Consider the following 69,566-nt stretch of genomic DNA (forward strand, 5'->3'; position numbering starts at 1 on the left):
CTTATCCAGAAGTGGTAGACCAAGTTGAGTTCCCTAGAGGATATAAAGTCCCTGACTTTGTAACCTTTAGTGGAGAGGGGAATCAATCGACCGTGGAACACATTGGCCGATTCACGGTTCAATGTGGAGAGGCCAGTGTTAGCCCGTGGTTGAAATTGAGACTTTTTCCTAACTCTTTGACAGGGGCAGCTTTTTTCATGGTATATTCGTCTACCTCTTAACTCTGTTTTTAATTGGCCACAGATGGAGGAATTATTCCACAATCAGTTCTACCGTACGGAGACAGAACCTACTCTGGCCGATTTATCCAGGCTAAGTTAATTGCCTAGTGAATCGGTCGAGACATTCAGTGCAAGATTCAGGAGAGCAAGATTAAGATGTCATGTACCTCTTCCAGAACAGGAGTACATTCGTTTGGCTTTGAACGGCCTTGATTTTGAACTTCGGAAGAGGTTTGAAGGAGTTCCATTTCGTGACATGTATGACCTGGCCGAGAAAGCTACCAGGTATGAGTTGGTTCTCAAAGAGGAGAAAGAACGAAAAAATTCCTCTAAAGGTACGTACTATAGGGACCCCAACTATGAAGTTTATTCAACTGATATGGTTGAAGAGGAAGATTTTGAAGCTAATTTAGCCGAAGTCATTCTAAAGAAACCTTATGTATGTGACGCTTTAACAAAACCAAATGTATCCACCAGTGGTACTCAGCCATCGACTACATCGGCCAGGAAGGGTACGGCTGATACTGGTAAGGTTTATACGTTTGATCTGGCCAAAACAGAACAAATTTTTGATCATTTGTTGGCCGACAAACAAATCGTTTTGCCAAAAGGACACAATATACCATCGACCAATGATTTAAAAGGAAGAGAGTTCTGCAAATTTCATAATTCATGGAATCATACTACTAACAATTGTTATGTATTTAGAAATGTATTGCAGAAATCTATCGATGAAGGTGTATTGAAATTCCCTGAAAAGAAGCCAGATGTAATGGGGGTCGATGGCGATCCATTTCCTAATATTGTCAGTACCAATGTAATCAGCCTGGCAACTGAAAAAGCCGCTGATAATGGTAGACAGGAAAGATTACCAAAAGTTCTTGGTAGTTCATCGGCCAGTAATGATGAGCAGAAAGTTAAGGACTTGGAAATTCAGTTAAGAGAAGCTCAAATTGCCCTCATCAACCATGGTTGTTGTCCAAATTGCAAAGGCCGAAGGAATGACTCAGACAAGAGGGGCTATTTCCAATCAACCAGAAAGCGCAGTGTCCATGAAAGGTTAGGCCATCAGCCTAGACAGAATCACGAAGAAATCAATCGATCAATATTTAGAGAAAAAGGGCCGAGGGCAGTGAGAATCATTCGGTCATCGGTGGCCGATAAAGTCCTGCCAGAACAACATTTTTATCCTAGTTTCAAAAGGAAACCAACAATTCAGTCAGAAATATGGGTTCAAAAAGGAGAAGAATCTAGCCGTGTAAGAACGGTTAGACCTCTTTTGGTTGACCATGGCAGATGGACTCGAGTAAGTCACCCAAAGTTTCCTAAGCAGCCTCCTACACGTATCCAAAAAAGGAGGATGCAAAGGAAAAATACAGAACTCAAAAGGAAAGAAGACAAGATCGACCATGATCAACTAGAAAGGAAAAATGAACCGGTGGTGGCTGAAGACATGGAGGTCGCTACATCATTTGAGAATAAGGCATGCTTTTATGAAGAAAAAGATGATCAGCCCGACCAGGATCCAAAGCATGCGGCCAAGTACAGAATTCGTTTTGGTTCTCTCCCGGATAAGGTAAATTGTAACATGGTATTTGTTTTGCCTTCTGTGTTTGAAGTAAGGATAGAACCAACGGTGAACAGGGATGTTGAGTCAGCCAAGCAGGAGGAAAAGGCTGAATCTTCAGAAATTAAGAACGATTCGACAAGTTCATCGGCCGGGATAGGATTGATCTCTCAGGATCAGCCATCTAAGGCCGATAAAATCATTTTTGAAAAACTACCTTTGTCCATGACACAGCAGTTGAGGCCGTTGTATGTTAAAGTATGGGTTGAGGGTCAGCCAATCAATAGAGTTTTGGTTGACAATGGTTCGGTGGTAAATGTCATTCCATCAACTACTTTGAAGAAATTGGGTAAAACCATGGATGATGTAGTTCCAACCGACGTGGCCATCAGTGGTTTTACTGGAGGATCTAGTAACACCAATGATATTCTACCTTTGGAAATTACTATTGGCAGTAAGACATCCTTTACGGCTTTCTTTATCATTGATTCAACCGCGGCCTATAATCTCCTTTTAGGCCGAGATTGGATTCATCCTAACATGTGCATCCCATCAACCTTACATCAAATGTTGATTTTTTGGGATGGGAATGAGGTAAAAATTGTTGAGGCCGATAACAAACCCTTTATAGCTAGGGTGTATTCGGCTGAGGCTGCACTTTATGATGAAACTGTTGTACCTATCAAATTTATTAGCATTAACAGGATGGGACGACCAGCAGCGGCAACAATGAAGAAGAATTTAATTAATGCTGATATTAAAGAATTATTGTCAGAAGCAGCTCGGCCGAAAATTGATATTTTCAGGTCGACCATCAAGGACATTGAAGATGTTACTGATGGATCACAAAACCAATGAAGAAAAGAAGCGGCAAGCTTTCAGGGCCGCTTGCATCAGACTGAAAGCATATCTGGCTGAGAAGAGACTGGCCAGAGAAGAACAACTATATGAAGAGGTATCGGCCAGCACGGCCGATATAATTGAAGAAGGTTTCGAAAAACTGGATGCAATCCAACTTGAAGATTTGGAGTCAGCCCCTTCCAGGATGGAAGATAATAAAGCAGAGGTGCAAGATCCTTTATTGGAAATAAATGTTGGTACTAAAAAAGATAATCGGCCATTATTTGTTAGTGCTTTGCTTGAGCCTAAATTCCAGGCCGATTTGATTAAATTATTAAATGAATATAAGGATTGCTTTGCTTGGAGTTATGAAGAGATGCCTGGCCTGTCTAGAAAATTGGTAGAACATAGATTACCGATCAAGAAAGATTTTCAGCCATATAAACAACCACCAAGAAGGATGTCTTCGGAAGTAATGCTCAAAATTAAAGAAGAAATTGAGAGACTTCTTAAGGCAGGATTTATTTGAACAGTTAGGTATGTTGAATGGCTCTCTAATGTTGTTCCGGTAATGAAGAAGAATGACAAACTTAGAGTTTGTGTGGATTTTCGCAATTTAAATAATGCCACTCCAAAAGATGAATATCCAATGCCTGTGGCCGATCAACTTATTGATTCGGCCGCTAAGCATGAAATATTGTCTTTTATGGACGGCCATTCAGGTTATAATCAAATCTATTTAGCCGAGGAAGATGTTCATAAAACGGCTTTTAGATGTCCTGGGTCAATTGGTACTTTTGAGTGGATTGTGATGCCATTTGGCCTAAAAAATGCTGGGGCTACTTATAAAAGGGCAATGAACTCTATCTTTCATGATATGATTGGCCGATTCATGGAAATTTATATAGATGATGTAGTTGTGAAATCATCAGCCAAGAGACAGCATTTGGAGCACTTGAAAAGGGCCTTTGAAAGGATGAGGGTCCACAAATTGAAAATGAACCCATTGAAGTGTGCATTTAGAGTTTCAGCCGGGAATTTCTTGGGGTTCTTGGTACACAAACGAGGTATTGAAATTGATCAGAACAAGGTCAAAGCTATTATAAATGCTAGGGCCCTAGCCAACAAAAAACAAGTGCAAAGGTTCCTCGGCCAGGTAGGTTTTCTTAGAAGATTTATTTTTTAACCATGCTGGCCGAGTGCATGTCTTTTCGACTTTAGTAAAATTAAAGTCACATGAGAAATTTCATTGGGACGAATCCCATCAGAAGGCCTTTGACAAAATAAAAGAATATTTGGCAAACCCCCCGGTTGTAATGCCTCCAAGAAAGAAGTGGCCGTTAAAGCTTTATTTATTCGCCGCAGAAGAATCAATTGGTAGTATGCTCGCACAAGACAATGAACATGGAAAGGAGCATGCTGTCTACTACCTGAGTAGAATACTGACTGATGTAGAATGCAGATATTCCTCAATTGAGAAACTTTGTTTATCTTTGTACTATTCGGCCATGAAGTTGAGAGTATACATGCGGCCTGTTGATGTTTACATTCTTTGTCATACTAACGTGATCAAGTATATGCTATCAAGGCCATTGATCACTGGCCGAATAGGTAAGTGGGCTTTGGCTTTGATGGAATTCAATTTTATCTACGTCTCACAAAAATCAGTAAAAGGAAGGGTTCTGGCTGATTTTTTGGCCGATCATCCTTCAACTGATATTGATCCATGGGTTTATGATGAATTGGAGTCATCAGCTATATTCTTGACTCCTTGGATCTTGATGTTTGATGGATCAAGCACGGCTGATGGAGCAGGAGCAGGTATTGTTATTATTTCGCCAGCTGGCAGAAAGGCTTCATTCTCTTTCTTTTTAGATTTTAAATGTTCAAATAACCAGGCCGAATATGAAGCGCTTATAATCGGCCTGGAGATTTTAATTGAATTGGCTGTTAGAGATGTAAAGATTTTGGGAGATGCAAACTTAGTCCTTAGCCAAAATTCTGAAGATTTTAAGTGCCTAAGTTGGCAATTAAGGCTGTTTCATTCTCTGGCCACTTCATTAATTAATCAATTTGATAATGTTCAACTTAAGTTCTGGCCGAGAGGGCAGAATAAGGAGGCCAACAGCATGGCCTAAGCAGCTTCTGGAATAAGAGTACCAGCCGGAATAGAAGATCAGTTGATAAAGATTACACGAAGATCTTTGCATCGGCCGAATTGAGAAATACTATGTTGTTTGATACTTGGACAATTGATGTAGAAGATTTGGCCGACGATGACTGAAGGATACCATTTATAATGTTTCTTCGAAATCCAAACATCAAGGCTGATAGAAGTATTAAAAGAAAAGTGATCAACTTTGTGCTTCTAGATGGGGATCTATACAGAAAAGGGTTAGAAGATGGGCTCTTACTACGATGTATAAGCAAGGAGGAATCACTTCAGGTTATGGCCGAGGTACATGAGGGCAGCTGTGGGGCTCACCAAGCTGGGATTAAAATGAGATGGCTGATTCGAAGGTATGGATATTATTGGCCGAGGATGAGGAAAGATTGCATAGATTACTCAAAAGGTTGTCAAGCTTGTCAAAGACACGGGCCGATTCAAAATGTACCAGCAAAAGAACTACAGCCAATAATCAAACTTTGGCCATTCAGAGGTTGGGGCCTTGACCTTATTGGTAAAATTAATCCACCATCAAGCGAAGGCCATCACTGGGTGATTGTTGCCACAGATTATTTTACTAAATGGGTTGAGGCCAAGGCTTGCAAAGCTGAAAATCAGCCACCAGTGGTAAAACAATCACAGCAAGGTTGGTCGATTTACAATCAGCCACCTGCGGTAAATCAGCCGGAAGTGATACATCTGCCAAAATCTTTTAACCTGGGAGGCAATCAGGTATGGTGGAGAGCTTCGAATCCACTTTATGCTCAGGAATTACCACAGCTAGGACTTGAAGGGAAATATTTGGCTAATCAGCCATAAGATTGGTCGAATTATAATCAGCCACTAGCGGAAAATCAGCCGCTAATGGTAAATCAATCGCAACAAGAATGGCCAAAATATCAGCCTGTTGCTTCCATACCACAACCTTCGATATTCGGGGGGCAGCCGATGGCTAATCAGCCACAAAGCTGGCAGAATTATAATCAGCCACTAGCTAAAAATCAACCGCCAGTGGCATATCAGCCAAAACCTTTGGTACTTGGGGGGCAGTCGATGGCTAATCAGCCACAAATGGTAAATAAGCCGCTAGTGGTCGTTGATCATCCTAATCAGCCAACAATAGTCGATAATGTTCAGGTGGCCAATATTATTAAGCAAGAATATGGTAATAACCTTAGGGGAATAAGCTGACCAATGTACAAAAAGCCAAAACCAGCCACATCCGGCACTCGAACATTTACTGTATCGGCCAAAAAAGGAGCTAATGATAAAGTTATGGGGGTCAACAATGATCTTTTCATAGCAGGTAGTAATGTGATTGGCCAGGCTCCTAAGGAAAAGTTTGATGAAGGGAATCAGCCTAAGGCTGCTGAGAGCAAACCGTCAGCCACTCCAAGTGCTAAAGCGGTGGAAGAATTAGAAGAATAATTGAAGGAAACACAATCTGCTCTAATTCAACATAGTTGTTGCCTTCAGCGGAAGGTTATTAACCGAGGTAAAATTCAAATTTTTCATAAAATAAAAGTCCAAACTCGGTTTTTCTAACAGAAGTGTTCAAGAGAGATTCACTTCTCAACGAAGTAAAAGAATTTCAGGATCAAATCGGCCAGATTACCAGAATGCTTGGCCGAGAGTGGTATATAATCCTTAGCCAGAACCATCATTGGCTAAGAGAATTCTTTTAGCTCGTCATCCTCAACCGAATTTCAAGAAAAGAAAGCGGGGATGGAAACTAAAAAGGGTTAAGTGGAGAAGAAATTTGCAGAAGAAAGTTTAAAAATTCAAGAGGATCAGCCATCAGAAAAGCTCTATACTGGCAGAATGTTGTTCTTTTAATGGAGAAGCCAGTTAGATCGGCCCAAATAATATTACATAACAACTTGATCCTGGCCGATTACGATCATACCTTACTAGTAGAGTTGGGAAACTTCAATGGTGAGGTCTATCATGTATTTATGAATGGCCAATGTTTTGAGAGGTATCAACCAGCTTTGTGGGAATAATAGAAGAACCAGGATCGGCCAGCCTTGGCTCTGGCCGACGCAAAATAAAGACCAACATAGAGGTGGTTCGGAAGAAATAAAATCTAGAAGCTCGCTGGCTGCCAGTTTCTTTCATGTTATAAAAATTCCAAAAATCTAATCGGCCTGAGTGGCCGATAAGACATTTGAAATTTGGGGGGCATTTGTTGGCACCAAAACTTGGCAGCCATCTCAGCGATGACGTGGACCAATGAAAAGCTGATAAGTATTTTTAACATGGCGTCAAGGGAATCAGCCAGTTAAGAAATATCAGGAGCAAGTATTGGAGAAAATTACTCAGCCACTTCTTTAACAAGGCAGTTGCTAAAATATAGGAACAAACATTTGACTTTATTCAAGTTGGGTTATCAACAGGAAAGGAAAGACTAAAGTTTTAAGGAAATCAGACAACTGAATTCCTATTTTATAGGAATTCTAGTTGGATGGAACAAGGAAAAAATACAAAAGGCAGCCGCGTCATGAATATAAAAGCGATAAATGGCTTTTGGGCAATTTAAGGGAAGAAACGGTGACCAAGTATAAGGAAGGAAGTTACTAAAAATTAACAACTTTCCAGCAACTTCTTTAGCAACTTTTCAGCAACAATTCGACAACTTGCATTTGACTAAATCAAGGAGAGTTTTCAACAAGGAGTTTCTATTGAAGTAAGACGAAGCAAGGCAAGAAAGGAAGTGGAAGAACACTGGGTTTTGCCCTAGAAGAAAGAGAAAATCAAGGAATAAGAGATTTTCTAGCAAAAAATTAGGAAAATAAGTTGAAAAAAGAATTCTATAAATAGGAAAGTTGTAATCCTATTCTAGTCCGTCCAGCACCACCACAAAACATGCATTTCAACTAAAAATGTTTTCAATTGACTCTACGTCATTTTCCTATCAATTTCTTTATTTCAATTTAATGGCAATTGATTAGATCATTGTCAACTATTTCGATTCAGCCATTTACTTTCTTTCAATTTCAATTATGCCAATTTTAATTACGCAATTTTAGTTAGGCTTTCAATTCAATGGCAATTGATTAAATTCTTGCCATTGAATCGTAGTGACAATTGATTGAATTCTTGTCATTACTTGGCTGATGGCAATTGATTAAATTCTTGCTATCACGTTTCAGTGGCGATCGATTAAATTCTTGCCATTGTGTTTGGCTGATGGCGATTGATTAAGTTCTCACCATCACGTTCGGCCGGCGATCGATTAAGTTCTTGCCGCCTGTCTTTACTCGGCCATTCCATCCATTCAAACATTCATCAGCCGTTACATTTCTTTAGACACCCTAAAAAGTCCTTGCTACAAACAAGGCATAAAAGAACCTTGCTGGGAGTTCTTACTAGTCTCTCTCCCATACAATTGCCTAAGAGTCAGCCATCGGAAAAAGGGATAGGCTGGTGTTCAATTACATATTTTGGGTATTTTGTACAAATGCTCTGGCACGCCCACGAAGAGTCCATCAACCGGCGTAGGGAACAAAAACCGCGCAAACACTTATATCACCAGAAAATTATTTGCAAAATGGTGAAAATTGAGATATATATATATATATATATATATATATATATATATATATATATATTTGCAGTTAACCCTAATATTAAGTGAAAAATCTACTGGCCTGTTTTGATAATTTTGTTGGAGAATTAATATAACTGTGTTTTAGTTTTTTTTTTTTTTCCTTTCGAACTGTGTTTTTAGTTTGAAAATTCATTTTTATCTATGTTGCTTGCCATAAAAAAAAAAAAGTACTTATTCGGTCGAAGGTTGAGAAGAAATTATTAAAAAGGAATTTACGAGTGGTTAAAATATATTGTATCCCAACAATATTGATTTTTTATAGTTAGCAATTATTTGAGAGCTTTAAGAAAAATAAGTTTCATTAAATGTTTCCATAAAAGAGTGTCCTCTTTCAAAATACAAACAACCAATAAAATTCATGACTATCTCTTAAAAAATATGCAGAAGACCGGGGAAAAAAAATGGCATAATGATATGAAGAAATGTATAAAAAGTGTTGGTATTTCAGTACAAATATAATAATATCTCTTGTATTTACATGTTTTTTATAATATTAATTTAAAAATAAAAGACCATAAACGCGATTAGGTCCAACATTTATATTATCATTATGTATTGCTATTTCTGAATAATGGATTTTATGATTACACAAAAATTGGGCAAGATTTTTTAAACATTTTTTCTCAACAAAATTAAATCGAACTCAAAACTAATTACTTTTATTGTTTTTACTTAACGACCAAACAGAACTCATGGAAATTGACTTTCACTGACTTTAAAATTTTGCGGGACCACCACCATGCTATTTTCTCGTAGGAATTGGCTTTGAGTGGAAATGCACAAGCAAAGAACATTTTAGGACCAAAGAAAAATGAGTCCCTCTGGTCACGGTGGAGTCAATGATTTCCTTCCTCTCCCCACTTTTCCTTCCTCTCCCCACTTTTCCTTCCTCTTCCGCTTCCTCCTGGTGGAGTCACTTGTTTAATTTTTTATTTTGCTAACTTTATTTAAAATACATATATTATTAAAAAGTTGAGGATTATTTATTGTCTCACTCATACATTAATTAACATAAATTGATTACATAATTAATTAATGGTAACAATTTAAGAAATTCTTACAATAATAAATCAAAAAATTATTCTCTAAAATATAATTAGCAAAAATCTAAAATTATCAAGAGAGAACAATGACTATAAAATTGACACCTTTTAAAAAAGATGAAGAACTGACCTCATAGAAGGTGAGTCACGAAAATTATATTTTCTTTAAAGAAGAGTATCCTTCCTATTTTTCGGATGCAACACCGTCACTCATATTTTCAAAATATAAACAAGTACTCACTATCACAACTCTCTTTTTTCATTTTTTTTTATAAATAAACAACATAATTTTTTTAAAAAACATTCAAATGCACTACACAACTAAATTTAAAAGTACTTAACACTTTACATTTGATTAGTAATTATATTATTTTCTATTAGTAAAATAAGTGGTGTATAAAACTATAAAGATAGTTCTAATATTTATCCAATTTTAATTTTATATGTTGTTAATTTTATTATTACATTTATCACTAATATTTTTACGTGCTGATGAGCTATTATTTACATAAAAAACAAATATGAAAATATAAAGATTATTTTTTTATGGAACATTTATTATCTAACAACGTTTTTAATCTATAGATAACTGTCTAGATATATATTCATATATATATATATATATATATATATATATATATATATATATATGAATTAGTACCAAATGACATTTATTATCTACCACTCTTCTCTCTAAATTGAAATAAAGTGAGAGAGAGAGAGTATTAAAAAGTCTAGGGTTAATTTCACTTAGACCCCCTGAGGTTGGCGCATATTTCACCTAGATGGAGATTTGATTTGTAGCGACTACTTGGACCCCAATTAGTGGCTTAATATTTCACTTACACCCCAAATGTCAATTTTTGGTATTAAATAACTATGTTACCCTTTGACGTAATATTGACTATTTTTTGTAACTAAACTGCCCCCAAAGCACATTTCCTCCTCTTCCTCCTCTCGGGCAATCTTCCCAATTAACCCTAACTTCTAACACCTCCTCCTTTATCTAACTCCGCTTTCGAGTCATTACTAGGAAACCCATTAATACAAGGATATGAACACAATAATCCTTTCTTATTTCCACCCAATTTTCCTCTCATAGTGCAGCTACAACCGTGTGAATCTTTTCTCTTCCAATACAAATAAACAACCACTAGACCTATAAATGCGACTCCAATTGCATTGGCCACAGAGATCAATATGATCAGCCCCGGCTTCAGCCCTTCTCCCTCATCACTGTCATCAGATTCCGACGATGGATTCTGATTTACAGGCGAAGTTCGGGTATCATTTTAACGTGGTTTTTTCAATGAAAATCCGCATAACGACGGATTATTGAGAAACGTCGTCGGACTTTGATTCGCAAACGAACCGGTCTGAGGAATTTCGCCGCTCAAATTTTTGTTTTGGAGATCAAAACTCACTGTCATCGGCAAATTTCCCAATTTCAACCTACCAGTCACCACCACCGTCAACAATCATCCCCAAATGAACCAGTCACCACCCCATCACTGAGTTCGAAATCCGCAACCTTAAAATCGCCTTTGTCGTTGACGAGGAGGTTGTCCGGCATCAGATCGCGGCGACAAGTTGGTTCGGCCGTGGATGCTAGCGGCGGCTTAGATGACAGCGACTGCGTGCTCGGGCGGTGGCTATGGATGAATTGCGACTGTGCACGGGTGAGTCTGACCGGTGAATGGGATGGACTCGGGCTCGCCGTCGAGCTCGCCGCCACCATCATCCGAAGCCACAAGCTCGCCATTATACGGACGGTCCCTGAGCTTGCTGCAACGCAAGAACTTCTTGATGGAGATAATCAAGAGCATATTGCTGGAGGACCTCCAACCGACGGTCAAGATCTGTATCGACAGTCACCAATCGCCGTCGATCGCGGTAAAGAGGACCTCCAACACGTCGTAACTACTCTCCTCAAGAAGATGTCGATTGGCGCGTGTGGTGCAATTCCGGCGAGGGGGTGCTGAGCTTGTCTTTGCCATGGTTTGAGTCTGATTCCGGTTCGGATTCGTCTCCGGTGGGGTTTGTTGGGTCTAGCGGGTCTTGGTGGCAGCCATCCTTGCCGAGTTTGGGTTTGATTTGCAGGGCTGTGGATTGTTGATTTTTTTTTTTTTCCTTCTTGTGGTTGTTGATTACATGGTCTGATTTTGTGAATAAGGGGCGTTGATTGTGGGGTTGTGATTGGGGTAAGATTTGGTTTGTTTGATTGATTACAGAGGTGGTGGTTTGTGGGTGTTTATGCACTTTTTAAGGTGGTGTGTTGGTGGTTGAAGGGGGTGGGTGAGAGAGATGAAAGAGGGTTGTTTATGTCATTTAAAATTAAAAATATTTTGTAGTATTAAAATTTTGAGGGTAAAAAAGTCAATTCGCATATGTTTGAGGCCAAAAATCAAATTGGGGTCTAAGTGGTCGCTAAAAATCAAATTTCCATCTAAGTGGAATATGCGCCAACCTCAAGGGTCTAGGTGAAATTAACCCAAAAGTCTATCTCTCTCTCTCTCTCTCTAAACGTATATGCGGTCTCTCTGTAAAACCTAACAAAGTGAGAGAGATTCTTTTTTCTTGTCACTTTTTCATGCCCCCAATTGAGAGACGAGGGAGAGTGTGTAATGACGTAAGGTACTAAGTTAACTCACAATTGACTGTTAGTCTGTTACACTAAAATTAAGTGGAGTACTAATTAAATCACATAAGTAGGGATAACAAATTGTTTCCCATCCCAGTCAGTCCGTTTAACTTTTTCACCCTCCGGTACCTGTTCTGTCTATTTAGGTGCAGAATTTCTCCTATTTTTTAAATTTTTTCCTCAAATATAATTATATAACTATTGAAAAAATTCATTAAAAAATGAACAATCAATAATTTAACATAAATTTTAAAAGTATGAGTGTTCTTATGACTTTGTCGCTCTCTAGAATGGTTAAGAAAATGAGTAAATATGACTTAAGGTTTCTAGAACTAACTATATATACTAATAAAATAAGAGTAATTTAATAATTTACCAACCTAAATGGGATAGGGCGAGATTGGGTGACCTCCCCCTCCTCGAATTCGTGCGAATTTTCATTAATAAAAATCATCATTGCCCAAATAAACTAAATGGTCTCCCAAAACCACTATAAACGTAGCGGGTATCCGTCCTCATAGGACAAATTGTCATCCCTACTCACAAGTCAATTAAAAAGCATTTAACATTTTACTTTTATTAGTAATTATTATATATTTTCTAATAAAAGTATAAAGATTGTTATAATATTGTATATAAAGATAGTTATAATATTGTATACCTTGTTTAATTTTGTATTTTGCTAATTTTATTAAAAATGCATATTTTTTTAATTAAAAATACATAAATTACTAATATGTGTTGATGAGATAGTTAACATAAAACAAATATGAAAAAGTAAAGATTATTTTATAAAGTATATTTATTGTGACAATTTTAATTTATAAACTGCGGTTTAGGTTTGTATTAAATATATAGTGGTTAATTGTTTTAGACGTTTGTGGTTATTAAGTGAATCTTATCAAAATTGGTTAATGAGATAGAACATTTTTAATATGAAAAATTAATTTTTTTTATACAGTACATTTATTGCCCAACGGCATTTTTAATTTATAGACAGTGGTTTGGGTATGTATTAAATATACATAGGTTAATTATTTTGAACATTCGTGGTTATTAAGCAAATATCGCGAAAAAAGTTAATGAGATCGAACATTTTTAATGTTTAATTTAATGTGAAAATCATGCTTTTTATACATTATATATTAAATTACGTCTTTATTATTAGTCAACATGCATAATAAAATTTAATAAATATTACATAATAGGATATATAAAACATAAATAAATAATTACATTATAGATTAAAAGATTTTAAACTATGTAATCTATACTAGATTATATAAAAGTATATATTAACAACATCTCATTTTATACTTTATTTAAAATGTTAAACTAATGATTTTGTTACTAGTAATAAATACACACACACACATATATTAGCAATAGTGCACGTGATTAAATTTGAATTTATATAATATAGGATGAATTGCAAAAAAAAAAAAAAAATACCCCTCGAATATTAGCCAATTGCGAAAAAACCCCCTTATGAATATTTTTAACAAAAAACTCTCCTCAACTATCCTTAAAAGGAGTGTTTTTAACTGATATCCTTTTAAGTCATTGTTTGAGGAAATTTTTCAGACGAAACTACTCTTTAACATATTATTCTTTAGACAATTTATTTATTTATTTTCTTTCTCTCCGTCAAGCAAGGTATTTGAAGCAACAAAGAAAAATTCCCAAAAACAAATAAAAAATGGAAAACCAACAAAATCATATTTAAGCTATGTATAATTAATAAAATAAAATAAAAATAGAATGGAGAGAGAAGATCCACCATGGCATTAGAATAGAAGATGAAAGAATTAAGCAGTTCAAGGACTCCATCAGTGCACTTATCTTTAGGTATTACTAAACAGATAGTGACTTTTTACTAGCTCATTTATACATAAATAATAACATATGTATACAATTTTATAAGTAAATAAATAATATAGATTAATTATAAATAAAATCATAATTGATAAAAAATGATTGAAAAATAAAAATTATAATTAGTAAAAAATGAGTGGATATATATACAAAATAACCAACTTTAAAAGGACACAGGGAAAATTATATATATAACCAACTCAAAAGGGCAATTGAGGTGCCTTTCAAATTCAATAACTGAACTTAAAACATTAGTTACTACAATAATTAAATATGTAATAATTTATTTATGAACTTGTTAATGAAAATTATTTTAGGAATATTAACTATCTCCCATTAGATATGATATCAAATGTTGAGAATTAAATTTCCCTTCATTCAAATTAAATACCCTTTCATTTAACCACAGAGAAACATATCCTTACACAATAATCAAACATGCATATATATATATGGAGATACAATCATATATTAATAAAATACACAACATAATATTTTATATGGTTCATCCCAACTGTATGGTTATTCCCACTGAGAGAAAAACTTCCATTATTATGAATTAAGTAAAGAATGTACAAAGTACAATTATAGAGAGTACCAACTTACTTAATCAAAAACTCAATCACCATTCACCTTGAGGTGTGAGGCTACTCCAATCTCAACTTGGAATTACGCACATCTTCTCATTTACTCGTATCACTCACCCTTTGGATTCATATTTCTTTTTTTACCTTCTTCACTCACTTCCACCATATTTACAGAGTCTACTCAATTTATTGTTTGATAAGGCTTACAATTCATTGATGGTCACTACTTGCCTTACAATCAAATTTCTTAATTACAAAGAACAAATTACCCAAGTTATCTACCGGGCAAAAAAAAAAACACCCAATTCTACAGATTTTAGGAAAACATTTTCTCACGTCAGAAAACAATTTTTGTACATATTAGGCAAATGTGATCGATCATACTTTTAGAATTCTCAAACAAGAAAGTGCAACTGATTGGACTTTTTAAAACAACATCAGTATTGTTAGGCCTCTAAAATAACATTAAAAATAAATAGGAATAAAAACAAAAATAGCACAATCAGTACAAACACTTTTAACGATAGGCAAAAACTCTCTTTTTTATATTTTAAAAAATATGAAAAATATATAAAAATGACAAAAAAATAAAAACCCTTTACTTTTATAAAAAGTATAGATAGACGGGTGGAGCTAGAGAGGGCCAGCAGGGGCCATGGCCCTCCAAAATTTTCCCGAATCCTTCTTATACCCCCTGTTAAATTTAATATTTTATATAAATATCCTTACTTGTGGCCCTTTAAATTCATATAAAATTTTAAATGGCCCCCCAAAATTGCTCAAAACACTCATTTATTGTCCCTATAATTATGAATTCAGAAATAATATAGCTTGTGTTACCTCAAAACACATATAAAATTTTTATTCGGACCTTTTTAGTCTATTTTTGAAAGCTCAAATCATATAAATAAAAATATAAGTTCATTGTTGGTAGATTTTACAACTATACATCTTTATTTACATGTACATATACACATCAAGGTAATAATGACGTGTATTTTTTCTCAAAGTAGAATTAAAGTAGTCAAATTTTTATTTTTCCAAAATTAAAATAATTGTTGAATAAAATTTAATTCTTGAACATTTTTTATTTTTTTCTTTACAACTTCTTTTTATCTATAACTTATCTCTTCCTCTTCTTTATTTATTTTTCTTGAACATTTGTTTTATTCTTATTAGTATTAGCATTATAATTAAGCAGACTATTACGGAGCATTTCATTATTTATTTATTTATTTATAAATATTTCATATATGTTTTCTACACAACTCAATTAAAAAGTATTCTAACACATTAATTTTATTAGTAGTAATTATATTATTTTCGATTAAAAGAATAAGCGGTGTATAAAAATGTAAAGATAGTTTTAATATTATATCCCTTGTTTGATTGTTATAGTCACTCAATATAAATAAGGTAAAGATTAAATATTGTAGTCTCGATTTATGGTTTTGAATTGAAAAATAAAAAATAAAAAATTTATTAAGTCTTGATTTTAAATTTATTTTGAGAAATTGGAGAATACGAATGAGTAATTCAACTTCAGTTGAAATTAAAATTTGTGACTTTAAAGAGACTTTTAAATTAACTGATTGGATACACATGCAGTTTGTGTACATTGTGATGAATTGGATTTCCACTGACTTTAAAATTTTAGCGGGACCATCGTTTTTGTACTTTTCTTCTTTTTCTTTTTTTTCTTTTTTTTTTTTTTTTAGTTAAAGTCGTTTTTGTACTTTTTCTCTCAACTTTTATACTCAAACTTGGCCACCAAGAAATAGACTTCGAGAGGAAAGGCCAAAGAAAAGAACATGCTAGAACCAAACAAAAAGAATCTCTCTGGTCACTCGTGGGGTCACTTATCTGATTTTTCTTTTTCCTCCCACTTTTTTTTTTTACCCCCAACTAGTGGAAGTAAATAATTATTATTGTAACAATAATAATATAGATAAATAAATAAATAAACCTTCAACTTTTACAATTTTATATAATAATAAATTAAAAAATAATTCTATAAAGCAAAATTAACAAAATTTCAAAGTTATACATTTTAAAAGAGATGAAAAAGTTAATTTCATTGGTGAGACAAACAATTTACGTTTTCTTAAAAGAAGAATATCCTCCCGTCAAGATGCAACAAAATTACTCGTCTTTCAAAATACAAATAATCATTATAACTCACAATATCTCTCCTTCATGGAGATAGAATGGATGTCACAAGTGTAATATATGCAAGAGAAAAAGTTATAAATACTTTTAAAAAATATGCAAAAGACTAAAATAAAAAAAAAAAAAGGCAAAATTATATGAAGAAATGTAAAAAAAAAAAAAAGAAAAAGAAAAAGGATGGTATTTAATGAATGGAGAGAGCATTTCAGTATAATATCTGATGTATTTTCGTCTTTTATAATATTAATTTAAAAAAATGAAATACCATTACCGTGAGCTATTAAGTCCAACACTTGTTATGTTGTCATTATGCAACAATAACTCTACTATTTTTTTATTTTTAAATTAATACTAATTTAAAAATGATACTCCGTATGCCATAAACGTGAATGATTAGGTTCAATATTTATATTATCATTATGTATTGGATATCTCTACTACTCTCTTTGTCCCAAAAAGATTGTCGATCTCTGTTGGAGAACATTTTCTCAACAAGACTAAATTGAATTCAAAATCAAGTGTTTCTTAACCCATGTGTTGTTTTTTAACATTACCTAATGACTTAGTTAGTGGAGTATCCAATTCCCCAAATATGTGTGCCTGTGTTTTAATTTCCTTCTCCCTAATTTTTAATATATATATAAGACCAAACTGATCTTAGGGAACTCAGTTAAACCAACTAATTAAAAAGGAAAGGGAATTGACTTCCACTGACTTATAAAAAAATACAAGAAAAAAAGAAAAAAAAAAAGAAAAGAAAAAAAAGAGAGAGAAGAACATACTAGAAGTCTAGAACCATAGAAAAATGAGTCCCTCTCTGGTCACTGGTGGAGTCACTAATTTCTTTTTCTTCCCACTTTTCCTTTCTCTTCCTCAAAAAATACACAAGAAAGGAACATACTAGAACTCAAAGAAAAATGAGTCCCTTTGGGTGGTGGAGTCAATAATTTCCTTTTTTCCTCTCACTTTCCCTTTCTCTTCCCTAGGAAATACACAAGAAGAAAACATACTAGAAACCATAGAAAAATGAGTCCCTCTGGTCACTGGTGGGGTCAATAATTTCCTTTTCCTCCCACTTTTCCTTTCTCTTCCTCCTGAGAAAGCTTTATCACTAAAGTTAGCATACATCCAATAAGTGGAACTGAAATTCCTAGAGTATATTTTTCATTTGTGTTTTTCGGTACATAAATAACATAATATTTCTTCAAAACATTCACATGCACCACACAACTAAATTAAAAAGTACTCTTAACACTTTACATTTTGATTAGTAATTATATTATTTTCTATTAGTAAAATAAGTGGTGTACGTATAAAAATATAAAGATAGTTCTAAATTTCTAATATTATATCCCTTATTTAATTTTTTATTTTGCTAGCTTTATTAAAAATAAATATATTATCAACATTTTATATTGTCTCACTCATATATTAATTAACATAAATTGATTACATGATTAACTAATGATAACAATTTACAAAATTATTACAATAATAAATCAGAAAATTATTCTCTAAAACATAATTAGCGAAACTCTAAAATTATCAAGAGGGGACAATGAACAAAAAATTGATACAATTCAAAATGTTGCAATTGAAAAAATATATATAGGAAAAAAAAAATGGCCACCATTTAATGCATTAGTAAATGTCGACGCCGTAAAACATGGAGTTGAAATTGAAATTAATCACTCTATCTAAATAATGTAATGACTAATATGTGTACACACAGTTTCTCTAAGTGTGAATTGAAAAAAAAATATTCCGAGTTGCACTAAAAATATAGTCTTGATTTTAGAATTGTGTTGGAAAATTGAAAACACACACCATCACAGTAAAATATATTTTGTTTCATTCTTATTACTATTAGCACTCTAATTAAGTAGAGTGTTTTTTTTTTTCATTTTTATTTGGTTATTTATAAATAATTCACATATACTTTCTACACAACTCAATTAAAAAGTAACCTAACACATTAATTTTAATTAGTAATTATATTGTTTTTGATTAAAAGAATAAGTGGTGTATAAAAATATAGAGATCGTTTTAATATTATATCCCTTGTTTAATTTTTATTTTCCTAATTTTATTACAAATACATAAATTATTAATAGTGTATTAATGAGCTAGTTTACATAAAAACAAATAAAAAAGTTAAAGATTATTTTCTACATGGCATTTAATATTTAACAACAATTTTAATTTATAGACAATTGTTTTTGAATATATTAAAATATATGGGCTAACTGCATTTGGACGTACTTAATTATTATGCGGATCTTAACATTTTTAATGGTCAATTTAATGCAAACATCATAATTAATAGACTTTATATATTGAATTGAATTTTTATTTTTATTTAAAAAAAAATCTTAAATAATACATAATAGGAGAGACTATATAAAACATAAATACAATACTTAAATTAAAAATTAAAATATTTTTAAATACGTAATATATACTAGATTATATAAAAATATTAACAACATGTCATTTTTGTTGTTGAATTTTAAATGTTACTCACAAGCGCACTAGTCTACTGGAATAACCCAATGGAATGCTTTGATTAAAAACTAATGTGAATCCAAGTTATTTTTTTAAATCTAATCTAGTTAACAAAAGTTTGTTGGTTAAGAAACTAAACTAAAAATGCAAATAAAATAAAGATTTAACAAATAAAAAAAATATCTAAGGCATCGATTTCACTGCCATTAAATTCATAATCTTCGAAATATTCATTCATTAATTCTCAATTTTGAAATAACAATCTACAAATCAATCGGACAGCTTCCTCAAAATTTAGTAATAAAACACAACTAAAATATTTAATAAAAGATAAACCTTTTCTTTTCCCTCCACTCATTTTTGGCTTTCTTGTTGGTTACTCCCAAACTCCTACGTCACCTCTTTTATTCATTTAATTTTCTTTTGTTTTTTTCTTTTATTTCTCTCCACTCATTTCTTCTTTCTTTCATCAGTAGTCTTCCACATATATATACATGATATACTTGTAACTTGCATCATTGCTCACATAATCAATGACATCCCTTGGAGTGGAGAGCAAGTTTGTTATCTTGGCTTACATTAGAAGCTCATCCTTGAGCCTATACATGTCTATAATCCTTGTAGTCCGAAATAGAAAGAAAAGGAAGCATCAATGTATAAGATTATATTACTTTATTTTACCTCTATTTTTCTCTCTATTTATATATTCTATTACACTGTCTATAATATATAAAATTATAATACGTTATCAGCACGAGTTCTAACTATCTGAGACCTGATCAAGAAGCTCTCTCTCCCTCTTTCTATCTCAATTATATATCTCTCTTGTGATATTAGTTTTGATAGATTATTGGGTTTGCTTGCTTTATTGAAGAAATAGTATTTCTCACTTTAAAAGGTAAGAAAATCTTAATTATTGATTATTGTTCATGAATTAATTTGTCCACTTAAGTGATATATGTGCTCAAACTATGGTCGATTCTACAGCCTTTATTATTTAATGATCTACTAATTATGGTCGGTTCTACTGCCATTATTATTTAATGATTTACTAACTATGGTCAGTTCTACAGCCTTTATTATTTAATGATCTACTAACTATGGTTGGTTCTACCGCCTTTATTATTTAATGATTCACTAACTATGGTCGGTTTTACGGCCTTTATTATTTAATAATTTATGGCTAGTTTTACCACTTTTAATGTTTAATAATTCACTATGGTTAGTTTTACCGCCTTTGTTATTTAATTATACTAGAATTTTAGTAGTTCTTGTTATGTTATTGTTTCACTTAATGCTATTTTATTATTAAGATATATGTTTATTTTAATATTATGCTAAATTGTATTCTTTTATTGTTGTTATAGTTATTCTGAAAATGTCAAACTTGACAAAGCCGGAATTCGTGGCCTTGGACATTTTTGGCAAAAATTATTTATCTTGGATTCTGGACGCTCAGATCCATTTAGATGCCATGGGTCTTGGAAACACAATTAAAGAAGAAAATGATGCATCATTACAAGATAAAGCGAAGGCCATGATTTTCCTTCGTCGCCATATTAGCGAGGAGCTAAAAACGGAATACGTCACTGAAAGAGATCCATTGAGTTTGTGGAAAAATTTGAAAGAAAGATATGATTATCAAAAAACAATTATCCTTTTAAAAGCTCGGGATGATTGGCAGCAACTGCGGTTGCAAGATTTTAAAACTGTGGCTGAATACAACTCTGCCCTATTTAAAATCAGCTCTACATTGAAATTGTGTGGTGATATCATCACTGATGAACTTATGTTGGAAAAAACATTCACCACATTTCACGCCTCGAATGTATCCTTACAACAACAATATCGAGAGCGTAAATTTGAAAAATATTCAGAGCTGATATCATGTTTACTTGCGGCCGAGCAAAATAACGAGTTTTTGTTAAGAAACCACCAGTCCCGCCCAACTGGATCGACACCGATCCCTGAAATATATGTTGCCTCCCGTGGACGTGGTAGACATGATCGTGGTGGTAGAAATAGTTATAATAATGAATACAGGAGTGGTCAAAATAACTACCACAATAATGAATACGGTCGTGGTAAAAATAACTACCATAATAATGAATATGGTCGTGATACAAATTACTCTTATTACCGTAGAGGATATCAATCCTCAAACCTTCGCAATCAGAGATCCACACCATATCCCCAAATGAGAGACTATAATGAAATGAAACAAGTAAAAAGGAAGGATATGGCTCAACCTCTCATGGCATTTGATAATACTTGTTATCGGTGTGGAATGACAGGGCATTGGCAAAGTATTTGTCGTACGCCTAAGCATATTGTTGAACTTTACTAGGCCTCCATGAAAGAAAAGGGGAAATAGAAAGAAAAGAATTTCATTGATCATGATGAGCCAGTAGACGTCACAAATCTGAATGTGTCAGATTTTTTTGAGGACCGTGATAGAAAGATTGACCACTTGATTGGTGATGGAAATGTCTACACGAATTAATCCTATTTTCATTTCATGTTCTTTATACTATGTTATCTTTAACAAGTTTTTATTTTCCTTGTATTAAAGTTTTTTTTTCTTTTAGTATTCAAGTTTGTATTAAAGTTTCTTTTGTTATAACTGTTTGTTTTCTAATAAATAAATTTGCATGAATACGAATGGATATGACTGGTTCCAAAATAAATGATGAAGATATATGTCTTGCAGATAGTGGAACGACACACACAATTATTCGAGATTAAAAATATTTTTCTCACCTAACTTTGACAGATGTTAGTGTCAGTATAATATCAGGTCTCACCGACTTGATCGCAGGTTCCGGACGAGCAAACATTATTTTACTACATAAAACAAAATTATAAATTAATGATGACTTATATTTTGCAAGATCTCAAAAAAATTTGTTAAGTTTTAAAGACTTGCGTCGTAATGACTTTGAGAAAAAATGCACAAGAAAAGAACATACTAGAACATTTAGGGAAAAAAAAGAAAAAAAAGAAGAACATACTAGAACCATAGAAAAATGAGTCCCTCTGGCTCTGGTCACTAGTGGAGTCACTAATTTCTTTTTCCTCCCACTTTTCCTTTCTCTTCCCGAGAATATGCACAAGAAAATAACATACTAGAACCCAAAGAAAAATGAGTCCCTCTCGTCACTGGTGGAGTCAATAATTTCCTTTTCCTCCCACTTTTCCTTTCTCTTCCTCCTGAGGAAGCTTTATCACTAAAGTTAGCATACCCTTTCAAGAAGTGGTACTGAAATACCTCTAGAGTATATTTTTCATTTGTTTTTTTTTTTTTTTTTTGGTACATAAATAACATAATTTTTCTTTCAATAGGTATGTGGAATAATTTCTTTAGTAAAGATATATTTTTTGGGATTTTTTTCTAATTCAAAAGAGATAATTTTTTTAGCGGTTAAGTGCATTAATTCCCCTCGACTATGACCGGATTGTAAGAAATCTCCCTAAATTAAAAATACCCCTTGAACTATAAAAATGTTGCATTTCAGTACAATCCGTCAACCATTCGTTAACAAAAAAATAAAATTAGTAATTTGTGAGGCTTTCACCCTGAGGATTACATAATTAGTAATCCACTGTCATAAATAAAACAAGCATAAATGAGAATTGAGAAGCAATATAACAAATGAACTGGTGCCCAATCAAATTAAAAAGATAATTGATTCAAGCTGAATAATCATTAAGATTTATTGTTGAACATAAATAGTAATTCTTAAGATTTGTTGTTGAACAAAAATTGTAGATTTCAACATGGATATATAGTGTACATGTATCTATAATAATGGTTTTAACTGTCAAGGGTATTTTAGGCATTTTAAAATTGGGCAAGGTCATGTGTGTCACATGTCTTAAGTTATAGTTAAATTTTAGACAGCAATCTAACGGTTTGCAACAATTAGAAAGTTTAAGAGGTTAAGTGTTAGTTGAGGGGGTGTTTTAAAAAAGAAAAGAAAGTTAAGGGAGATTTAATGCAATTAACTTTTTTTTTAATGGTTGTTTATTTATTTTTATTTATTTATTTATTTTTGATAAAGTCAAAAAAGACAACTTATCCAACTTTTTTTTAGTCTCGTCCAAAGAGATTTAAAACATTAAAAATTAGAGATAAATAGAGAAAATGTGAAAGGATAATTGCATAATTTAAAAAATAATAATTATTTATTTGTAAAGTTAGAATTATAATTGTCATTTCTTTTAATATTGAAATGCAAACATAAAAAAAAGTAAAGTGTGATTATCCTCTCATAAAGTAAGGATCAAATTTTATAGTCTCATACATGATTTTGAATTGAAAAAACCAAAAAAGAAAAAACAAAAAAAAAAAATATTGATTTTAAATTTGTTTTGAGAAATTGAAAACACACCGAACAGTAATTCAACTTCATTTGAAAAGTTGAATTAAAATTTTGCCGATTTCAAGAACTTTAAAATAACTGTTTGGATACACAGTTTGTCATATTGTGATACCCCATTTCATGGCTTCATAAGTGGAAAGGACACAGACTTCACAATTTTAGCGGGACCACAATTTATTTTCTACTCAAACTTGCCACCAAGGAATGGACTTTGAGAAAAAAAAAAAAAATGCGCCAAAGAAAAGAGCATACTAGAACCAAACAAAAAGGATCTCGAGGTACACTCGTGGGGTCCACTAATCTCTTTTTCCTTCCACTTTTCTTACGTCCAACAAGTGGAAGTAGTGGAAGTGGAAGAGGAAGATAATTATTGTAGTAGTAATAATAAATAAATAAATTTCTTGCCTTGAAAAAAAATAATAATAAAAAAAATAAACCTTCAACTTTCACAAATTTGTAAAAAGTTAATTCTGAATTTTTGAATTTTGCACAAATTTTTTTAAAGTTATCCTGAGCTTATAATTTTGCAATTTTTTTTTTTCTAAACTATTAAAAAAAGGATAATACTTAACTACTCACCGATGAGTAGTTTTACCCTACTCACTCTTTGTGTGTTCCAATAATAATTTACCACATCAATTTTAATAAAAAAATAACCCACATTTGTTCAATAGTTGATCCGAAAAAATATAGGAGGATGTGAATTATTTTATTATTAAAATTGATGTAGTAAATTGTTATTGAAACACACAAGTGGTGAGTAGGGTGAAACTACTCATTATCCTTAAAAAAAATACGTAGATACTCTTTGCGTTTGCATACCATCATAATAGTGAAGGTGATAGGTAATGTAAAACCTGATAAATACTGTATACTAAAGTTCAATTTTGCGGATCTAACTTATTATATTACCTAGTGCGAGAATATTTATTCACTCTGATCATGTGTTGTTTTTTATATTATAGTAAAATCCTTGCAACTTTTGAACGTAGTCCTAGTTTTGGATATATAAAGTAAAAATTTGAATATTCTTGTTGTGTGTGATTGATACGTGTTTATTTATTTTCTGCTTAATTTCACATAAAATTGACATTTTTTAAATCTAAACTATATAATAGTCTTCTTCATTAATTAAAATAGGGTTTGATCATTTTAAAATCTATAAATTGACCTGCAATATAATTGGGTTATCTATATTTCCTATTATATATATATATATCTCTTTTTTTCTCTAATTTTATAACTAGTGTATTTTTGTTTTTCATGCCTTGAGAGGTATATAAAATGGTTAATTAGATGTATATTAACGACAATTTAATATATTGGGGTAAATTGCAACTTTCAAATATTTAAGGGGATTACTTATATCACCAGAAAAGTATTTGCAAAATGGTGAAAATTGAGATTTTTTTTTTTTTTTTTTTTTTTTTTTTTTTTTTTTTTTTTTTTGCGGTTAACCCTAATATTAAGTGAAAAAATAACTGTATTTTGTTGGAGAATTAATATAACTGTGTTTTTAGTTTGAAAATTCATTTTTATCTATGTTGCTTGCCATAAAAAAAAAGTACTTATTCGGTCGTATTTAAATTTGATACTTTATGAAATTCGATTATAGGTTGAGAAGAAATTATTAAAAAGGGGTACATTTACGAGAAGAGGTTAAAATATACTGTATTCCAACACTATATATATTGATAAATTATAGTCAGCAATTATTTGACAGCTTTAAGAAAAATAAGTTTCACTAATTGTTTTCAGAAAAGAGCGTCCTCTCATATCAAGATGCAACAAAATCAATTGTCTTTCAAAATACAAACAACCAATAAAATTTACGATTATCTCTCTTTTGTTGGAGATAGAAAAAATATGCAAAAGATTGGGAAAAAAAAAAAATGGCAGAATGATATGAAGAAATGTATAAAAAGGGTTGGTATTTCAGTATAAATATAATAATATCTCTTGTATTTACATGTCTTTTATAATATTTAATTTAAAAATAAAAGACAATAAACGTGAGCGGCGATCAGGTCAAACGCTTATATTGTCATTATGTAACGACAATCATCTTATTTTTTTAAAAAAAATTACTATTAAATTTAAAATAACACGTCATAGAAGGAGGAATTAGGTCCAACATTTATATTATCATTATGTATCGAACATTTATGCTATTTCTCAAATAACGGATTTTATGATTACACAAAAATTGGGCAGTATTTTTTAAAACGTTTTTTTCTCAAAAAAAATAAATTGAACTCAAAACTAATTACTTTTATTGTTTTTACTTACCGACCAAACAGAACTCATGGAAATTGATTTCCATTGACTATAAAATTTTGCGGAATCACCACCATGCTATTTTCCTTTGAAATTTTGTGAGGTTTCGTTTGGATACATAGGAGAGAAAAGAAATGAAATAATTATAAGAGAAGAGAAAATAAAAGAAAAGAAAGGAAATGATAGATAGGAAAAAAAAGAAAGGAATGAATAATATTCTTGTTTGGATAACACAGAGGGGAAAAAAAAAAAATAATAATTAAAATTATTATTTTACCCTTTTTGTGGGGGTTAGAAGGGCAAATCATTTCAGCCACCCCAAATGCCTCCATCTATGCTCTCGTTACTCTCTCTCTCTCTCTCTCTCTCTCTGTGCAACTGCTAACTTGTATGTAATGGGTTTTGTTTTAATTTTTTTTTTATTTTCTAAATCAACTAACCATGGCCACCAGAATATATATATATATATATATATACAGGGCAAATCATTTTATCCTCACGAATCGCCTCCATCTCTATTCTCGTTCTCAACTCTGAAATTGCCCTCTCTCTCTCTCTGTGCAATTGCAAACTACAAAATCTACAAGAATCTGAAGTTCAAAACCCATATATTTCAGTATGTGTATCTCTCAAATTAGAGTATGTACATATATATATATATATATATATATATATATATATATATATGGATCTTTTTCCTTGGTTTTTGATTCTATATGGGTATTTTTAATTGTGTTGTTCCTAGGTTTTGAGATTTTTAATGGGATTTAGAATTTCTTGTTCGCAAATAAGAAGAAGCATTCGCTGCTTAAGGCGATCGATTTTGGGTTGCCTGTGTTTTTTAAGCCCAGTATGTCGGTGAATTTTTTATTCCTGTTGATGGGTTTGTTGAAATCATTTCAGCTTCCATCTCTCTCTCGTTCTCAACTCTGAACTTGCCCTCTCTCTCTATCTCTCTCTCTCTCTGCAACTGCAAACTGAAAATATTCCAGGCTAATTTTGTCTTTCTCATAAATTATACTGAAATTGTTTCCTTTTACCTCAAATCTTCTCAAAATTAGAAAGTTTTGGTTTTACTGTATTGGAGGGATAGGCTATCCCTTCAAATCTTTCCCAATCATTTATTTTCTCTTCTATTCCCTCTATTCAAACACACCCATTCCTATCCTTCCCTTTTTTTTCTCTCCAAATTCCTCAATCCAAACGAGGCCTGAAGGAATTGGCTTTGAGAGGAAATGCACAAGCAAAGAACATTCTAGAACCAAAGAAAAATGAGTCCCTTTGGTCACACTGGTGGAGTCAATAATTTCCTTTTCCTCCCACTTTTCCTTTCTCTTCCTCTTCCTCTTCCTCCTGAATAAGCAGGATTATATCCCTTATTTAATTTTATATTTTGCTAACTTTATTTAAAATACATATATTATTAAAAACTTGAGGATTATTTATTGTCTCACTCATACATTAATTAACATAAATTGATTACATAATTAATTAATGGTAACAATTTACAAATTCTTACTATAATAAATTAAAAAATTATTCTCTAAAATATAATTAGCAAAAATATAAAATTATCAAGGGGGAAAATTGACTATAAAATTGACAAAATGTAAAAAAGATGAAGAACTAACCTCCCAGAAGGTGAGTCACGAAAATTGTATTTCTTTAAAGAAGAGTATCCTTCCTCCAACATCATCACTTGTCTTTTTCAAATACAAACAACCAATGGTACTCATATAGATCTATCAATGGATCGGATTCTAATCCAAATTTGATCCGATTAATCCGATATGAATTGAACAAAAAATTTAATAATTTAAGTACGATATGAATTTGTTAACTCATTAGCTTAACAAATCGATCGGATATGAATTATGCTGATTCGATTTGAATAAAATTATATATATATATAATAATAATAATATTTTATATTATATATATATATATATATATATATATATACCCCTTTCAAATTTGTATTAGAGCTAATTAAAAAAAAAAATTCATAATGTTATATGGACATAGTGTAATGTTCTTACCCTTATAGGCACATACTAACAAATCCCCTGATATTCATATTAATAATATTATAATTTTTATTCATTAACAAAGAGTAAATGATCTATTTTTCTTTTCTTTACTTTTCATATTTTATTTATCTTTTGTTTTCTATCATTTTTTTTCTTCTAATTATTGTTGTTTATTCTCTTTTGACATTATTATTTTTTAATATTAAAAAACTATACCTTTATCGGATCGAATATCCGTTTATTAACAAACTGGATATTGATTCACCCGCAAAAAATTCGTCGAATTATCAGATCGGATCATACTGAGTAAAATGCTTATTGAATTCGGATTGAATCATGCCCGATCTGGTCCAAATCCGATCTGTTGACAACTCACAACTCTCTTTTTCATTTTTTCTCATAAATAAACGACATAATTTTTCTTTAAAACATTCAAATGCGCTACACAGCTAAATTTAAAAAGTACTTAACACTTTACATTTGATTAGTAATTATATTATTTTCTATTAGTGAAATAAGTGGTGTATAAAAGTATAAAGACAGTTCTAATGTTTATCCATTTTTTATTTTATATGTTGTTAGTTTTATTAAAAATACATTTACAACTAATATTTTTATGTGCTGATGAGATATTATTTACATAAAAAAAAAATACGAAAATATAAAGATTATTTTTATATGGGACATTTATTATCTCACAAGATTTTTAATCTATAGATCTGTCTAGGTATATATGAATATATAGCAGATGACTTCTTTGAACAATCATGGCTATTATGCCAATCTTATACTGTAGTAAAATTAGTTAATGAGATTGAAATTTTTTTTACACTCAATTTAATGTATCTAAAGAAAAGTTATAATTTAAATTAACGATTGTATTATTTTTAATCTTTATAATGAGATGACTATGGAGAAAATGAGAAGGAGCAATTGTTTTTTATTTTATTGTTTCCGGCAAAGTGCCGTTTGATAATTTAATCGAGCCTTCATTTTAAATGAATTAAGCATTTTTTCAATAAAGTGTGTTTGGTAACGTAATTTGAATATTTTGTAAGTTTCACTTAATATGAAGTAAATTTGTAAATGATGGAAATTTCACTTATCACGGCTGAACTTTGAAAATTCAAAAGAATATTTATTTTTTAATTTTCATTTAAAAATTTCCGTACATAATTTTTAATTTTATCAAACAACAATTGACTCCCACATTATCAATTGATTTGTGGGAGAAATGAATTGATTCTGTAAATTTGTATTGTGTTACTAAATGAAAAATTGAAGGCCCAAAGGCCAAACTTAAAGGGCCATCATAGCCCGGAAAGGCCTATAGCCATACAAAAGAAGTCCAATAGCTTTACAGAAAAGAGGCCCACAAATTTGCAACCTAAGAAGTCAATATTTAAAGTCTACTAAAACAATTAATCAAGAGCTTGTCTTTGTTATGTCTCGAAGAAAATTAATTATAAGAAAATTTATCCTTGTATGGGATTACATGTTACGGATTATAAGCTTTTATTTGACAATATACGTTTTTCTTCATATTTAATTGATTTAAAGATGATAAAAATAAAAAAACCAACCATTCACTTTAGGTAAACATTTTACTCTTATAGAGACCTGAACTGAGAACCATTCACTTTGAGAGGTAGATGGGGTAACACTAAATTATTGAGTAAAACATTTAGTGATATATTTAACAATGTTGCAATATTTTTAAAACATGAAACTAGTTGAGAATAATTGTGTTTGTGGGGAGCTGTTACTGGCGCTCTCAAATTTTTTCGAAAAATGATTCTTACACCGAATAATTGTAGTAAATTGCTAGACTTACTCTTTTAATTAGTCAATTATGCAACAAATAAGAAAATGCAACCTTCCATTTAATTATATTTAATATAAATAGTCAATTAAATATTATTCGGTTAGGCAATACAATTGTTCGGTGTGGCTCATTTTCTCTTCTTGGACTCCATCTATTTATTTTATAAATTAAACTGACAACTTTACCCTCTCACCTTATCTTTTCTATCTAAAAACTGAACTCTCTCTCTCTCTCTCTCTATATATATATATATATATATTTATATTTATATATCTAAAATGCTTGACATAGACCCACAGATTGAGATTTAATTTGTAGTAATCATAAACAAAATAGATAGGGAGAACACAATGGAGACGAAGGTCAGTCTCAGTTTTGCCCTAACCATTTTTTCCCTTCTTTATAAAAGTATTGAAGTTTAAAAAGATAAATAAAAAGTAAGGATGGTGATTGCTGCAACTTCTGGATATTTTCCTATGATGAGGATGGGTTAGAAATTTTCTTTTACTTCCTAATTATGCAAAATTGAATGTTTTTCATAAATTTCCAATGGGAATGTAAAATTTTCTAAAGTTCTTTTGTGTTGGACTTTGAAAACACCATTTGTCCTAGGGCATTCCCTTCGAAGTTTCCGACTTAGTCCTCATCATAAGGAAAATATCCAGAAGTTACTCCGACGAGTCCTCATGCATTCCCTTCAAAGTTTTCCGACTTAGTCACCACCTAACACCGCCAACCCTATTAGAGAATATTATATATTAGGGTTAGGGTAACATAACAATAAATATAGATTCTTCAAATCAAGAGACAAAAGAAGAAAAATTACTTAAAATAATATGTCAATCATTGAGTCATTTAATAAAGATAAATAGTTAACAAAAATTTTAAAAAGGAAAGAAAAATGAGAAAATTTGAAAGAAAAAAATTTGAACTTTGATTCAAAAAGATTTTTTTTTTTTTTTTTTTTAACGAAATTAAACGAATTTAAAGAGTAACAAAGAGAAGAAATACAAAATTTAAGAGATAATTTTAAAAAATAAAAATTTTAAGGGAGGCATTATATGAATTTTTTACATACATATATATATATATATATATATATATATAAATACATAAATTTAATATATGTATTATAGTAAGAGGGCCATGTGCGCTCTGGGCATTCACTAGCTCTGCCCATGGGGTTAACCGTTTTCGCTTACCCTTGTTATCATGCATGGCATTACATATAGGCTATATATATATATATATATATAAATACATAAATTTAATATATGTATTATAGTAAGAGGGCCATGTGCCCTCTGGGCATTCACTAGCTCTGCCCATGGGGTTAACCGTTTTCGCTTACCCTTGTTATCATGCATGGCATTACATATAGGCTATATAGCGGTTTACTTGTTCTCCACACATAACCTTATATAAACCTCATAATACTCTTATATTCACATATTATCTTAATACAATACAGAGTTCTACTAAATAAAAATGCCACTGTCCAACAATGCTTACTGAATAACAAGGACATGAAATGGTCCATTGTATATAGTTACAAATTATCAAAATTAATAAATATGAAGAAGTTTGCTTTGAACTTCACAGTTCATAAAATATAAAAATAATACTTACTCTATCCCAAAAAGGATGTCACTTTTTGGGAACCGTAACTCCTTTTTGGGATGGAAGTAATTGTGTTTTTCTTTTGGCACGAGGGAAAAGAAATAGCATTACAATCAATATTATTAATTTCCCAAATCCTCTGCATAAAAGCAGTAATATCATCAAATAATTACAGCTAAACCATCAGATGGCACCGGACAGTCCCCTTTCACTACCACTTTGGAATATTCCATTGATTCAAGAATTTCAATTCTAGTTATGATACAGCTATCGAATTTCGAGGACGGAGTGCAGATATGAATTCTACTACATGACAATACCCTACCATCATGTGGTAAGACTCACATCCCATTCACACAAACTCTATTTGACATCCTCCGAATTTCGAGGATGTATATTCTCTCAATCCTTCCCTTAGCATCAAAGCATCCCGAATAACAACACTATTATCAAGATGGAAGAAAAAAGTGGCTACTCTCAAAAGCCCTACACAGACTCCCATGTTCCATATAGCATTGTAAGAGGCATCAAAATTAAGCTTGTAGCAACCCACTTCTGGAACGAACCACTGAGTAGGATAGGCACAGAAGGCTGAACTCAGGCATTTTGAATCTTTGGTCTTTTACCATTTGAGTCCCAGAATTCATTATAACCCAAGAGCACCTTGTCCAAAACAGCCATAGGATTTACACTTTCTACCGTTAAATTGGCACGCTGAAAAGATGTTCTGAATTCATCCTCACTCCATATATTAAACAAATGAGACCATACCAGTTGCCGAGAGACGAACATTCCAGCCCCGAAATCAAGTCTCGAGAGCAACACAACTGTAGCACGACAACTGACCAGTGGACGACTCCTTTTCACCAGACTATACAAAAAAGAACAATCCACAATACCCCGCTTTGAATTAACCAGAACCGGAGTTCTTTCATGGCAACATTGCCCAATTAAGAAGAGACAACTTTCCAGCAGGCTTTAATTCTCCGAATATGACCACATCAGGAACTAAATTTCTGGCTATGGCTGCAGCTGCACTCTTCTCTAATCTGTTTGTCTGCCCTTAACAAGTTGACAACAACTTTATATGCGGTCTTAACAGAAAATCAACATCTCTCTTGTTAAAAGAGCATTTAACCAGATCATAGCCAAAAAGGAATTAAGAGAAAAAGATTACCAACATAGCATTTTCCAATGAGTTACCCACCAACATCACTATTGAAGGATTCCCTTTACTCAAATCTCTTGCAAATGTTGTCCAATGATCTGTCAACCATCCCATCTGCCACTAATATAAAACATTCAAGATCATACAAATGCTAACTTAAAACACACAACTTGTGCCTTAAAAGGCTTCACATAATTATGCGCAATACATGCTTTTTCCTTCATCGATTCAAAACGGCCTCCAAAGCCAACTTTATTGCTGTCTTCTTGTCTGTGTACTGGAAGGATGTGTATGGTATTTATGTGCCAGACATGCTTTCCTTCAATGACTTCAAAACCGCTTTGGAAGCCAGTTTTTTTGCCATCTTCTTGTTCGCTGCGGTGCTTGAATGGTTGTGTGTGATTCCATTTGCTTCAACCTCAATTGTGACACAAGTTGTACCATTTTCCCTAGAGAGAAAAGTCATTTTCTTATTTAAACAAAGATCATTTAGTTCCTTCACAGGATTGAGCGGCACAGTCTCAGGGGTAATTAGGGGCTCCAGAAGAGGTCTTATGCTCTGAAAGACAATCTCCTTATTGTATCCAGAATCGATAAGAATTGCCCCTGCTACAGATTCTATTATATCTCCAAGTACCTGAATCCATTCCAGGATTGAAAAAAAAATATATATATATTGTTCAAACAAAAACATGCCAGCTTAAGAAAAATGATGGATCATCAAACTTCAGTTGAAACAAAGTAGTGAAATTATGCCAAAAAGTAAAAATGTAGTTCAAATTTGACTAAGGAATGCATATCAAAGCCTTTAAAAAATTCTTTCACCATCATCCACTAACTTATGCTTCAAAGTCAAACAACTATTGACAAGGTATACTGCGAAAATCAACCAAATAAAAAGCATATTGGGTTTCACATTGGTCTCTTTCCCCACTTCAATTTTATTTATTTACTAGTTTATTTTGCCATATTCATGAAAGTAGTTACTTCAGCTACAAATATTAGCTAAAATATATTGTATAAAAGACATCTCGAAATATCATTTGTGTACATGGAGGAGAAGATTAGTTATGTTAAGAATCAATTTGAGTTTGTTGTACATTCTAGACAAAAAAATGGTGGATGGATGTAAGATATAGTGTCTTTCTTGCAAATGAGCTAATCCCGGGAATGGGTTCACACTTGGGACTGCTAATTTCTTATATAATAGCCATAAAGTTCCTTGTGATGCATAATAATGAAGAACATAATTTAGCAAAGAGAGATTGATCTGTCTGAAGAAAGATCCAAGCCTATTCGAGAATTACCAATGGGCCATTAGCCCAATGGTATAACCTCTCCTCCCTCAAAGGGGAGGTGGGGTTTGAGCCACATAGTGAACAATTTGTGAATTTTTTTTTTTTTTTTTTTGTTAAGCCCATCTTTTCTATTTCAACCTAATTTTAATCCATGTTACATCCAACTTTGGGATACAAGTGAGTGTTCCATACATATTACATTCCAACTTGGTCTCAAAGAGTTTCTCTCATTCTCTTCAACCCTTCTTCACTCTCTCTCTCTCTCTCTCTCTCTCTATATATATATATATGTCTCAACCCTAGTTTCATACATCTTACATTCCAGCTTCTTCACTTCATAAAAATTCTTGAAATAGAAGCCACAGCGAAGAGAAGAGATTGCTTGCAGGTCATATCTTTCAAACTAAAATGCAATAACCTTAAATGGTAGTCTCAACTCGTTTTCCTATGACTGATATCAATCAATATCAAATCCAGGCGTATTAATGGAGGAAACAAGCAAAAAGATAAATAAATTTTGGGCATGAATTCATCTTCAAGAAGAAGAAAGGCAAGGATGTCATCCTTTTTAGAATAAAAATCTAATAGGTTTCAATATTATGTTTTTTGTGGATGCCGCTCGGCAGGTGTCTGTCAAAGTTTTAGTAGCAAGACTGTGAGCTAGCTGTACTCCAACACAACTCTGGTCTTTTTGACTGCATTCTTAAGCTAATAATTTAAAAACCGTATTACTAATCCAATTAAGACTTGTTTGTGGTTAAATGCTGCAACGATGGCAAAAAAGAAAAGGATAGAAGGGAAGCAGTTAATATGTTTTGATAAGAAAGAAAGGAAAGCAATTAATATGGAAGACTAACCTTGGGGAAAGTTGTCTCCTGTTGCCATCCAGAAGTTGATTCCAAGGACAACTGCTCAAAATTGTTCACAGTGCTGATTATACGCTTATGAACATCTTGCGAGTCATGGAGAATGTGTATGTGCAATCCAGCCTTAACTGAAGATAGGGCATAACATTCATTGTTCACAGAAGCTGACCTTAGGTCAGTTATCAGTCCGGGAGATAGTTCGGGATATTCATGGCACAGATGCATTGTTATGAGATAATCTAACACAGAGTCCCCAAGAAATTCTAACCGCTGTGCCACCAACAAAACAAGAATTATACTCTCAACAGAAATGGATGTATATATAGTAGTTTTAAAGCTGAAGTTAAAAGTTAACTTTAAAATGTGTATCTTCAGTGTCATGGAAAAATCAGAATGTAGTTTGATACAAAAGTAAAAACTATTTATCTTTCACATTTTTAGTGCTGTTTGAGAGATCAATCTTGGCAACACAACTTTAATACTTGATAAAAAATCACCCAATCCTAGGGAACTGATCCTCAATGTGGAAGCTAAATTCTGATACCGCAAGGAAGCAAGTTGGAATTGATAATACCATTGGAAATAAAAACTCACTACTTTTCATTAACCATACAAAAGATCCTCATCTTAAATCTATCACCATTTGAGATCATTGCAAACATAAAAATTTCAAGACCATTGTTAAAGAGAATACGACGAAATGAGAGACTAATTAAAGAGAATACGACGAAATGAGTGACTAATGAAGGTAATTAAAATTAAAATCCTGAAAGTTAAAAGTAAAGGCCTGCTTCTTGTTTCCCTTAACAGAAGCACTGCTGAAATTTACCTCAAAAATGTTGATACGAAAATTACCTTATAGCATCTAGGAATCTCAGGTCGAATGCAAGAACCATGGGTTAACGCTTCTACCAGCAGAGACGGGTCTCGAAATGAATAGTTCAATAAGGATTCTAAATCTCTGATATTAACAAGCTTCTCTGGTTGCACAGGGAAGTCCCTCTGATAAGGTACATTGACAAAATCCACCTTTATACCAAGCCAATCCATTAATGATAGAGCTGCTAGTTCACCTCCTGTAATGAGGTATGCACCAATTAATGCCTCCACAACATCGGCAACCCTCTTACTCTTCACCTTCCTTATTCCCCTATTATAGACTTTTCTCTTGGTAGAAACCAATTCTTCGTCCAATGCATAATATCTGGATCGATCACCAGGAATGATCCACATTTTAGGATCAAAAAGTTCATTACGAATAAAGCCCTACAATTTGAAAAGAATAATATAAATTTCAAATTTTGCGTACAAGTCGCAGAAAATATATAGCATAAACATTTCTTTTTGATAAGTTAATATATAATATTAACATGATAAAGCAATACAAATAATTTTTTTTATGCAAGCAAGAAATTTTAGAGAAAAAAAAAAAAAAAAATTGATGGCTATGATTCCAATCAGAGGCGGAACCAGGCCCCCCAAAATTTTATTATACCCTCAAAAGATAATTATTTCAAAAATAAATGTAACTTTGTAGTCTTAAAATTCATTGAAAATTTCAATTGCCCCCTGATTCCAATCTGTAGCTGGTATAGTATAAAGAATTAATTGAGCCAGAAAACAAATCAAGTTGAGGACAAACTTCATAAGATAAATCAATTTACAATGCTAAGGGATCTTGATCAACAGTCTCTTGTCTCTTGAGCGCGGATACTTGAATTTGGGAATAATAGACCCAAAGTTGATATTAGCATATCATAAGTACTCGTATCCCTGCCCTCCCAATTCTCCTTTGTTTTTTGAAAGATTAGTTTCTTCATGTAGACTCAAAATTATAAACAAAAGATTAAGGCTCTTGATATTACAATTTTCCTTTCTTTTAACCTTCCAAATTATAAACAAAAGACATCATAATCATTCAATACATAATAGTTTCCATTACTCGCCAACAATAGAATACAACAATCATGAACATGACAGCAGTAAAAACACTAGTCCTTCATTTAACACTTCCATGTGTAGATGTAGCTTTACAAAAGGACTAAATAAACATTGTTAAACAACTCCAAGCGATCAAATTTCCAATCAAAATAGAAGCTTCTTATCTTCCTAGGTTGGTTAAAATACTATACTGACAGAAGAGGAGGTGGGGGAAGAAGATATCTTCATAAATTACCAGTATCAAATACATATAGAAAGGATAAGTTAAATGGAAGTCAGCTAAAAACTAACTTTATATTTGATCCATAAAAATGTGTCAAAAAGCCCAAAAACAAACTAGTCCATTTAAAGAGGGATATCAAGCATAAAGGATTAAGTATGCAAATGCATATTTATATCAAGTATAAAGGATCGGTACACAAATTCAAGATGATAAGCAAGATAAAACATTAAAGTAATATGACAAGTAAAAGATTACCGGAAGTTTGCAGTCACATCCTAGCTTGCAAAGCGCAGGATTAGAAATTATTTTTTCTTTTCTTGCAGTAAGAAGGCTCTCATGATGATTTTGATAGGTTTTGAATAGCTGTTGACAAGCAGCATATTTGAGGAAAGAGTCCCCAATGGTCGCCAGTGATTTACAATGAAAATTCTCTTGACATTCCTTTGTCGTAATTGCTTCCAATACCTACCATAGATGGATTGTTTAGCACAAGTTCAAAGCAAAAGTTAGAAAAATAACGTATCTAAGTGAAAAAATTGGCTACAACATCATTGCAAAACAGAAAGCAACAAAGATACACTAAAAAGGTTACATGTATAAGAATCTTACAATTAGCATGATTTTATTACCACGCAGGCAAGAATTTGTTCAACCATTAACAGATCCATGCTTTGCCAAATATTACGTAAATTATTTAATACAATATGTAAACCAGGGTACATCAAGTACCCATTTTTTTAGTTAACGATACCTAATCAAATTAGAGTATCAAACCACTGAAAAAACAAATTGTCATCGTTATGGGTGAAATGAAACTAGGGACAATGTCCTAGTTAAACAAATGGATGGTGTGAAATTGTGAATGGTATTTCACTTTTAACTTTAGTTTACACTGTCGTGTTACAATGGTTTGCAACTGTAAAGAAGTTCCACCTTTGAACATTAAAAACAACATGGTAAATGAGGTAGCAGAAGGGAATGTGGTTATTATTAAATGTTAATACTTTCTGGAAGAACTAATGCTTTATCTTTTTCGTTAGCTAAGCATGGATTATTTGTCATACCACCCAATAAATCCACAAAATAACAATTGCTCAATCAGTATTTATGTGGTACAATGAAATTATTAAAAGGATATAGAAAACGAAATTAGACAATTAAAAATAATTTGCAAATGATTTAGCTACTGAAAATCTGCAATAAAATATTTAAAAAAAGAATTGCCACATATTTCATAAAGGCCGTTGGTGTTACAACTGCTACTATATAAGAGGCGATTATGTGCATTTATCAAATTGAAAATTCTGTATTTGCAACAAGGGAGGAATAATATGTGAAAAAAGACTGAATTCTCTTGAAAGGAGGCATTTGACCAAAATCCCGGAATGACAGCTTAATTAATTTCTTTTTATTATGAATTCCATTTTTTATTGTTAATAATTACTACTTTCAACAGATACAAAAACAACGAATAAGTTCCTCCAGTGCCTTTCTTTCATTATATTGACACCTGACAACAATGTTTCACCTCTGCTTCTAAATGGTTTTATTCATTCTATTCATCAATGACTTCCAAAAACCTTTGCAACCGTATAGAATCCATATCAACTTGCATCCACATAATGTATGCTAGTATTGACAGAGTAATCATACATGCTTGTAATGTAATTTACACAAATGCAACATATATAGAATGAAAGGACAGAAAGAAAGAAAAGTTATCTGGGAATGAACATTTTAACCATATATTATTTATTGCATAAAAGCTCAAAATTTCAATAGGAAACACTTCAAGAGCACAAGTTGACCTGACCATTTTAACACAAGCATTATAGTTTTTTTTTGCATTGTGAGATAAAGCAGGTAAGATACCTTGAAGGTTGGAATAACAACATTTTGCATGCAGTGATCCACAAGCATCTTTTTCAAGTTCAAAGCAATAAGCAGGGACTCGATCCGGTGCATGATAGATGGAACAAATGAGAAAGAATAAAATGTAGCGATTGATATAGGAGACATGAGAACCGAACAAAGTTCAGGAGGCAATTCGACGGACGCATTGCTTGGATCTACAAAGAAGACAAAAAAAAAAATCAACCACAAAATTTACCATTGGTAAACCAGTATAACAGTGAAAAAAACTGGACATGCACATAAAATTTTAGGTAAAATGCAAAAATCTAACATCATGTTGCGAATAGTCCCCGAGGAAATAAAAATCCCAACTATTAAAAGTTCGCAAATCAGCCTGTTGTTAATCTGCCACTAGTGAATACATGAAATTATTCAAATGACCAAATGATACCCTATTGTCAAATGTTGTTGTCCGCTGAACTTTTTGAGATTTGATCCAATCAATTAAATGAGCCATTGACTGTCCTTTTGAAGGATGATCCACTCCACTACTTTCAAATTTTTTCGACGTATATATATGCATATTTGTATATATATATATAGCACCAATTTGGGTGCATTCCTAACATGAATTTTTCTAAGACCTCTGTCTTCTCTTACACATTCTTCACAAACCCTTTCTGCCCAACTCATCTGTGTAGTCATCTTCTCTCTTGCCCCCACAACACCACACTAAAGCCTTTTATAAACCCTTTTACATGCTCAAATGCTCCAAATTCTGTCGCCAATTGTCACTTGCTTTGCAGGGTGAGTTGCAGAAAAGGTTATTAAACCAGGCTTACCCTTATAAATTTAATGCCAGAAATTTAAATCAAGGACCAGTCTTAAAACTAGCACAACCAAATTTAGCATTGCATCCCTTTTACATCCTTTTCTTATATCAAACATGACAAGGGGAAACAAAAACAGAGTATGTGCATGTCCATGTGTGCAAAAACAATAAATGGATGGAAACAAGAGACGCGTAGGAATAAAAATTACAAAGAAGTGAGCAATCAATCCAACCTTTCTCCTTCTGCTGTCTACACTTCCAAAGGCAATTTTGCACTGGAAAAATATGTCTCCCATTAAGCAGCGATTCACTTTCAAAACACAAGTCAATTCCATGCCTGTACTTAGCAATACAGTAACACTATCATTTTAACTTTCATAACATAAATTAAAAAACTCTATTCCATACAATAGTTGATGGAAGTGAAACAAACAAATTCTGCATACCGTGATTTAAAGTGTTTCTTGTAAGTAATAACTTGTCCATTCTTTCGGCTCAGAATTGTGTTCCCATCCAAATTATTTAAAGTACCAGTGATACAGTAAACATGATCATTATGAGGAGTGCATACCAAAGAATTCTCGAGCATGCAGCTGCATACAGAACCATTCTTTGTCTTTACGAGACGAGCATAGCCCTTGGGAAGAGAACAATTTGTGTGACTCTTATCCAGAGCTTGGTGTGGAAATTGCACAGAACTAACACATTTCCAATCAATGAATGGTGGATTGTGATGAGAGCCAGTAAATGGGAGCAGCAGATAGTCACAAAGTGGAAACTCATTCCTCAAATAAGATGCCTCTAACACCCCATTCAATTCCTTCAAATTACCATCAAGAAGAACTCTGAAAATAGCAACTTGAAACTGCTGACATAAAAGAACCTGGAAGATATATAACTTAATGGTCAAGAAACCAAACCTATATTTTCTATTTAAATTAATTATTCCACAATACAACATCAAATGTAATTAAGCATATAAAATCAGATGAATTACCTGTTCAGAATTAAGTTCAACAACTCCAACATATTTCACGTGCACTGTCAAACTACCCCGATCAACTTCCAAGTCAATAGTCATATTTTCATCATCAAGTTCAAGCTCAGTCCTCAGAGCAAACACAATATCATGAAGCGGGACATCATAATCAAAGTTTCGCCTTAGCTGAATTAAATAGCAATGATACAAGTTCATAGAATCATTCACACAATGACTAACCAATTCCGGTGGGAAGTATTTCGCTTGATCATCAGAATAAATTTCATTCCCTATACACCAATATATCATAAATTAGAAAAATAAATAATGGTATCAATATATACAATGATTTAAAAACGATGCATAAATGAAAAGCAAATGCATTTTTTTTTTTTTTTCACGAGATAAGTAGTAATTAGGAAAAGACTTCAAAATGGAGAAAAATATAAATACCCAATTCCTGTTGGGTTCCATTGTTTTCCATTCCAGCAGATTCCATTGCTTTTCTATGAATTTGAAACAGGACGACATGAAATATTCAAAATTTCAAAATAAAAAAAGAAACCCATTTGCACAGATAATAGATAAAATTCAAAAACACAGACACTGGAAAGTTTGGAGCTCACTGACTTGGGAGTTTAGCAGAGAACATATATAATTTTTTTTCAAAATCAATTAAAACCCAATTGCACATACAAGGAAAAAAATTAAAAACATTCGAAAAAGTGTTTAACTCACTGAGTTGAGGTTCTGGGATGGGAAGATTCAAGAAGTACTTTGAATCAATCGGTGGTGAGCTATTAGATATTCTTGCAAGTATCAGTAGCAACTGAGCATCTATCTCCACTAGTTGTTGAGAATATATCTAACACCGTGGAGCATCTCCAATGACAAAAGCTATTTATTTTTAACTGTCAAATCTATATTTTAACGAGTGGTAGAGTGTCAAAATGTTAAATTTTAACAATTTTACTCTAATAGTGTATTTCATATAAAATGCTATTTTTTAATACAACCACCATTCTTTTTTAATTACCATTCCCACCATTCATATTTATATCAGTAATATTAATATTATATACATTCCAAGTCAAGTTATAGACGTCAGAAAGAAACTAAAATTAAACTTAATTAAAAAAATAAAAAAAATCTAAAATATCTGATAAAAAAAGAACCAAATATATATATATGTATAAATTTATATATTTGATTATATTGTTATATAATTTTTTTTATTTAAATTTTATTTTTCTTTTTCAAAAATTCATATATTATATATATATATATATATATATATATATGAGAAAATTCATATATTATTGTGTGTGTGTGTGTTGGGGGGGCGGGGAGTGTTGGTGTCAGAGAGCTGCCAAAAAAATTTGGCAGCTCTTATATTTGAGAGAAATTTTGAGATTTTTAAATTTTGAGAGGCTAAATGAAATGTCATTAGAGTAGCTTTTTTTACCCATCTCTCAAATTATGAGTTTGAGAGCTTAAAATGAAAGAACATTGGAGATGCTTAGAGTATTGTGGGTAAAGTGGCAAAAAAATAAATAAATAAATAAAAAACAACCTCAATTATGTTTGAATTTGCAAATAACCTCTTTTGAATTATATTTTGTGCATAATATTTCTTAAACTATCATATTATCCCAATGTCAATACTATATTTTATTTAATGACCATAATATTCTTTCTTATTGAATTACATTTAGTTCAGTTTGGTAGAATGAAAATGAATAGAAAAGAAAAGAATGGTAATGGAAGGAAATTAAAAAAATGTGTTTAATAAGAAATGTCGGATGGAAAGAAAAGGAAGATGAAGGATTGGGAGTAATAGAATGAGATATGAATAGTAACTTTTTTTATTCTTCCAAAATTAGGAAAAAATGGAAAGAAATGAAAGGAAAAATTAATATTTTTAATAAAACTTTGTTAATACCAAATTTACCCTAATTTTTATGAAAGAAAATTTATATGAAAAATGGTATAATGTAAATTCATTATAATAGTTTTCTTTTCTTCCTTTCTCAAAACATGATTACTATCATTTCTTTACTCTTTTTTTTATTAATCAACCAAACACGACAAATTATGTTTTGAAAATCCAAATTCATACAATTAACAATATCCACTATCACAAAAGTGAAAAACAACCTTGCACCATTTCGGGTTGCAAATTAATCCCTCATCTATACAAAACATTGTAAAAAGGACCCTTCCGATCACTGAACCACATTTTTCGACATTTTTCGACGTTTGTTGATTCACGCGACTATGTATTTTCAAGTAATTTTTCAAATTACCCTTTTAAATGACAATTATACTCCTGGCAAAAGTGCAAAAAAATCCCTAAACTATCACGAAAGTGAAAAATAACCCTCTGAACTATCTCTGATTACAAATCAAACCTTGAACTATGCAATCTATTTTTATTATTATTTTAAATTATTATTATTATTACTACCACCACCACCACTACTATTATTATTATTAGATCTTATTACTATTATTAGTATTACTATTGCTAATATTATTAGTTATTACTATTATTATTTTTATTATTGATATTGTTTATTATTATTAAGTAAAATTGTAAGAAAAAACCTTAAACTATTGGTTAATTACAAGATAGCTTCTGAAGGGTATTATGGGTATGGTATTATTTTGATAGTTTATAAATTTTATATAAATTAATAAGTGGGGGTATTTTTATAATTTTGACTCCATAGGAGTCGAAAAACGTGGCCAGATCACTAGAAAGATCCTTTTTGTAACGCTTTGTATAGACGATGGATGGATTAGTATGTAACTCAATATAATGTAGGAAGTTATTTTTCACTATTGTAATAATACAGGATTTTTTTTATGCTTTTGCCAACATTCAATTTAAAAGCTTTAAATAATTGATTGGATATGGTATGGTAAATTTTTTTTTTTTACGGTATTACTTTAAGCTCAGCCCCCTCAAAAACAAATAATAATAATAATAATAATAATAGCAGTAGTCTATTCATAATTAGCTCAATTCAAAGTTAGCACACCTAACTAAAAAAATGCTCAATTCGCCCTTGCTTTTCCTTTCAAAATTTCTACTCAAACTTGCCCACCAAGAAACGTACTTTGGGAGGAAAGGCCAAAGAAAAAAAAAAACGCCAGAACCAAGGAATAATGAGTTTGGTGGGGTCACTAATCTCTTTGTCCACCCACCCTTGCTGGAAAATAGTGCTTTTCGTCATAATGGAAAGCAATCGAAAGTATGACTTTGCAATTTTTATTTTGGATTTTGATCCTGCTTTATTACTATTCAAATTACAGTAAATATGGTCAAATACTTCTCAGAAATAAAAAACACAAAGAAGTAGTGGTTGCCAAACAGGCGGCAAAAGTTTTATAGTGAATTTTTTGACCGACCAGGATCAAAATCCAAAATAAAAATTGCTACGTCATACCTTCGATTGCTTTCCACTATAACGATTGGTTGTACACAATACAAAAAAAAGAAAAAAAAAAAAAAAAAAATTCCACTTTCTCAGATGTTATTTGATATAAGAGTTGAATTTTAAGTGTAGATATTTTTTAATGGTATTAGAAAAATAAATATATTTTTTGATATTTTTTGAAATTTTTAGCGTGTAGCATTTTGTATTGTGTACAACCAATCGTACAATAAGTTAGGTGATGTTCGATTACTCAATTCAGTGCTTAATTCTAAATGCATTAAGTAATAATTTAATTAAATGTGTTTGATAATACACTTTGAATATTACTAAAAATTACAAATGCCACTTAAAATGGAATAAAATTTTAAGTGAATAAAATTTAAAGTGATAAAGATATCACTTTATCAATGAAGGTTGAAAATTTAAAAAGATTTTTTTAAATATTTATGTTTTAATTATCATTTTTTTTATTTGTACAATTTTTGATAATTATTTTTAAAATTACAAATCACGTCCATTATTTTTGTTTAGTTCTAGTATGTTATTTTCCTCCCAAAGTCCATCCCTCTTTCTTTTCCCGGAAATTATCTCAAAGTCCATTCCTTCCTCCGTAAGTTTGAGTAGAAAATTTGAAAGGAAAGTATCATGGATTCATGATGGTGGTGGTCCCGCAACAATTTAAAGTCGGTGGAAGTCAGTTCCTTTCCTTTGGAGCATGAAGTTGTCGGTATCATCTATCCAAAATAAAATAATAATAATTGACTTAGAGTGTAACTCAATTAGGTATTAAGGAACTTATTCAATTACGTGTCTTCAATAACTTATTTTAAATATTATTAAAAATGATAAACATTATTTAAAATGAGACAAAATTTTAAATAAATGTAATTTTTAAAATTTTCAATTTTATCAAATAATACCTAACTTGTTATTTAAAATTTTAAATAAATGTAATTTTTAAAATTTTCAATTTTATCAAATAATACCTAACTTGTTATTTAAAATTTTGTCTCATTTTAAATAATGTTTATCATTTTTAATAATATTTAAAATAAGTTATTGAAGACACGTAATTGAATAAGTTCCTTAATACCTAATTGAGTTACACTCTAAGTCAATTATTATTATTTTATTTTGGATAGATGATACCGACAACTTCATGCTCCAAAGGAAAGGAACTGACTTCCACCGACTTTAAATTGTTGCGGGACCACCACCATCATGAATCCATGATACTTTCCTTTCAAATTTTCTACTCAAACTTACGGAGGAAGGAATGGACTTTGAGATAATTTCCGGGAAAAGAAAGAGGGATGGACTTTGGGAGGAAAATAACATACTAGAACTAAACAAAAATAATGGACGTGATTTGTAATTTTAAAAATAATTATCAAAAATTGTACAAATAAAAAATAATTTTTAAATAGGTATAAAATATTGCTTTTTGAAAATAAATTTTTTTATAATTAAATTTTATAATTTTAATTTTTAAAACATAAAAAACTGTTCTGAAATTTACAAACCAAACAAGTCGGATCTCTCTGCTCAATGACGGGCAAATTAATCACCGAGTTGGGCGCTTGCCTCCAAGAAGTGGAAAGTAGAGACACCTATTACTAGTAACAATAATAGTAAAAAATTACAGTATTTTTTTCCCTTTAACTTTCAGGATTTCGCTGACTTTTATTTTTGCAAATGTGCAGATATTCCATTCATTTGCATATCATTATAATAGTGATGAAAAATTATTATTTTTGTACCTAAAATCTGTAATATCTTTATTGATCAAAATGACCTTGGTCAATTTTAAGAATCCGTAAATCGACCCGTAATGTAAATGGTTTATTCATATTTCGTATTGTGTATATAGTCCTTTTTTTGTGCGTCATTTTACAGCCAATGTTATTTTTATTTTTATTTTTTTGAAAGGTCAAATGATAAATTAAACTTATGGTAAAGGCAATTTAACAAATTGGGGTAAGTTGCAGCTTTCAAATAGTAAAGGAAGTTACTTGTATCACTAGAAAAATATTTATAAAACCGTAAAAATTGAGAAAAGTTTATTTTTGCAATTAATCCTAATAATAAATATATTTTTTTGACCATAACTAAGTTGATATGGTTAAAATTAAATATGAATAGTAGGAAATGAATCGTGTCTTTGTTTGAAAATTCATTTTTATCCGTGGCACGATCATCTACAATAGACTATTTTTTTAAAAAAGATTCCCGAAATCTTACAAATGGAATGAGGATGCGACGTTATTGTAGGATTGCTCAATTAATTTGAAGGCTACTCTTAATTGATGGATGAATCCACCTATGATGATTTGTAATTTTTTTACTTCTTGATCAATAAATTATATTTTGTCAAGAATAACTAAGAAAATAATAATCAAGTATGAGTTTTTTTAATCGGTTTTTGGATGTGCAAAAGGTTATGTAGATTTGATGGGCCAAATATCATGTGAATTTGGAGGGGCCTATTACAAGTTTTACACATAAACTTGGTGGGGCCAGATGTCAAACTTTGTGAGATTTAATAGTTGAAGAGGGGCCACTTAGTGAAATTTTCAAAACATTTGGGGGGCCACTACTTAAAAACTAAGCAACCATAAACAATTTAAGAGAATAACATTGTCAAATGATCAAGGTTTCAACTTACATGATCAAATCTAAGGGAAGGTTTGGCGCTATTGTCCATGGTAGGTGAATAAAGGTAACTGCATAACACTGTCAATTGGGAAGTTAATTCAACGTGAAAAATAGAAAAATAGAGCGTTTCAACCTAAACCCAAGTTCAACCTGTCCAACCCAAAAATCAACTGATGAACTAAATATGGTTTTGTTTTTTTTTTTTTAAGCTCAGGTTAGGCATAGACTGATCTACTTAGCCTTGGGTTGGTTGGCTTAAACTTGAGTGAAACTCAGTTTCATCTCATCTTAGTTAATGATACTCGATCAATAATAAAGTATTTTTAGAACAAATTTTATTGAATGGTGCATTTTCATTGATAGAGGCTTTACGCCCTTTTTTTTTTTTTTTTTTTGGGCAAGACAAGAAATGTTAAATGTTATATTTTGTTTTGGGTGCAAATGCTCGAACCTTGGAGCACTCAAAGTTTTACGGGAGACTCTTATCTAAATGGACTACGAGACATCTCTGATAGAGGTTTTATGTTGAGAGAGTGGAATTCAATGCAATTGTTTTGTTTTCTGAAGTTTGATATAAAAAAAAGGGAAAATTACATATACATGGAGTCAAAGTTTCATATTTACTTAGAGACTGAGTCAAAGTTCCATATTTCTCTAAAATGGATTGCTGAGGTGGCACATGGTTTTTTACTGTTTAGAAAATTGTGGTGCCTAAAATGCCCTTCCCTAACAAAAAAGTAGTACCTTCAGTGCAAAAAAGTAGTACCTTCAGTTCAAAAAAGTAGTACCTTCGGAGAAAAAGTAGTACCTTCGCGGGTGTTTAAAAAACATGGTACCTGGACGCCAAAAAGTAGTACCTTCAGTTCAAAAAAGTAATACCTTCGAATAAAAAGTAGTACCTTCGTGGAAGGGTATTTTAGGCACCACAATTTCTAAACAGTAAAAAATCATGTGCCACCTCAGCAATCCATTTTAGAGAAATATGGAACTTTGACTCAGCCTCTAAGTAAATATGGAACTTTAACTCCATTTATATGTAATTTTCCCTAAAAAAAACTACAAGTTCAAGTTGGCCATTATGATTATTCAAAACATCACAAAGATAACTTTCGTTTGTGTACTCCCAATGGGAGAATTAAAGGGCCTAAAGCCCAAAGGGCCACAATAGCCCAGAAAGGCCTATTGCCATACAAAAGAAGTCCACTAGCCTTACAGAAGTGGCCCACAAAACGTGCAGCCCAACTGACCCAAATTTAAAATAAGTAGTTGTGGGAGAGAGGTTTGAAGCAGCAGGAAGTAGCCTCTTATGCTTGTAACTGGGGTGCCGCAGGAATCCTTAGGATTATATATATATATATATTGTATTCTTCACGTAAAATGCATTTAATCTTAATTTGATTCGAAAATGAGAAAACTAAATTTAGTAAAAAGATTATGTTTTAGATTAATGGTATGTCAATATATATATATGTTCTTATGTATATATGGATAATATAGATGATTAATCCTAACATGAACTGTTCTTTGACTTAAGATGCCCAAACAACCCAATAATTAAGGAACATTATTTATCTCTTGAAATGGAGCCTCATTACGAGGGACGTTTCATGATATTATTGGACCTAAAACAGTAACAAGTAAATAAAGAAAAATAAAAAAGAGAGATGAAATTTTTTTTTTTTTTTCAAGTGACTAGCTATATCAAATATACTAATTAATTATGTGATCCGATAATATCACGACAGGTTAGGCGGAGAAGGCTTCTCCCGTCTTGTGAGGGGTAAGTTCGTCATTAAGGACGTCCCTTATTGCCATGTCTTGTACCTAGAACAGACTACTTAGCCAAATTAGTATGGCCGAATTTTGCTTGCGGGCCGGCTCGAGGTATTCAGCGAGCCGGCCCGCGATCGCTAGAATTTTTTTTTGTTGTTTTTTCCTAATGCAAAACGGCGCCGTTTTGCATTAGGCAGTTTTTGTTTTATTCGGCTCTGTTTGGCAAATTTTTTTTTTTTGAAAAAACCTAAAAATAGGTTATTTAGAGCTTTTATTTTTGGGAAAAAAAAAATTCATTAAATAAAAAATATATTGTTTAGGCATTGTTTGTCCAAAAAAAAAAAAAAAAATTGGGCCAAAAAAAAAATAAAAAACCTTTTTTTATTTTTTTATTTTTCCCTTAAAATTTGGGTTTTTTTTTTTTTAAAAAAAAAATTTTGCTTTAAATTTTAAATCTGTAAGCCAAATAGTATATTTGGCCATTAAGGCACTGTTTGGCTGACACAAACAGTGCCTTAACGGCTATAATTTTTAAAAAAAAGTTTAAAAATTCAATTTTTTTTTAACTTTATTGAAAAAAAAAATTTAATTAAAAATTTTAAACTCTCTATAAATACCCCAACTCCTACCATCACTCATTAGATCAAACACATCTCTATTATTTACCATTCAACTTATTTCTTCTTCTATTTTCTCAATCTTAGCTACTATTTTCAAAGTCATTTTGATTCCATGGATCCTCGACATCCATTTTATTACAACACCCAATTCAACCCAACAAACAATGAGTTTTTGCCATTTCCTGAAGATAATATCAATTTTTACGGAGGATATTCTCAATTTCCTTCTCATCAACCATCTTAACCTTCTTATCAACCATCCCAAACTTCTCATCACGATTGTGGTACTAGTGTTCCACAATCAAGTAACTCAAAACCCCTGCCAAAATAATCGGCTATCCGACCTACTAATTGGACCGAGACTGAAGATGAGGCTTTATGTTGGGCGTGGATGTCGATTACCTCTTATTGCGATTATAGGGGCAAACCAAAGTAAGAAGAAGTTATGGGAGCGAATTTTGGAACAATATAAACAACATATTGATGTTCCAACTGAACGAAATGATGAAGGTTTGATGAATCGTTGGTCGGTGATCCAACAAAAAATCAACAAATTTTCTGGCTGCATGACTACCATAGAAATGAAACGTCCCAGCGGCTTTAGCAGTGATGATATGGTGAGTTATTTATTGTTTACATATAACTCATAAATATTTTAAATAGTCGGCTTTTAATTTTTTGTTAATTTTTTCGTGTAAATGATAGCAGCTAAAGACCTATTTTGTAACTAAATAGGTGGTGAATTTAAGTTAGAAAGTTGTTAGGAGATCTTGAAGCATAACAATAAATGGAATTCATATTGTGCCGAACAAGTAGGAAAAGGAAAAAAGAAAAAAGAGCTGACGAAGAGGAGTACTGGATTTGACTTTGACATTAATGAGTCTGTTGGGCACTCATTACCATCTACTCCGTCAAGTCATGCAGCCATGACAGATGGAACTTCAACTGAGGAATCACCACACATAGGGGAAAATGATTCACCCGGTGTGGAAGAATATCAACTACAAAGACCAGCAAGAAGAAAACTGGCGAAACAGCGTCGAGCAAAAATTAATTCAGCGAATGAATTGCAAACTTCATTCGTTTAGAAATTTAATAATATCACTACCTATTTTGAAAGTCGTCAGGAGAAAATACAAGATGCCCAAGTGGCACGAGAGGTAAGAAAAATGGAGAAAGAGAAGACAAGGCAGCTGAAGATTAATATAGAGAAATAGAGACTTGAAGAGAAGGAGCTTATGTTAACATATCCAAATTCGGCACCAACAGAAGCGGGGAGAGCTTGGATTATTGCACGACAAAATGAGATATTCGCATCTTTGAATTCACGGTCCGCCCCAAAGTTCCCATAGGATTTTGTAATCCTTGGTCTATTTATTTTCTTATTCCAATTTAAGATATTGTATTGTTCAAGTTATTTTTAATTGTTTTGTTTAATTTGTTTTTTTTAATCCATAATAGATAATGTATTGTTTCAAGTTCTAATATCAATCATAGTTTTTTTTTAATAATTTGCGAAAATATTATTTGATTGAAAAATGTTGCCGTTGAGAAAATATAGCTATTGCAAATATAGCTGTTAAAAATATAACCGTTACGAATATAGCAGTTTAGGAAAATTAAAAAAAAAAAAAATAATTTTAATTTATTATTATTATTTTTTTTGGAGAGCGAAAATTCGGAGAGCCCGATCGAGTGCATGTTTTTGGAGAGCGAAAGCTGCTGACGTGGCTCTTGAAATTGCTAATGTGGCTCTTTGAAAAGCTAATGTAGCATTGTTAGAGAGCCAAAATCCGGAAAGACTGGTGCAGATGGCCTTACAAGAGCTTATTTGTCATTTCTAGTTCAAGAATACCATGTATATAAGCATGTATGTGTGTGTGTATATATATATATATGCATGTCCCTAATTGCAATGACTTGGGTTAAATTAAGAGCAATTTAACATATGTGTGTATATACATACTGTAAAAGGATATTTTCTAATACACGTGTATGCAGAAAAGAAGCAAGTCACATGCAACAATATATGTATATTGTAACAAAAGTTCATGCATGCGAGAGCACAGAGAAAGGGGCACATGTATTCAAGCTAGGGGAGATCAACTTAGACTACGAAGTCCAATAGTATTACATGGATTCTCTCTCTCTCTCTCTATATATATATAAACATACACTAATTCTAATACTCATTTCTTTATAGTTACTCTTCTTGGACAGTAATGGAGGTTTAAAGGGGTCCAAATCCAAGTCAAAAAGTTGGAATCCCAAGAACTGTCTATGTATGTATGTATGTATATATATATATTTTTATGGTTTGATCAAAAACCAAGAGAGACACAAATGATAATTCCTAGGCTTTCTTAGCTTATCAGAGGGATTCGATTTTGAGATGCTAGAGACAATCACAGACACGCATGGGGCACTTATTTTTTTTTTTTTTATCTTGAGTTTTTTTTTTTTTTTTTTTTTTATTAATTGTCCATTTCCCTGCGAGCAAAGGACAACAAGTACCACATGACACCAAAAAAATTGTTATTAAGAAGAAAAAAAAATTATATTTCTTGAGTTTTAGTCATTTGTTTAAACTATTAAAGGGAATGAATCCCTCTAGGTTATTATGGTAGTTGTTATAAGGCTTAATTTGGAATTTCATTGTATTTCAGTTGAACTTGTACTGGGCTTAATGCCAAATTTTGATTTGGCTGCTTTGACCAGCTGGGCTAAGCCCAATACCTGTTAGTAGTTATATTATCCTCCCCCCAAAAATAAAAAAAATAAAAATAATAATAATAATAATAATAGTAATCTTCTAAGAGATTGCTTTAGCATCAAACTAATTAAAGATTTAAGCAAAATATATATAATGCTGAATCATAAATTTAAGTTTTATTGAAAAAATAGAATCTACAAGAAACTCCAGAAGAAGTAAAAATTAACACAAGGCACAAACTCATAAAGACATTAGCAATCTAAGGCATTACATATAAGATAGAAAATGGAGGTCAAAAGTATGGTAGCACACGGTTTGGATTGGGACGATTTGGAATTATTTCAGGAGTAAACCACTCTCGACGGTTCATAACAATTGGAACAAAATCGAATTATTAAATCGATATAATTGAATCGAGCCAACGGTTTGGTTTGGTTTGGTTTAGTCCCATGCTCCTAAATTGTTTTATAATTCAATCTAATATATATAAAATTATAAATATATATTATATATAATATAATTTTTTATTTTATATTATGATGTATAGTTGAGTGGTTAAAAGGTTAATCTTATTATTTTATTATTTATATAAAAATACAAAATATATAAATATATATACAATTTATGAAATGGTTCGGTTCAGTTCAGTTTGATTTGATCTTAACTGAACCATTTATAAATAGTTTATATTTTCTGAACCGGGACCAAATTGAAGTATGAAAAATTTGAACCAAACTTATCGCTCTGGTTTGGTCTGATCTGATTTATTGGTTCAACAGGTATTTTGTGCACCCCTGGTTAAAAGGCACCGCTCAAATTAATGTTTTGAAAATGATATGTTCCGTACATAAACAAAGAGGCTTTGGCCCGGTGGTGTAATCTCTTCTTAAAAGAAGAAAGTGATCAGAGTGATAAATCAGATTGGACAAATTAACCTCTATTCTTTTTTGCATTTATACACCATATACCAATATATTTTGGCTTTACTGGTCCTTACAAGTGCATATATAGCATCTATCTCTCTCTCTCTCTCTCTCTATATATATATATATTATATACTTCAATTAAAAGTGGTAGTCACTTGATATGTATGCTTGGTTTTTACTCTACTTGAAGGCAACGTTGTTCTCTCCATTGGCCATGATTTGATGTAGAAGACGGCGCTGTTTCAGTTCAATGAACGTGCGTACCGGCCTATATATACCACCTACTCCCTCCTCCACCATTTCCTCCTGCTTGTTACCCGCTTCCATGTCCACCACCGCCACCGGTCCACTACCAATATTAGACACCATTGATCAAACCCTAAACACATTCAACTTTAACTTATATACCCTAAACGCGCGAATTATGTATACAAGAAGCTTAATTTATTAATTTACCAAAAATAAAGCTTAAATGATTAATGATTATGCTTCAAATGTATGTTGTGATGCAAGTCGTGTAGCCGCAGCTCTCTATTTTCACAATACTTAAGACTTGAGGCATGAAACGAAAATGATAGTTAGAATTTCTTCCCGTATATATATATAATTTAATAAATTTATAATATATTCAGGCCCTCCCCTGTTCCAAAATTCATCAGCTTTTTTCAAAACAATTCACATTTCTGTTCCCATTTACATAATAAGTTCTCCTAAAACGGGGTGAGAGTTTTTGTCATCTCTAATTTACTACTAATATTAGACACCATCGATGAAACCCTCAAAACACTCAACTTTAACTTATATTTATCCTGAAGTCTAAACGCACAAATTATATATACAACAAGCTTAATTGATTTAATTATCATGCTTCAAGTGTCTGTTGTGATAATTAAGTAGGCGTTTTAATTTTCACAATTTTTTTTTTTTTTGGACCTTTAGTGCTCTTTTATTTTTATTTTTTATTTTCTTTGAATAAAAAAATTGATATTCAGATGTTGACAGGTGAAGGTTATCAAAGTAGCTTATGAAACAATTTCCATTTTTTATTATTATTTTTTGCTCAAACAATTTTGAATTTATAAAGTTTAACAACTTGAAACTATTTTTGTCTCATTGATGAATGATTAGAATATTTAGAGAGGGGGTGCAAATTTATTTTGTTTCCAAGATTCTTATGCTATATAAATAGTAGCTGTAGACTTCTAAAAATTCTGAAAAAAAAATAGGAAAAAGAACCAAATCACTGAAATAAGATTACTGCCAAAAAATAAAAAATAAAAATAAATAAATAAATAAACAGCTAAATCCAATTTTGATTCGACCACGGACTAAAAAAAACTTCAAATTTTGGACAGTTCACTTTATAACATTGAAAAATGCATAGATGATAAGATCATAGATATTTATTTATTTAAAAACATTGATAAAATCCAAGTGGGACAAAGAGTGAACTATTGGTTTAGTGATTATATACAATTCACGTGCATATATATTTTATATTGGTGTGTAACCATGATTTAGTCCCTATATGAGCTTGACCATGTATCATACATATTTATGATGTATAGTTCGATACGCATCATATCGAATTATATATGATTTTTTTTTTAAATTCGATATGCGATCAATTTATATTGATTTTGTCCGAATTCGTTACACCGCGATAATGACTAACACAACAAACAGACCGATACTGTCAATCATAATATGCATACAAGGAGATGACTTCTCAAATATATATGTAATATATAATGATATCAATACCTTAAATTAATGAGTAAGAAGAAAATATATCAATTAAATTGAAAGATATTTATTTCTAAGTTCGTTTATTACTTAATTACAATCTTAATAACTCAATATTAAAAATACCTTTTTGTTTGTCTTGCTTCATTTATGTTTTTATACATGGTGATTAATTACTTTTGTCATTCTTTATTTGTTATTTTTATATATTTTAAAGAAGCCCCCATTCAATACTAATTCATGTGCGGAGATGAGATGAAGATTAGTGTTGTGAAATTAAAAAGCAAACACAAAAAAATAGATCAAATATATACAAGAACAGATAGATTTATCCTCGCATTTAAAGGTATTCTACTAAAGTAACTAAACAGTTCAACTCAAACACAACCCGCTTAATATTCGTATCAAGAACCCTCAACACGTTTATTAAATGGGTTACACGTGTAACCCATTTAATGACCTGTTTAATAAAACAAAATATTATATTATTTAAATTATTAATAATACTCAATCAAACAATAAAGGAAAATGATATTTCAACAGGAGCATTTAACCGATTACTTTAGTAGAAACTATGTGGCCGGTCGAGCTAAGTCACTTCCTTCTCTTTCTCTCTCATCTCTTCTCTCTCCTTTCTTTCTTTTTCTCATTCTATTTCTCTCTCTAATATCTCTTTGAAAATTTTTTAAACACTGTGAAAAACAATATAATCAAACAAATAAATACTCATATTTACCTTCTAAAAAAAAATTACACATATGATACAATATATATAAATATATGAATATGATATGAAGTTATAATCATACTTTAAAAATCAAAAGTTCTTTTTTTTTTTTGATAATTAAAATTTCTTTCTCTCTTCACGTTAAGATGGTAAAAAATATTGTTTGAAAAGACGAAACGAAGAGAGAGAGATTTGATAATTGTTAGAAGAGAAGAACTTAGCTTAGAACTTGACAGCATGGGAAAGATGAATCTGTGGATGCGTATATTATTTCTCCTTTTATTTTCTTTCCTTTTTTTTTTAATTGTTAAAGTTGTTTACTTGGACTGCTATGTGTATTCAGCCAAACTAATCTGCCAAACTAATTGGCCCATCTGTCACTACCCAACAATAAATATTAGAAACATATAAGTTTCAATGCAATCAAATTACTAAATAATCTCTAATCTAAATGAATAAATTATAAGATACAAATTTAGATAGTTATTTTGGAACTTAAATAGAAATTAGTTTATGACACGTATAGTTAAATGGGTATAAACGAATTACACAAATTTACTACTCAACTCAATTATGACACTCATGTCATATTTGAATCGTATTGACAGACCGTGCCAAACTTTGCCACTCCTATTCACACATTAGGGCAATAAAACAACCGTTGAAACTATCAAAATACATCTCAAAAAATTCGGGGGTAAATTGTCACAAATTCAAAATCTAGTTTGTGTACGATGATTCGAATATTTATATATTTGGGTTGACCCTACAAATTTTAAAATTAAATAGGGTGAACGTTTAACATGTTCTGCATGAGTATATACTATATATTTTTCCAACATGAGTATATATAGATATTATTGTAGTATAACATACTTGTTTATGTGAATACTGCAGTGGGCTGCTTGCATCATCGGAATGGACTGGACTGCATGTGCATTTCTTTATGGGCTTGACAGGGTGAATGGGCAGGTTGTTGGGCCCACTCTAAGGAGCAGTGGCCCATTATTACTCTCAGTCCTCTCCTTGTGCTGAAAGAGGATTTTATAAGTATTATACGGACTATAAGTCAAAATTTCGTACCAAAGTTTTACACTTTATATTTTACCAAATTACTCTATAAAATTTGACCGGCTTGTATAATTTTATTTTATAGTATTTTGAATTGATTTTTTTTACAATGAGATTACATTCATATTAACGTGATATTATAATTTGTACATTTTCTATCTAAATATGCTAATTTATAAGAGATCACTCATGAAAAATATTATGAGGTACCTCATAGTGGTATTACTCAATTGGAATTTAAATGAAAGATGTCAATTTATGTTGTTGGCATCTTTTCTTCTAAAGTTGAATACTATTATTTTATGTTTAGGCATTAATTTATAAAACTAATATAGCTCGACGCTAAGTGAATAATATTATATATATATATAGTCGATTGCACATTGATAAAATATATACATATACATACATAGGGGAGATATATGATATATATTAGCACTTCAAAATTAAAATTAAAGCTTCCAGCACTCCACGTTTTATGATACTAAACTAAAAGAGTACATGAAATTTAAGAGCCTTTACTGAACACTTGGGTTTAACCCGAATAATCTCTTAAATTTTTTATTTTTTATTATTTAACATTTAATACGTACCATTTCATTTTTTGTCGTGATAAGCATGAACGTCTTATACATTATAAATAAATAAGTATTGTCATTCCTTCTACTAATGCAGTGCCGGTGACTCAATTATATTAATCAAATTCAATACAAGTGTGACTGTGTGAGTACATACATATATATACACTTTTGATTTTTATGTATTTATTTATATTCTTTCTTTTATGTCTCGGGTGAGTCTAATACTCTTAAAGGCCAAAGGGTATGTATGCGCAGAATGCACAGGGCTTACAATAAGTGCAAGCAGTAAAATTTGAAAAATGGTTAATTTTAGTCGTTTGTGAACCCTCGAAGAGGGTTCCTTCCTAGGGTCAAACTCTCTCTCTAGTTTCTCTCTCATGAAAGTGAGAGAGAGAAAGGGATATAACTAAATTAATTACTTTGGCATGCATGATTATGATTGGATTACCGAGAGGCATTTATTTTTACAGTCTGGGCAGGCTTTAATTTAATATACTACAAACATATATACATATATATATATATAGAAATTATGTTTTTGATGGCCCATGTGTTTTACCATCTTTTGATTCCTTTCTTGACGGTCAAACTTACAGCAAGGTTTTGCACACTTCGAGATATCAATCTCTCTCTCTCTCTCTCTCTCTCTCTCTTCCTTTGTCTGTAACAGTTCTCCTTAAACTATTCCCATAAGTTACCACCTTGTCCATCACCCTGCAACTAGTCCACGGTAATTAAATTACTAAGAAGTAATTTATACATACATACATACATATATATATATATATATGCATACAGACATAGTTACATACACGTGCATGTATATAATATAATGTGAGAGAGTATTTGAAATGTATAGGCCACATGAATGACAATTTTTCTTCTTTTAGATAACCACCGTTTCAAATACTACAATAGCTCTTTTCTCCCTTTTAGGATTGAGAATTCGAGTTTCACTGAAAACATGATTTGGATAGAATGACAAGCGTTTAAATTTTACTAAAGTAATATATATGAGTAAGTTCAGTCTTTTATTTGATGTCGCCCTAAATGCTCGCACGAAAAGATAACTTCGGGTCCAAATCATTACAAAAATTACTTTTACTAACAAGTAGACAGGATCATTCGACCGTAACAAAAACGTTGCAAAGAAAAAAAGTAATATGATTCAGATGGAAAGAGACTTAGAATTATAAGATCTTGTTGACAAAACCACTTACAATTTAAGATCTACCCCTTTACAAGTATATTAAAATTTGTTTTGATTTTTTTAAAGATAAATTCAATAGTGTTGTTTAATAAACGATTAGAATGCTTTAAAAGAGAAAAAATATTAGAGAGGATTATTGTTGATTTATATACATATATAAATATGTAGAGATTAAATAAATAAGAAAAAACCAAACTGAAGTTAAGGGAGAGGAGAGAGAGACAGTTGACAAAAGCTTTTGGAAGAGGATATAACTGTGAATTGCATTTGAATCCCTTAGAAATATATATTTTCTACCAATTTGTCCTCATATAATTAAGTGCGTGTATATGTGTGTATATATTGAGAATTATGAAAAATACCCAACACCCGGGAGACTAGGGTCAGTGTCCTCACATGGGGGTACAGGGAGCAAACCCATCTCCCCATCTTTTTCCACTTCTTTTTTTTGACATATACTATGAAGGATTTTCACTTTGCCTATAGTGAAAAAAATATGAAAAAATAAAGAAAATTAAAGTTGTCAGTGAGGCATGAATTATTGTTATGTGTACAGTAGAGAGAGTTTTTATGGGGGGGGAGAGAGCCCGACTGCAGCGGGGGTGCAGCTTGATGATTAGGACTATAGGGTAAACGTCCAATAATGACATGGATGGATCGAATGGGAAAAATAAATAAATATGTCTTATTTTAGTAAATCTTATAACTATATGTAAGTATTTAATTAATTCGTTAATGATATTGTGTTATTAATGCAACATGAGTAATGAAGTACGGAGTATTTCTTTAATTCTTCAATTAAAGAGTTGAGTCGAAACACATATAAACGTATGTATTCGTAGGGATCATAGAGTGGATGCCCATATGTAGGTACAAAAATTCGTTCGACTTTGACAATTTAACAAAATCTCTACAATTACTATACCCAAAATAATAATAGAAAAAAAAATAACGAACTAGAGATATTGTATAGAGATGAGGGGGTATTTTGATGATATGACCGAACCTAGGATTACCTAGATGACCTACGTATTCCGCTTCATGGAGTGTGGGAATTGAGTCGGAACGTAGTTCTGATCATGAGAATTGGATCTCTATTTGGGGGCTTTGCCCGTTTTTTTGTCTGTCCTCCATTAACGGTCCTAAGCCCTTTTTATATAGGAAAAACCCTAATCAATTCCTTTAGAACTCGTATTGCTTATCCCTTAAGATTTTGAATCATATCATACTATCCTTATAATAAGGATTTACATTATTTGGTTTCTATAAATAAAAATCCTTCTTCTAATAGGACTGTTACTAAAATGGTTTTAGTAATATATTCGAAATTGGGCTCGGAGTCTCATCATCTCGGGCCTTCTTAATGAGTTCAGCCCGTTATACTTAGTTAACCCGGCCCAAGCTTCTTGTAGAGGCCCAATTTGAAGGTTGAATAGTCTAAGTATTTGTGGTGGTTCCCTTATATACTGATGTGTCTTGTCTTAATTGGAAGGGGAGATTTTTTCCCCCACACCATACATTTGATATGCATGTGTTTTAGCTCATATATGCGCTCTTTAAATAACTATTCATTTATTTATGAAAACAAGTTTGTCACTAATTGTAGGTGTCACGACCCAAAAATGATACCAATTCTAAAAAAAAATCGGCATGACCTCTGCTAAAAAGGGCCCTCCGAATTTTGAAGAGAAAAAGTCAGTTGCATGACCCAAGAAGTCATAAATGTAACAAAAATGCTTTACGATGTAGACGAAGTAAGAAGACTCGCCCGAATCACCAAATGCAGGAATGGATGGGGCATGAAAGCTCGATCGAACGAATAAATCTCGAGTTGACGAAGATCGCCACGCCTCTCCGACTTTAACAATCTTATCTTTCCACTCCTTGTCAGAAGTGTTAAGGTGAAAGAAAAGAGCCCTACCCGGTTTAGAATGGAAGTGGAATCTAGCCTCTCCACCCTTCGTTCTATCAAGAGTATAACAAAAAAGAAGATCGGCAAGATTCAAGGTCAAATCTCAAACCTTGTTCAAAGCAAGAAAACAGGAGAGAATGCAAAAAAAATAGGGTTAACTTAAAAGGGAGCCAAATTCAACACCGACAGGACTCGAAGGTAGAAGGGATTAAGGGGAAATCGAAAGGCAGGAAAATGTAAAGCCGAAAAGAGAATCTCGCTTCCTCCAAACCCTCGCCTATACTGAAATTCAAGTCATGATCATACTCCTTAAAGGTAACGTCAGAATGAACGCGATTTTTCTTTCTCAATTGAGTAATTGAAAAAGATTTCCTTTCTATAATATCCATAGGGGGGATTATAGGACCCTCGGCATAATCACTCAGACTTGCCGTTACAGTCCCCGACTCAGAATCAGACATACGAACACTATGAGTTCGCTCGCTACTTTCTTGACTTATAATGTAAGAAAGGGGGAACAAAAAGAAAGACTAACCTCAACAGATGAATGGAGATGTTGTAGCAGCAATCGAACTCTCGCTGAAACTCGAGAACAGGATCACAGATGCAGACGCCCAAATGACGAGAACTCAATATATAAATGAAGAGAGGCGGATAACGAAAAGGCTAGCACGAGACCCCGAAATTAGCAGCACAAATGGTAATGATAGGCAGTAATAGCCGCAAAAACTTCTCCACTTCCCGAAAGCAGTTATAATTCCTTATATGAATCAAATTCATAAAAGAAATCAGGGGCAAATGTGGGATTGTGTATCCGTAACTCACCAATGTGGTAACCTGTCAGTGTCTCGCACCCGTCCACGACACACCTGTCCACAGGGTCACCACACGTGTCAAGTTTTTTTTTTTTTTTTTTAATGCAGAAAAGGTGAAGTTGCATTAAATCAATCAACAACGGAATTTGAGGTACGTCTTCAAAAGAGGGTTCGAGAAGTCCTAGCCGTTAAAGGATTTAAATATATAGAAGTTGCACCCTCTCTAACAGCTTAAGTTTTTCGAGTAGATGGTTGTTAACATGGTATTAGAGCTAAAGATCTCAAATTCAAACCTTACCATCACCCTAATTAAAAAATTGAAAAAACACACGTTGGACCAAAAAGAACGTTACATGTGAAGGGACATGTTGAAGGATATAAATATAAAAGTTGCACCAACTCTAACACACCACATGGCGGCAAAAGAGCAACCCGCAACTAAACTAAAAAAATCTAGAGGCCCACTATCAGTCGGAGGTCCAACAATAGAAGTCATATGCGTATGTCAATTCAGCCCAATTACATAAAAGAAGCTCCACTTGACATAAAAGCCAGATGGGTAGCCCAATCTCGAAGGGTCCATAAGTCCATAACGCTTGCCATAATGATAGGCACACGATCAATAGGTATAAATACCCACGTCTGGGAATAAAAGTCAAGAAACGGCTCCATGTAAATCTCTAAAAAAAGTTTATAAATAGAGCCTGAATGAGAATGAAAGATTATCGAATTCCCATCATTGTTCTTCTCTTCATAAATTGCTTATTATCTCATCAATATTCTACATACTTCTTTTCAATTTATTTCTTTAAGTGTTCGAGTGTAAAAATTCGCACCCACATATGCCTTTTCAAGGGCATGTGTCTCATTAATAGCCATTAGTTCATCATGTTTAAGTACCTAGGCCTCATGAAGGGCCTAGCCCCATTAGGAGCTATTTGTTTAGAAAATCTAGATTGATCAATCATTTTGTTGTTTTAGTACTGAGAGTGGCATTTTCAGGAGTGCCAATTTCTTTATGTACCTTTTCATTCCGTTGCTCTCTTTATAAGATTGGCCTATATAGGAACGTCAACTTCTTTATGCAATTTTTCTTATGCCTTCCTCTTCGGGAATAATATCTTTTACACCAATATATAGGTCTACCACGCTTCAGGCGTGTTTTAGATTCATTTGCTGCAATATTGATGGATTGTCTTTAGGGATATCAATCATTACTGGAAACTTTACAACTGGCATATTCTTGTCCTCAGGTCCACACCTCAAATACAATCTTACACAGTCCACAAAACAACAATGAGATCTACTCACTATCCATCCATTGTTATACGTAACCTCAACAACTAAGTAATCACATACCAGCTCTAACAATCTCAATCATGCCTTAATCACACAATCATAACAAGTTAAAAGCAATACAGCACTAAACGTCACAACCATCAACCTGTATAAAAGATCTCTAATTTCCTCATAACACCCACACCAGATAATCGACTTCACAATATCATTCGATTCAATTCTTACCTCTTCAGAACACACAATACACCCATCTCATGCCTGAAATCTCAAAACTAAAGTCAATCACTCCTATTATTCCTCAATGAAATCACACATTCTTTCTCTCTAGCTGCTTAGCACTCAAACAATACCAACACTTGTCCTCAAGGCACTGTTCAATTCAGACATCAATAAAAGCATCTGGATACATGTAACGACCCAAATCCTCATGGATCCGGATCATTAAACGGGTCCTTACCTGACCCAAAATCATCCAAGGGTAAAACGGTTATTTCACGTCAAAATTAAAATGTTGAGTTCCAAAATGGGCAAGATGGTAATTTGCCATAAATCCATAAATTGAGACTCAAGGGTAAAACAGTTCTTTACTTGTACCACATAATAAATAAAATAAGGTTTGGGGTAATATAGTCTTTTGGGTGGTTGAAATATAATTATCCTATTTTATTCTGTCATAATATAATTACTTGCAACATCAATTGGGTGCCAAGTGTTATTTAAGAACTTAGATTGGCAATTACATGAAAAGGCAGAACCGGTCGACGTATACACCTTATACGTCGACTAGTTTGGGTTATGAACAGTGGGAAAACCCACTGCCAAGATACCAGTCGACTGGTTTGGGATACCGGTCGATTGGTTTGGGATCAGGATACCGGTCGACATGTGGGATGCCATACGTCGACTGGTTTGGGACATCTCAAACATATATTGTGAAGATACCGGTCGATCGGTTTGGGTTATATGTCGACCGGTTCCTGAAAATCTTCACTCCCACTTTCCACTGTCCTATGTAACCTCTGTACACCAACTTTTGATCGTTCAACCACCCACGTCACAACACTTACGTGCAAAATTAATACATTTCAACAATAAATTGGAATACAACAACCACATTATTAACATAGTTTTACCACACGTCACTAAAATACACTAAACTGATTTTGAGTGGGTGATACTTAATTACATTTTCTCAAGGATCATTCACAAACCTAATTACATTCCCAAAACTATAATTACACATGAAATAGCTAAATAAAAGATAGCAAAAATCATCTTCTAGCAACTTTCAATTTTGAGGTGGATTGGCATCCGCCGGTTCTTTTCTAAGACCTGAAAAAAAAATAATATATAGTAGGGTGAGCTATATGCTCAGTAGGTGACACTTAAGACACACATCTTGTGTCCTTGTGAATCCAATCAAAGCATAGGCCAATGGGAAATGGGGATCATGCAATGTAGGGTTAAAACAACTTCAATGTCAATTTCAAGTGTAAACAATGCAATGAATGATATGTCACTCCCCATTTTTATTTCTCAAAACCATACTTTCCAACTGTTAATACAGCCCGCCCTTTGGTAACCCCGCCGCGACACAAGAGGAGGATTGGCTAGTGTCCCTAACCCTTAGTAACCCCGCGGCATCATTATAGGGCCCAGCCAGCTCAACCACGCTAGTGCGACTTCCTAGTCCCCTCTAGGCTATATTAACCTCCGACCCGTTAGTAACCCCGCAGCGACCGGGTTTATCAAAACCATGTCACAAAAACTCTTCTCCCAAAATTCCCGTTTTCATTTCAAAAACTGATTTCTCCCATTTCATGCAACCCAATGGCATGTACATGTATATGTGTCTCAAGCTTACAATATTATAGCATGTAGAAGTTTTACATTTCATAATTACTTCACAACTAAGCATATATCACATTCAACATCATCAATTGAGTCATCAACACATTAAACATAACAAAACTATCACCACAACATGCTTTTCACATAGAACAAATCATAATCAAAACCATGAATTTCTCTAGACATCAATTACACAACATTGAAACAATTAACTCTCAAATTAAGCATGTTTATCACACAAAGGAGATAAAATTCACAAAAGAGCAAAAACATCATGAATTAAGGGTCCCTACCTCAAGTTTGCACCAAAACCCTAAAGATGGGTCTCAATTTCGAACTCCAAAGGAAGGCTCAAAACTAAAATTGTTGGTATGAGTGCGTAGAGCTCGTAGTGGGCTTCGTTTTGCCTCAAATGGCACCTTAATCCGCCAAGAATTGAGAGAATAATTAAAGCTCAAAGATTGCATTTCAAGTGGAAAGAAAAAGAAAAGGAAAATGAGAGAGGGAGAGAAGCTACAGGAGAGAGAGAATGTGTGGAGCAAGAAGTGTGGTCTCAAGACCATTTTAAGTGTGAGTGGTGGGCCCCACCAGATTTTCTTTTCTTTTTCCCTTTTTTCTTTTACTTCAATTCTTACACCACACACAAAAGTGCACCACATGCAAATACTACTTAATCCACATAATTTAAAATGCACAATGCAAGTGGACCCAACCACAATCCCGAACACAACATGCGAAAAGACAGAAATACCCTTGTCTCCACGAATCATTGGAAAAATGAAAATGCTGAAAAATCAGAAACATCACAATACACAACTCACATCACATCTCCTAGTCATCCTCAAACTACCGTTCATAACACATTTTCTAGCCATCACCGATAGTATCATACACTGGAAACAAAATCCCTATTTGGCAACCTATGCCTCTTATTCCACCAGTCAAAACCATTCTCAGAATAAGCACTACAAAACTCAAGACTCCACCTCCCTCTGTGGGAGTGAGTCGACCTATACAACCAAACCTTACCGGTGAACTCTAACAACATAACAAACCACACACAGGTTCGTCCACCCACGGACGCGCATAACTCCTAAACGGAGAATAAGACTCATGACAAACGACGTATTTGCCAGGACTAAAACAACAGAAAGGGTAACAAACCCCACCCTCACAAGAGTCAGACGACTCATACCTAAATGCACCTGACAACCTGTCACACGCTACTCATCGTTCGTCCAACCATAGACACCTAATCTCTCTTGAGATGAATTGAACTCCTTATACACAAGGAGAAGAACCAACTTGGAAACATATACGAGATCGCAAACACCAATCTAAGCGACCTCGCCACTAACGGACCATCCTACACAATCAACACACAAACCTCGCACATACTTCTCTGCAACACTATGTTAACCGAAACCAATCAAATAAAAGTACCAACACCCTCAACGTACTAACACTAGAAACCATCACTGCATGTTGGATACCGCGTCCCATCCTACCCAATAATCTCCCAATGAGAAACTATATGAAATACAACGACACATGATCACTTGTTCCACCTCAACCCTTTGAAGGCGACACTGCCTCGATCACCGTGCACATAAGACCCGTGAACTCAATCACAATGACCCACTGACTCGTCAAAAGAAAATAGTGCCTATCAGGCAACATCGTCCTCATTGACTCTAATTACTACACCGCCCACAATCGCTCAACTGGCACGCCATCCATCACCTACTTGATAACACACAACAAACAACTCATAATTTCCAAACCGCATTTGGATCATACCTTAAACCATTATGCTCATCAGCACTAAGCATCACACTATAACACCATAACACCTATACTGCCACTCATTCCAACCCAAGTTCTATCCTATCATCCCACCGGACTGTCAAACCACTATTAAAGGATTTTTCCTCGAATATCCTTAAGACAATATCATTGTAACAAAAGAACAAGCATTACTCTCGATACTTCCCATAATGATTACTGCATACTACTAGAAAAGAACCTTAATACGACAATAACATGCCGATAAATCCTCAAACAAAAATGAGCATAAAGCCCAGAATGCTCAACACCCAACTGTCACCTCAATATCATCAATGATGCCATCAATCATTAACGCTTAAACGACAACTTAATCCACTCCTTCTAAGGCGATCTACGTGCCTAAATGAGAAAACCTTATACTCCAGGTTCAACGTCACTACCACCCTTCTTCACTGTTCCTTAGAACACTATTGACCTCGACAAAAAAAAAAAATCAAATGGCCTACCAACTAAGCGTACAAGATCAACCTCGTTCCACTCATTCTTATCATCAGTCTACCTTTTTGGATCCTCAAACAACAAGCACTATCTCTTGATACGTCAGACACAATTAAATTACAACCCGAATCCACAGCTTCCAAATTCTAAAACATAATTTATTTGATAACACCATACTCACCGGCTATCACTTCATCCATAAATAACCAAGCACTCCAATGACCCATACTACCTGCCTTATAGTGCAACCCTGCACTTCACAGCTAAAACTGACCACTATACCTTACCTCGAGACCTTCTAGACAGTCGTGCCAACCCAAAACCTCGTTCATCGACTGAGCCATGCAACCGACTCACCGAAAGTCAATTACCCGTAACACGCTCCCATAACAATCCTAAATGAAAATCACTCCTCGACAAACCAGCCTCTAGAACAAACTCCTACAAAACCATGAAATGATCTACATCCCGCAACTGGTCCTAAATCACCATAGACCTATAGAGTTTAACAAGTCCCCATGACAGTCAGAACCAACACGCTTCCTTAGACCACACCAAAAGATACACATCTACAACTCCTAGGCTACATTCGTGACTTAAACAATCTCTATCACACACACCACGACTGGTTCGATAAGAACCTTCGTACCAAACCGTGACCCAAGTCACTAACACCAACCTCCTATGGTCATACCGAAACCCTCACTCGCACACTTGACCTCCACAGTCACCAGAACCCACACACCAAAGCATGAAACTCACACATAACACAGTCATTGTGCCTTGAAATAACCCATTCGAGGTCGTATTCTAAGCACCACACAAAATGCAACTAAGAAGATCAGGATCACTATATGCCAAATAGCTCAATCCACGAGCTAGAAGCCCACGCCATTAGTTTGACAAGAATTGGCACCCAAACAACCCTGGAGCAACCGAGCTCCTCGCCTACTCAAGTCAAAACTTACACAACCCTCAATACCGTGACAAGTACCCCACCATACTAGCAACCATCCCTATGTTTAACCGTATAACCACATAAGGATAGAGATACACTTGTATACAAAATGAATGAAATCCACAATACTACGCGAAACACATCATTACTTATCACATTAGTATTTAAATTAGAACTGCACACACTGTGCCTACCACTTCTCGTCACCATACTCCTCATAAATGATTAACATGCTTTCCTTTTCTTTTACATTTCATTTACATGGTTAAATCGTCTAATTATTCCTCGTACATGGCCATGTAACACAAATTTTAGCATTTAAACACGTAAGCATTTAGCAATTAGGCATGCCCTCAAAACTGTAAACATATAAGCATGTGATCACGTAAGCAAATAAACAGGTAAGCAAGTAAACAAGTAGGCATGCTTCTCAAACATTTAAACACTTAAACACGTAGCACATAATCATGCAATTCAACTTCCCCATGCAATCCCAAGTAGGCCTTTAATCGTCGTTCTAATGATATTCGAACCATCACTCTGATACTAAAGTTGTCACGACCCAAAAATGATACCAATTCTAAAAAAAGTTCGGTATGACCTCTGCTAAAAAAGGCCCTCCCACAACCTGTTGAAATGCATAAAAAAATTGTAATGGCTTCACTTGGCCATAAACTAATCTATCTTGTCCCAATACATAATGCAAACAATATACCAATTCCCAAAATAACTATATACATATAAAAAGAGTCCATTCCCTCCAATTCCTTCAATAAAAAAAATATAGAAGTGCCAATCCACTACTTAGTCCCATACTCTTTTACAAAGAACATAATCTAATTACATCAATTTACAGTTCATGAAATACAGTTGAAATCAAAAGTTCATAATTTACAACATTATACAAATTATACTAAAGTTTTACAGAATACTCAAAATTTACATTTACAAAATATTAAAGCTGTAAAACAAAAATAGTAAAATATAAATCTCCAATCCCGTCTAAACTTGTGGTGGATGGTCGTTTGCCACCTCCTTTCCGTGTCCTGAAAAATATTAATAATAAGGGGTGAGCAAAATTACTCAGTAGGTGGTGCCTAAGACACACCTCTTATGACCCCGTGAATCCAAACAATGAATAGAATAATAGGAAGTGGGGTCATGCAATGCCGGGAAAGAATACAACATTACTTTTCAAGTTCAAAACAAACAATGCCGTCCATGAATGCAATGCCATGTATGTCACTCCCCATTTCCAAAATCCAAATCCATCACTTTTCAAACTGTTAATATAACCCGTCCGTTGGTGACTCCGCAGCGACACGAGAGAAAGATTAGCTACTATCCCTAACCCTTGGTACCTTCGCGACGTCATTTGACACCCAGATAGCTCAACCACGCTAGGGTGTTTCCTTAGTTCCCTCTAAGTTATATTAACACCACGGCCCTTTGGTGACTTCGCGGTGACCGGGTTTTCATAAAAATCACTTTAATCAAAACTTTGTCCCCAAAAAATTCCTTTTTCATTCACTTTAAATCATTTTGCCCTTTTTCCATGCCCAATGCTATGAATGCATGTCAAATACCTTGACATTACTATGTAAATAAATGAATTTCCACTTCACAATTTAACATGCTTCTACATAGTAATTTCTAGCAAGATCTCAAACATCATGGCATGAAAATTTACATTTAGGCATGCTTTTCATACAATTTAATTAATATACATAATCATAGATTTCATTTACAATAATAAAATCATTTTCAAGGCAATCAATTCAAATTAAGCATGTTAATTTGCACAACATCAACTACACACAAAATCATATACTTCATATACACAATTAAATCACTTTAGAGTAAAATCAACACAAATTAGCATGCTAGGACACTAATTAAGTAAAATTAACTCACAAAGGTGCAAGATTTTGTGGATTAGAGACCCCTACCTCAAATCAAGCAAAAAATCTCCAAATTGGGTCTCAAAATCGGAATCCCTAAAGTGCACTAAAACTGAAATTGCTTATATCGATGTGAAGATCTCGCCGTGCTCTTCGAATTGCCGCAAACGGCTTCCAAAAATTCCAAGTAATGAAGGAGAAATCAAAACTTAAAGTTTTGATGCAAAAAAAAAAAAGAAAAAGAAGAGAAAATGAGAGAGAAAAAGAACATGCCGGAAGGGGAAAAGAATAAGACCAAAGTGAGGTCTCATGGCCTCTAAAAAGCTAGTGATGGGTCTCACCACTTTTCTTTTATTTTTCCTTTTTTCTTTTACTTTCATTTTACACCACACACACATATATATACATACACCTATTAAATTACAACCATATAAAACACATAAAATAAAATGATTATGATGCAAATGGACCCAATTAAAATTCTCGTATGCAACAGTCCAGCTAACGGGTCCCACACGGAACCGTCCGGCCCGAAAAATAAAAAAATAAAATTTCAAAG

At 32.6% G+C, this 69,566-nt stretch overlaps 2 protein-coding genes across 2 annotated transcripts; one reads left to right on the forward strand and one right to left on the reverse strand.

The window, feature by feature from the left end:
- The first annotated feature begins 19,628 nt into the window (after positions 1 to 19,628).
- On the forward strand, positions 19,629 to 21,926 carry LOC132314881 (uncharacterized). The gene is made up of 2 exons (XM_059813659.1): positions 19,629 to 20,123; positions 20,593 to 21,926. The coding sequence occupies exon 2, from the start codon at positions 20,604 to 20,606 to the stop codon at positions 21,570 to 21,572; it is 969 nt and encodes a 322-aa protein (XP_059669642.1). The 5' UTR covers positions 19,629 to 20,123; positions 20,593 to 20,603; the 3' UTR covers positions 21,573 to 21,926.
- Positions 21,927 to 32,558: 10,632 nt separating this feature from the next.
- Positions 32,559 to 41,365, reverse strand: LOC132311641 (endoribonuclease Dicer homolog 2-like). The gene is made up of 10 exons (XM_059809648.1): positions 41,259 to 41,365; positions 40,974 to 41,026; positions 40,539 to 40,810; positions 39,988 to 40,424; positions 39,775 to 39,878; positions 38,728 to 38,924; positions 37,111 to 37,320; positions 35,547 to 35,957; positions 34,683 to 34,961; positions 32,559 to 33,164 (listed from the first exon to the last, which is right to left on the reverse strand). Exons 2-10 carry the CDS (start codon positions 41,017 to 41,019, stop codon positions 32,826 to 32,828), a joined length of 2,295 nt encoding a protein of 764 aa, XP_059665631.1. The 5' UTR covers positions 41,020 to 41,026; positions 41,259 to 41,365; the 3' UTR covers positions 32,559 to 32,825.
- Between the last annotated feature and the right edge of the window lie 28,201 nt (positions 41,366 to 69,566).

Source organism: Cornus florida, unplaced genomic scaffold, assembly GCF_030987335.1.
Source record: "Cornus florida cultivar Cherokee Brave unplaced genomic scaffold, ASM3098733v1 CherokeeBrave_3.0.0_Hap2_Chr06, whole genome shotgun sequence".
In the NCBI taxonomy this organism is placed as follows: Eukaryota; Viridiplantae; Streptophyta; class Magnoliopsida; order Cornales; family Cornaceae; genus Cornus; species Cornus florida.

What these genes read in the sequence shown, in the direction of transcription:
- LOC132314881 (XM_059813659.1), top strand. Translation starts at nt 20,604, where the DNA reads ATGTCAAACTTGACAAAGCCGGAATTCGTGGCCTTGGACATTTTTGGC.
- LOC132311641 (XM_059809648.1), bottom strand. Translation starts at nt 41,019, where the DNA reads ATGGAATCTGCTGGAATGGAAAACAATGGAACCCAACAGGAATTGG. An exon ending in TTGAACTTAATTCTGAACAG is followed by an intron (nt 40,425 to 40,538) that starts GTAATTCATCTG and finishes TATATCTTCCAG; the next exon opens with GTTCTTTTATGTCAGCAGTT. An exon ending in AGGAGACAACTTTCCCCAAG is followed by an intron (nt 33,165 to 34,682) that starts GTTAGTCTTCCA and finishes GAATGGATTCAG; the next exon opens with GTACTTGGAGATATAATAGA.